We start from the raw sequence: 72,089 nt of genomic DNA, 5'->3' as shown, positions 1-72,089 counted from the left end.
GGATAAGAGGCGGGACTGGAGAAAAAACACTGTTAGTCCAGGTAGAATTGGAGTTGACTTTTTTTCTATGCAAAATGAGAAAGATTTATAACTCTCGTCTTTTAAGTTCTTTCTTTTTTCTCTTAGAAAATTCCAGATTCTCATTAACATGACACTTTGCATGCCTCTGTGGTCCTCTGAAGTTGTCCTTATGTAGTGAGCTTGGTCAAGCATACAACGTACTGGCCAAAAGGTTAGTGCAGGGAGGTAGTGGTTTTTAAAACGGTACTTTGGATATTCCCTTTAGTATAAGAAGTAAGAAGAAATATGGCTAATTATTCATTAGGCAATTGTGTTGATATCTCTGAACCACCTTTGGCTCTTTCTGGATAGCTTTGTTTGTGCAAAATAAGCACATGTTTTAAAAGGTCACTGAGATTCCAGGCAAGCAGTAAACGAATTATTTTATCTTCATCAATCTCAAAAGCACACCATGTTTACTTCATGGAATAGTATATTGACTACCCTTAGCATTGTAATATGACACATTTGCTTCCTTATAGCCTTACTAGAGATTAAATTATAATAATAATGGTTATTATCATTTTGGAAGCTAACACATGATCAAAGGAAAATGACTCATGATAATGAATACCCAGAAACAAAGGGATTATTTTAAGGACATAAAGGCCATCATAAAAACCACAGGGCACAAAATTTATACAAAATCATTTGGCCAGAATCCTGACAATTAACTTGGACAAAAAATGTGGTCAGGGTGCATCCAGGCAAAGAAGAGGAGGCTGCAAAAAGTTGGGTTTGCTTATTATCGTCTTTTTTTCCTCCGGGGTACCTGAGCTAGCGATTCAGCTGATCCTTACGGGAGGCTTGGTGAAAAAGACAAAATATCAACAATATCCACAATCCTATATTATCTTTAAGAGAGTTCATCCAGAAATTGAACCAGGGATTCTACACAGAATAGAGCTTTACAGAACCCAAGGCTAACAGGGGGAAATGGCATCCAGAAGTACAGGGAGGCCCATCAAGAGCAAAGCCACATAACAGAGCCAGAGGCAGCCCCAGAGCTGCCAACACAACTGCCTCTAAAGTCTGCCAAGAAGCCAGAAGCCGCTTGTGGGAAAATATCACTTACTCTTAGCATCTGGGTCCTGTGATTATTATCCAAAGGGATAGAGTAGTAAGATATGGTGAGATAAACAGACCCCCATTAGTCACACCACACAGAGACACACACAAATATACAAACACATATATGGGTGCCTTCTTTCCATATCTTCAGAAATAGAAATATGTATCATATTACATAATCTCTCTAAATATAAATATGTCATTATATATAAATCTATATACATATATATTCATGCCTAATTTAGAATACTGTCTACATTAGAATTTTTAATTGCAGACTTTCTCTTCATCTACAATCTTAATCTCTGATAAAGTAGGTTTTCCTAAATGATTTAGATCAAGCGTTCTCACATATAAAGGACTTGTGATTGCTTTTGTCTCTGGAGATGATAGCAAATACATGTGTGGCAGCTAGGAAATCTCTGTTTCCAAGAAGTCATTCTAGTGGAAGCTGCTGACTGAGAGGATACTTCAAAATGGATTTCTAATCCCAGACAAACCAATTAAAATGGGTCTGAAGAATACTGAAAATATCTTTTTTCTTGTTGTCTCTTGGGAGAACTAGATCAGTTAAAAACAATGTCTCCCACGACTGAGTTGGGAAATTCTTCAACCCACGTATCTTCTATTCAGTTTGTTACTGTTATGTTGTATTGTTTACTTCAGGGAATAGTTCTGGGTTGTGTGTACACCTGTGACATACACGTGTGTTTGCCGGTTTCCAAAGTGAAAAGATACTGTTGCCATTTTTGCTTTATGATGCTTTATAGTAGAGATGGGGGGAAGAGGATGGGAACCAAAAAAAAAAAAAAAAAATCAAGTAGATTTAAATATGAGAGATAGCTTGTGGTTAGTCAAATGGCTTATAACTTTCCAAAGATGTTTTCATTAATGCTAAGGGAATTTTGAAGTTACCTGTAACTGCATGGAGCAAAAAACCCTTTGTGTTTAAGTGACACTTGGGGAAGGGTTTAGGGGTATGTATGTTTTTGTGCGTGTACATGTGTGTGTGTCCATGTGTGACTTATGCTTGTAAACACTTGATGTAGCACCTTCTTGTAGTGATAACAGCAGATGCAAATGAAACTGAAATTGATTTTTTAAAAATTGTGATTCATTGAAATGAGGTAGGACTGTTAGAATTTGACTGTGTTCATCAGAATTGAATCTCATTGTACAAATTTAAGAGAAAGCATTTGGAATGACCAACTATTTTTGCAATCTCGATTTAACTTAAGTTTTGTTTAGAAACCATTGAAACAAAATGAAAATATTTCCAACGTAGGTTTAAATGGCATATTGTAATGTAAATATCAAACCCCTCATATCTGGGTCTTCAAATAAGTTTCTTGTATGAAGACATACCCATGGAAATATATATGGAATCTTTAATTCAATGAACCCGTTATATAGTTAAAGGTTTATCATCTTTAAAACAAAATTGACACTTGTTTATTGATGGCATATACTTGGGGAATACTTACCAACTGAAAAGAAGAAAATATTAGAAAGGTGGGCCAATAATATAAGTGGAAGTATAGGATTATGTAAACAAATTATTATAAACTCAATCCCAAAATCTTTTTTAAAAAAATTCATTGAAACAGAGATGATCTTGATTCTATCGAATGGGTTCCTTTTATCATTAAGAATTTTGAAAGGAGTATTTCTGCACAATTATTTATTTCATATTTTGCTAAATAAGTAAGTTCTCTTTGAGATGCAATTTATAACTTTTAGGTCATTATTAAATTGTAAAAATATTATTAACATTCTTCTATTTATTACTTGTTTGACTCTAAGACAAATGGTGAAAAAAATCTATGAATTCAAAATGAAGTTCAATGATGGGTATGAGGCAGGGTAGATAAACAGTTACTGTATGTTTGATTGTCATTAAACAATATTTTCCTAAGAGGAGAGGAGATTAGGTGATATCATATTATCCTGAAATAGATTTTAATAGTATAATGTTAAACATATATAACAATGTGTAGGGACATAATTAACATAACAACATATAAGGTGTTGTAATACAATGCAACATAAACACAATATATTGTAGCAAACAACATATTTTTCTTTGAATATTATTATAAAGTTATAAGGCTTTTTTGGAAGAAATTTTGAGAAATTCTTTAAATAAAAATATATCCAAGGGAGATCGGCCAATAATAGAGAGGAAGTGTGGGAGCATTGAATATGATTAAGTAAGGGTTGCTATGAGAAAATAGTGGGTTTCCTTTAGATTCTTCCTGTTTATTCCAAGTTATTTCATTCATTTATTTATTTACTGAGCAGAGCAAATGACATAGAAAGATCATGAAATGCCCATGAGGGCTGGTAGTCGGACTTGTCCTTCTTTAATCTATTGTTACCTATTACCTTCTGCAACCATTACCTGAAAAACAAAGCTTTAATCTTCATTCTTATACTTAAATTACCTTTTGAAGTAAATTTGGTGCTGATACTATTGTGTTTTTTAATTAAAATAAAAAAAAAACACATGGGAAAACTATTCATAACCAACAGTTTTCCAGTGAAGTCCTCATTTCTCAAAAATATGGTTTACATGGGTCAGTTTCATTTTTCATCTTGTTTTAATTACATACACACCATGTCTTGATATTATTTGCCCTTTAAGAAATACTCCTTAATTCTGAATATACATTTTTAATAAGGAACACTTTAATAAGGCATAAAGTTTGATTGTGTAGGCCCCATGGTACAAACAAAAATGTTAAAATGTGGCAAAGCTTCTGATTTCCAGTTCTTGTAGCTTCAGACAGCCCTCTTTAACCCTTAAACACCTTGCCATCTCACCACGTACAAAAAAGAATCAGATCCTATTTAGCAAAGCCAATAGTGTTTTTACTCTTAACTAAGTACATAACCATGATTCTTGGAGATTGCTTTTTTGTTTTTCTTAAGATACCAGTTGAAAGTACGAAGCAGTCATCACCTTCGTATGTTCCACATTCCCCTCATATTCTTTAGAACTGTCCAAATTGTATTAGAATTTGCTTATAATGATGTTATATGATGTCCTTGTTGTGATACCTGCATATAAGGAGAACTTAATATTGATTTACTGTGTCTTTTGCCCATCTACGAGCAGCCTAGATAGCAATTACAGCTGTTGGTGGTATCTATTTTGTCTTTTCATAATTGTCATTTCTTGTTCTACTTAAGATTAAAATATGAAAATTGCCCCATGTGCGCATCAACAACACATTAGCCAAGTTATCAGCAATATCCTTGAAGAACCATCATTTTAGCCACAGCTCTCTCCATTACCTTTTCATTTTATTTATGAAAATTGCATGCTGCAATATAAACTTTCAGAAGGAATGTATCCGGAGATGAGCCTGCCTGACATCAAGTCCTCATCCAGATCATTAATATCTTCCTAAGAAATCACCAGGGCTTGTCCAATACCTGAATGACTCAAGCAGATGCTCGTCTCTGCTCTCGCCTCTCCTAGAAAAGGGTTTCTGACAAATATGATGCTATTTCTTTTCTTGCCTTCCTTTCATCATTCCTTCCTTCCTTCATTCTTCCCTCCCTTCCTTCCTTCTTTCCTTCCTTTCCTCCTTTTTTACTTCCTTTCTTAAAATATCTTTTCTTATAAGAGACACATTTATTTGCAATATTCATTCCCACCCTGTTGCAATATGAAGATTTTTTTACAAAGAAATTTATTTTTAAATTACAGAGGAATCCATTAATGACAAACATCCTGAATCCCAAACAGGTATACCTTGTAAAGGGTTTAGGAAACCAGGAAGTATTTGTGTCAAATCCCAAATTGTTTACTGAAGATGAAGCATGTTTTTAGTGGGGGAGAGAACCCACTTTTTAAATAACGTGGGATTTTTCTTTGGGAAAATTTTCATTTCTGTTCAGACTCTTCTTAAAAGTTGTGCAGAACAGACTGGAGAGAAATGCTCATCTCAGAGTAGTTTGAATTTTGGCTTCCTGATAAGTATCTCACACATGCTTAAAATAATAGAGAATAAACAACTCAGCAAAGTCTTAAAATGCTCATGCTTTGTATTTTATGAAATGAGAAACGACTGTTCTACCTAGAGATAAATCCAAGAAATAAAGTCTGAGCTAGAGAGAGAGAGAGAGAGAGAGAGAGAGAGAGAGAGAGAGAGAGACAGAGAGAGAGACAGAGAGACAGAGAGAGAGACAGAGAGAGACAGAGACAGAGACACAGAGAAGACAGAGGCAGAGATACAGAGACAGAGAGTCAGAGAAAGTGACACAGATAGAGACACAAACACAGACAGCAATGGACACATGAGAGTCAGAAAAAGAAAGAGTTAGAAAGAAGAAAGACAGAGAGACAGTGAAACAGAGAGACAGAAAGAAGAGAGACAGAGACAGAAACAGTGATAAAGACAGGGAGACAGAAGAGACCCACAGAGAGACACACAGAGTGATGGAGAGATAAAATCAACTAATGAGAGCAATACATATGTATTTGAAACAAACTAAGATGTAAAAGCTGATCTTTATTTTAAAGTGCATAAAATAGAATTTTATTTTACAGCATAGCTTTTGCATCCCTTTCCAAAGAACGTTGCAACAGCAAATAATAAACACACAAGCAATCTCCAGCAAAATCCACGTCTCGCTCGGCTCTGTGGTGTGCTGTTTGTTGTGGGTCGTGTTGTTGCAAACTAGCTAATAAAGGCTTTCTTTTTACACAAGAGAATTTTGACAGGGTTGACTCCAGACGGCTTTCCAGCTGAGGTCTGGGGCCTTGCTGAACCTTCAAAATTTTCCCATTTGAGCTGCATCAAAGTGAAGGAAATTCAAGGATCACTAACGTCTCAGATGGTAGCACTTGCCCTAACAACCAAGGTTCAGGAATTCTTTGGAGCGGGCTGAGGTCATTTTTCTCCCCTTTTCTCCTAATGCTTTTCTCTATTAATCAGAGCTCACCGCTCAGATTGGTCTTCAACTTCCTCCCAATCCTTGCTAAGCCTGTCATTTCTAGCTATTATTTACTTTAATGGACTTTGGCTGATCCCTTATGAAGCTTTGGATCCGAGAATAATAAGACTGGAGAGGAACGGGCACAGACATGGGTGTGGGTTTGCCTGCAGATTAACCGTGGCAGATGGGCTTTAGTGTGGTTTCCTGTGTGCAGAGTGTTGATTGAGAGGGTGTAATGAGAGAGGTGGTGTCCCTCCTCACAATAGCGGCAACCACCTCATTGCCCTGCGCCTCTAAACAACCCCATTTTTCTAAATCTTTGAGTTGTGAAATTTTAGGAAGTCAGATCACAAGAACAAGTAAATAAACAACTGTAAATAACCATGAATGTTAATCCAACACTAATTGGTCCCCTCTTTCATTATGAGTCCATTTTGCTCAGTTTTTTTTTTTTTTTAATTCCAAGCAAATTAATGGCAGGGCGTTAAGCTTTACGTAGCTTTGCATGGGCGACTATTTGAGTTTTCTGCTATATATATATATATATATATATATATATATATATATACTAACTATTAACTCTGGCAACCAAAACTGGTGCCCTGATCATTTGCTTATACCCCGTCTTTTATCATTTGGGGGAAATTTGTTCGGATTAAGTCAGCTATTAGCGAGAGGGTCTCCAAAACTAACTAACTAAATAACAGCAGGAAAAGTACTTAATTCCCGCCATAGTTTATGGAAGAGCCCAGACCATTTGAAAATTTTGAATCCAAACGTGGGGAACGACTGTGCAATTAAAATATTTCTGTTATAGGTGCTCTCAAAAGGTCTTTTACACATTCTCCATTTTAAAGATTTTACTTAATTCCTCCCTTTCACCGATGGATTAAATCACAACTATTGATTCTTTTCTTCCTTTGGGGCTTTCCCCATCTGTCTTCGTGCTTTCATCCCAGCACCCCTTGGGCTCAGAGGAGAGTTCTGTAAAAGGGACTGCTCAAACCTGGAGAAGACTCTAGGTCACGTTTGTGTACAAGAGTTTAAATTTTTAGTGACAATCTTCTCTCACTGCAGCCTGAAAGTTTCCACACAGCGCTGCACTGGAGCACCACCAATTATCCTCCTTCTTTGAAAACCATTATCAAGTTTTTGAAAACTTCTTTCTTCTCACTGTTGTCATTCAGTGAAAAGGAAACTAACCACCATGTCAAGACAACTGGCTGCCTAGCAACAAAGGGCCACATTTCAATTCTGACTTGCTTCTGGACTTGACTAATGGAAAGTGACTATGTTAAGCCAGTCACAAGAGTTGTTTGTCACTTGTGAAATGCAAACAAAACTATATTGTTTTTCCCAAGTATTGGGTGTGATTGATGTAAAGATTTACAGTAACATCATTCATTTTCCCTTGTGTTTTAGCAGGATTGATGTCATATCTTTTCATGCTTTATTAAATGCTTTAAAAAGGTTCAAAAAACATGACGCTTTTTGTCCTTTAAAGAGTCTAAAGAGAGGTTTTTTTTTTCCTAGTGAAGTAGAGACTCCAACAACTAGTGAAATTTAATGAATCTATTCAACATGTGTCAGCCACGTCAATAAATAATTTAATAAGAAATCATCATCCATGAAGGGAAACGCATTTCCAAACAATCAGAAGAAAACAGACTGGACCAAGGTCAACATGCTGGAGAGAGGGGGTGTGGCGGGGGAAGGTTAAGCTTTTAAGTTGCAAGGATTGGAGTTTGTTTTATCAAACTTTCCCACAGTTGGGTATGAAAAACAGCAGGTCGTCCGGGGTACAGTTTTAATTGCAAATGTGCACAACTGTATATTGGAAAATATTTGTTAGTTACAGTGCAGGATTATTGAAAACACTAAAAGTTATGGGGAAAGAGCTGTTTGGGCTGAGGGAAACTGTACTTATGAACAACTTGGCTCTAATTTTCTGAAAATCATTTTTTGTAAATCATAAACAGTTTATGGCTGTTGCCTGGGATGGGGGGAAGACCTGTAAAATTGTTTCTATCTTATGCCAAGGTTTGAGACCCTTCGTTTGTTAAATGCACTGAATTAGGATACTTTTCTGGAAAAATTTTTAAAAGGTCCTAAAATGGTACAGGTTGTTTTTATAATAGATATATGATTATATGATCATTTATCTCAAGATAAGCATCAATCTTAGCAGAAAGAGATAATAAAGATCATTTCTAATATATGCGAATTACACTGTGAAATATGATAATCTAAACAATAGCAATGTAAAATAGAGATGATGCTCACAGAAGAAGGCTAGTCCCAGAACTTTTCAATCCTCTATTAGCAATTTGAAATTGCTTATTCTTTAGCAGATACGTTGAAAAATTGCTTTTTCCATTCTGACCTTAGTCACCTTTTTTCCCCCAAATAATTTTCTAATTCTTAAAGCCTTTAAAATTTCTTACTTCAAATGGGTAAAGTATGTTTTAAAAACATCATGCATTAGAAAAAATAAATTTGAGAAAGTATACATTATTAAGACATAACTGAAATCATATAGCTTTAAATATTTTTGTTTAACAATGAAAAATGGGGTGCTGAAAATTAAGAACTAATAACAAGAACAAATATTCAGTATCTACTTTTACTAGGGAATATGTTAGAAACTGAGGTTACCGAACTAAAATCATTACAGTTTTTGCTTTAAGGTAAAGTTAAAGGTACTAGGATCATTCAGCTTGGAGAAGAAAAAGCTCAGGATTGATTTAGTAACAGTTAAGGATTGTCAAGAGCCTTATGTAAAGAATAGCAACCAGCTGTCTTCTATCTCCACTATGAAATGAACCAGGAGAAATTGGATTAAATGGAAGCATGAGGGATTTGAGTTAGCCATAAGGAAAATCTCCTAGAAGCTTTTATATATGGATGTAGATTATAAAAGTCTTGCTCCAGAGGATTGTTGTTTGGTTTTATTTTTAATGGGATATATAGATAGAAAAATAGATAGTAGATAGACAGATATGGTAGTAGAAATATAATTTCACTTTTATGCAGCAGATAGAGTAGTTGACATCTCAAACTCCATTCTACAATAAAAGAAAAATGTAATTAAAATAGGAAATAGCAACAGGGTTAATCAGTAGAATCTCTAATTTGTTGGAGTAGATATTACCACCCCCTTCCTGCATTGAAGCTGGACATACTAATTAGGAGATCTCTGTGTCATCACAAATTACATGTCCCTTAAGAAGGAGAATGCATGCAAAACTCCATCACTTCTATATTGTAATTATGATATATTTTTTTCTACTTTTTCATTATGACAAAAACAAATATATTTTTCTCAAATATGCTAGAAAGTATTGGAGGACAGTCAATTCAGCAAAGATTGACAATCTTTGTAGCTTACTTTTCTTGTTATTCTTCTAAATGAAAAGGCAGTTTTCCAAATAATTCTAATTGTTCCAAGCAATTTAAAATTGACACTATATAGAGTAGATGGCAATTGTTTCTTTAAAAAAGAAGTAAAGGTCCTGATTTTCACAAACCAAAGTAGGAAATCTCAAAGGAAATATGAGTGATCAGGGGAGTTTTAATAACTAAATCCAGTCTTATCTGGCATTGGTTAAACTGGTATCCAACATGCTGTCCTCAGACAAATCCTCCCTCACCAATCTAGTCTACTTTCCATGCTTTGCTCTGCACAGAATCAACAGATGCCTTGTTTTGATCAGTTTCTAAAAAGAGCATTTATTTCAACCTATAGAGATAGCCTAAAAGGGAGGTTGAGTTGGGTTCAAATCCTATGCCTCACACAGAAGGCCTGTGAGACTTCTGAACAAATCACTATTTCTGTCCTCCAGCCAATTCTCTAAGACTTCATAAAAGGTGTAAAGAACATTTCCCTCTGAATTGGCAGAGCAAATTTCCTTTACAAATAAAATCACAGGTAAAGTCCACATCCCCATCTCTATGGAATCATTTACTATTCCTGTGACTTCAAAACAACACATAAGAATCTAAGCTCTTTGAACATAGAGACTTTTATACTCGTTTCATAGTACTCAGAATGTAGTAAGTTCATAATAAATATTTTTTTTAAAAAATCCCATCTGATATAATAGATAAATGAAATTGGAGACTATACATATATATATATATATATAGTGTATTTATGTGTGTACATATGTGTGTAGATAAATAATTTTTACATGTACACATATAATATATGCAAATATGTCCATATATATTTTATATTTTGGGCAAATTTTATATGTTGAAGGAGGTTAAGCATTTCAATACTTTTTCAACCAAAAAAATACAAATATGAAAACTTGCTAACTTGTCAAAACTTTCATAGTCATCAATAGATATTTTGATTCTGAGGTTAAAGAGAAGCATGATGTAATAATGAATTCATACCTCAAAAATTTCAAATTTTCCACATTCAGAGGAAAACCAAAGCTTTTGAAGGCAGATCAAAACATACTATTTTGATTTTTTTTCTTTTGTGTGTTTTTTTTTCCCCTTTTGGTTCTGATTCTTCTTTCACAATATGACCAATGTAGAAACATGTATAATCTGTGTCAGTTTGCTTGTTGTCTTGGGCAAAGGAGAGTGGGGGGAGAAAAATTAGGAATGTTAAATCTTATATAGTGAATGTTAAAAACTATCTTTATAATTAATTGAAAAAAAATTAAAATGCTATTAGGTGGAGAAAAGAATTCAAACTTGAATTCTCCTGTGTTTGATTTTGTTACAATATGCCTTTATATTCTGTTTTTTCCTAATCCTGCCTCTAGGATCTTATGATTCCCCCCACCTTCCACTCTCTCCCACTTCCCATTCATTTCAATAACCAAACAAGCAGCCATTATTTGGATTTGTGACTTTATTGCATATGTTTGAAATTTAGGTTGGTTTTATGTCTGACTCCATAGTTACACTACTATAAAACATAAATAAACACGTCGCTATTTCCCTTAGATCCTAATAAATTGAAATAGTTTAAAAAAACTGATGATTTTTAAAAATTAGTGTTTTTAATTATAATTTTGGAAGACATTTTAGGGATGATCATTCTATTTGCTTACATACATAAACAGTTTAAATTTGCTTATATAGAATTTTGTGATTTATACAGTACTTTTGTGTATGAAAAAAAAAAAATGTTGTCAAAGGATCTGCATTCCACTCTCAAAGCTTTGTACTTAATACTTCTATGGCATTGGGAAAGTCAGATCCGGAAAGAGATGACTGATCATCTCTATGGACATCAGTCTCCTCACCTGTAAAACAAGAAGGTTTTATTAGATTTCTAAGTTCCTCTCTCAGAGTAGATCAGATTTGATTATCTTATCTTCTTGACTTTGGTCAACTCTTGTAACCCCCTTAGATCCCATTTGCATTATCCACTAAATGAGAGGTTGGTTATCTAGATGACTTCTGAGCCCTTCCAGGTCTTGAACACTATAATCTCATTCTCCTATGTATAGTATGAATCAGGACTTTGATCCCTTGATAAAGCCATTGTTCTAATACTTGTCTGAACACCTTCAAGATGGCTTTAAAAAGAATCTATTCTCTGATCATTGGTTTTTATTGTTCCTTTAGTCCTAGTGAGCACTTTCCAAAGTAATTGAATTGATTCTTATTTTTATTATCCTTTTAGCCCCAGTAAACACTTTCACTTGTACTTGAATTGATACATTGTTAGAGATAAAAATATATGCCTAAATCAGAGAAACAATTTCATGTATTCATTAAATAATATTGGAGTGCATTCAGTAGGAGTATTCAGGGCTTCATTTTCATCCTTCAGGAAATGGGGTTTAAGAGAACCACTTTACCTATTGGGAGCTGAAGATAGAGAACAAAACCTGCAATCAAGAAAATCTGAGTTCAAATTTGACCTCAGGTGCTAAGTGTATAATCTTGGGCAAGTCATAAAAGTTTTCTCTACCTCATTTTCTCCATTTGTAAAATCTAGAGATAATAGCACCCAAGTTCCAGTATGATTATGAAGATAGAGTGAAATTTTTATGAAGTGTTTTGCAAACTTTAAAGTGCTATATAGATATATACAAGGATATTGTCTAGACCTGTGAGAAATTGGGGTGCTATAATAGAAGGCTGGATTTGAAGCAGAGAGATTTTAATTCAAGTCTGGCTTCTGACTGTGGGGTCATGTTCTAGGCACACTAGGGACTTAATCTATCAATGGCCATATATGGCTATACTATAAATTACAATGGGATGTCTAATTTACATCCTTAAGGAAGTTCCATCTCGTGATAATATCCTCCTCCTCATCATCCTCATCATTCTCCTTTCCCTTCCCCTCCTCCTCCTTCTTTCCTCTCCCCTCCTCCTCTTCATCCTCTTCCTCTTCCTCATCTTCCTCTTTTTCTTTTCTTTCTCTTCTTGTCCCCCACTCCTCTTAAATAGACCAGTCTTTGCTTCATTTCTTATTTAGTCTTAATCACTGATTGGGCATTGCCTTAGTTAAAGGCAGTTAAAGATGTTCTTAAAAAAAAAAGGCAAAATTGCTCACTTCATACAGGGCCATATCTAGTGGTCCTCATTTATATCTGGCCTCTGAGGTCTCCTAGGTTCAAAGTGAGACAAGTGACCTTGCATAGCCCTCCCTCACTGGAATCCAATTCACTTGCAGGTCATATTATCACCTCCCTAATGTCATGCTCATCTTTAAGACAAAGGAGAAATAACAATAACAGTGGGAACAGCTGACATGGAGACAGAAGAACTGGGTTAGAAAATCATTTCTGACACTTATCAGCTACATGGCTTTGGGCAAATCACCTACTAATACCTTCAAAGTCTCAATAACAATACTTGTAATTATCTACCTATCTAAATGAGAATGATAGGATCATATATCTATAGCCTGAAGGAACCTTAGAGGGTGTCTAGTCCAACTTCCATGTTTTACAGATGAGCAAGATAAAGTCCAGAAAAGACCATGGAATAATATATTATTATTTAAGATTTGGAAGGGATGATTCAATTCCCTCATTTTTACAAGTGAAGAAAGGAGACCCCGCAAGCTTTGGGAACCTAGGCTCACAAGGAAGATCAGGGAAATATTCCAAACCTGATCCTGAGACCCCCAAATCCAATGCTTTTTTTTTCCTACTCTACTACTACTCAGAGTAAAAGTTAATATAACCATATGGCAAATAAGTGAGAGAAGTGATTTTCTAACCCAGTTCTTCTCTCTCCATGTCAGCTCTTCTCACTGTTGTTATTATTTGTCCTTTATTCTCAAAGATGGCCATGACATTAGGGAGGTGATACCATGACCTGCAAGTGAATTGGATTTGAGTGATGGAGGACTATGCACAGTGCCAGAATTTGAACCAAAGTCTTTTGCCTCCAGACCCAATCTTCTTTCTCTTGTATATTAAGTAATAATAACTTAAAGTCACACAGCACTCCCCATATGTAGATTCTTCTGATTCTCATAAAAATCCAGCTGAATATGTAGTACAAATGTTACTATCATCACTTAATAGAGGAAACAGACTGAAAGGCTTCAGGACAGTTTGGAATTGACATAAAAAAACAAACAAAACACATGCACATACAGAAATATGCACACAAACACAAAAGTAGCCTCGTCCCCTCCCACAACAAATTGTTACCTGCAATGGTGTTTTCTTTACCTGGGATTTTGTATCATGAACTGGCCAGACATAAAATGACGGAATTTTCATCTATTCAGAAAATCAGCCTCAATTTCTATGTGATTTTGAAAAAAAAAAATGTTTGGCCCATTTCCTGCTGCAAGATGTTAATTGCAAAGAAACATTTGGAATCTCTAAAGTGAAAGAATTTTATTTATTTTTTCCTTTTACAAAGCACAGAAATAAATAGTTTCCTTGTTACATGTACCAATTGAATTCTACTAGCAGATTTCTGCTAGTCACCCTTTTTTTCCCCGAGTGTCCCAGTTATTTCCTCATCTATTTCCCTTCCCAAAGCTACCAAATATTGCCTGAAGCAAAATTCTCTTTCTACTCATCCACTTTGTAATGGAGCAACTTTCTATCTCCTTCCCTAATCAAGAAAGGAGAACATATCTTTGTTAAAGTGTTCAAAGTTCTGATTTAAAAAAAAAAAAAAATTACTGCTGTCAACAATTTGGAACAGAGGGTTAACAATTCCCCACTAATTGATTTCCTATCTTTTAGTTGAAATTAATGAATGAATCAATTAATCTATAACCATTTATTCTATGCCAGACACCGAACTAGATACTTGAGATATAAAGAAAAAGCAAATTTTCTGCCTTCAAGGAGTTTACATTTTAACAAGAGATGAGTTCTATACATAAATCAGTGTACATAAGGCCACTACAGAGTAGATCATAGATATTCATAGTGCTGTCTTTAGACATTAATTTAGATATTAATAGGTTGTTCATTTGCTTCAGTCATATCTGGTTTAGTTCTTTTAAGAACTTCAAAGATTTCAAAGTTGAAGGGTTAAGAAGAAAAGTATTCTGGATAAGTGATAAAATAATGGGGCTTTGTTTATACACAAGATTAAATAGGTTTCACCTGTATTACATAGGTACTCAAAAACCAGATGGTACATTTCTTAAGCATTTTGTCATAGAGTAGAACCTGGGTTGGGGAAGGCAGAGATACATGAGGAAGTGAAGATGCTGGGCTTGGCTTGAAACTGGAGGAGTGACAAGTATTGTTTTTCTTCTTCTCTGTTCTCATGATTATCAATAGTGCTGCCAGTATAGATCTGTTTTTTTTTTAAATTAATAAGTAAATTTTCTTTTACATCCACTTACCAACACTGGAAAACAAGAAAAAGAAAATCCTTATAATAATTATGTCTAGTTAAGTAAAACAAATATTCTATGTACAAAAAAAGTGTCACATTCTGTACTCTGAACCCATTCTTACACTAGTTAAGGAGTATGCTTCCTTATCCATCTTTTGTAATAATGATTGGTCATTGTGTTGATAAGGCTTTTAAAATTGTGTTTATTTTTATACTTTTAAAAATTACAAATAATGTTCTGGTTCTGTTCACTTTACTTTGTACTCAGTTCATACCATTCTTTCCAGGTTTCACTGAAACATTCCTTTCATCACTCTTTATGGAACAATAACATCCTATAATAGTAATATGTGATGATTTGCTAGGTATCCTTTAAATTTTCAGTTATTTGCTACTACAAAATTTGTAGCTACATTTTTTTTGGGGGGGGTACAGATGAGTCTTTTTCCTCTTTCTCTGTCCCCTTGGAATATCAGCTAAATAGTGGGATGCCTGGGTCAAAGAGTATGCATATTACAGGAACTTTTAGAGCATAGTTCTAAGTTGTTTTTTAGAATGACAAGACAAAGTTCCAGAAGTGGATCAGTTTGCTCATTTTATTACAGCTCTTTCCAACATAGCACTTTTCCTTTTTTTTTTCCTTCTAAGATTAGGGATCTTTTCTTATACTTATACTTACATAGAGATGGATCCCACGAAGCAGCAGGACTTGCAGAGGTAACAAAAATGGCAGCAATATTCTAAGCATCTACATGAGGGAAAAAATGTGACTTCCAGTGGGCATCTGGCTATAGCCCCAGTACCCACGTTCCTAAGTAGCCAAAACAGAATAAGTCAAGGTAGCATCATACATTGTAGATCATTTAGTCTTAATTCTTTTCATTTAACTTGAGCAGATAAAACCCAGCTGGGAAATGACTAGTGTAAGCTCTAATGGATAGTAAGTGATAAAGTTAAGCTTTAAAGTCAGTTCTGCTCACTCTGAATTTATTGTTCTTCAATGTGAGGTTTAACTCTAAATTTGAAAGGTTTCAGAAACCCAGTAAATTGCTGCTTATTATAAATACCATTCCATATGGTCAACTTTCAGACCCAAGAAACTTGAACAGTCCTTTACAAATTATTTTTATGAAAAATTCATTTGAATGAATAAGAATTGAAAAGTTATTAAAGCATGAAGATGAGACTAATTTCTTTCACCCATACTTTATCTGCTTTACTCATATATGTGGAGAAAGATAGAATCATGAAGTTGGAATAACCACAGAAGATGTGTATTTTAGATTCCCTGTTAGCACAACATCCTTACAAATTTCTTCTGGCTTGCTTCTGCTTAGGCATTTCTATTAATAGGTTGTTCATTTGCTTCAGTCATATCTGGTTCTTTATGACATCATTTGGGGTTTTCTTTGCAAAGATCCTGGAATGGTTTTGCCATTTCTTTCTCTAGTTCATTTTGTAGATAAGGAAACTGAGAAAAACTGGTTTAAGTAACTTGCATTGGATCATACAGCTAGGAAGTGTCTGAAGCCAAGATTTGAACTCAGAAAGATGAGGTTTCTTGACTCTAGACCCTGTACACTGTCCACTGTCTTCCTAGGCTTGCTAGTTATGTTCAATTTTCAGCTCCAATTTTACCTTCTAATTTTGCCAGTCCATCCCACCTGATCCTGCCCTTCTGAGGTTACCTGTCAGATACTCTGTGTGTATATATTTTATATATATATATATATATATATATATATATATATATATATATATATAAATGTATATATTGAAAAATATATACTTACATAGTTGTTTGCTGCTATCTTCCTATTTTAAAATGTGAGGTCTCTGAAAGTGGACCTTTTTTATGCTTTTCTATGAATCTGAAGTTAAGCACTTCATGGTTTTTTTAACTGACTGAGGGACTCTTTCATACTTTTCCAGTAATCTTCAATTTTAATGCCCTGGGTGATTCCTCCACCAGTGAAGATTACAAACTTTCTGTTATTTACATAGTTATCAAATGTTTTATGAATTTTTTTAAAAAGAAACTTTCTCCATCAATCTGACCACGTCTCTCCCAAATTTATAAATAGTCTCCAAATTTAACTGCTTGTTTCTCAAATGACAGACATCCTGTCCATCACAGACTTGTACTTAGCCACAAGAATTCCCTTTAAGGCTTTTTTAACTCCTCTTGTCTCAAACCCGGCCCCTCCTTGAAAAAAAATAGCTGAGTAAAATTTTCTAAAAACATAAACATGTATCTAATATCAACAGAATTTTATCTTAAATATAACGTTATTTTTAAAATGGCTTACTTATTATTTGGACTCTATACAAATGAGATAGGAGTTATTATTCCAATTTATCTTTTGGTCATATACCAATATGCATACATATATATGTATATATTACACATCTCTACATACTTTTATGATATAATATACAAAAGCTCATCCTCACTTAAATCCATTTCACTTGCATGTCATAGTATCACCTCCCTGATATCACTCATGGTCACTTTGATAATAGACAAACAACAATCTCTGTGAACCTTAATCACTGAATGGGTGTTGCCTCAGTCAAACTGAGACCTAATAAAGACTTAAGTGCAAAAAGTCTTACATCTCCAACTGCATCCGGGGCCATCTCCGGACATCCTGATTTATATCTTGCCTCTGGACCCAGATTATTCTGAAGGGGAAAGAGAGACTGGCAACTTAGCACAGCCCACTCTCTCTTACATACGACTCCCTTGCATGTCATGTCATCACCTTCCTGATTTCATGGTCATTTTTGAGTAAGAAGGCAAAGAGCAACACATGATATGCCTTACATACTCCCTATATGTGAGATGTATTTGTGTATCTCTATCTACACATATGTCTATCTTACTTTCTGAGTGTCTCTCTCTCTATCCATATTTATGTCTATCTAAATCGATAGACAGACGATGGATAGATAGATAATAGATACACAGGTGATAGGTAGGTGATAGACAAATAGATATTTGCATTTGGATATTATAGTTGAAATTCTTATTGGAGCTATAGTCATTTATGCATTCATAGCAATCCTTAGATTTTAATCTAGAATCATAATAATTCCTTCCACATCTCAGGTGTTAGAGGCATATACTGCTTCCCCCTCCCATCCATCTGAAAAATCTGCATACAATTTTCTGGTCCACTCTTTGCACCTTTTCTTTCTTTCTTTTATAGGGTGTTTATAGGGCCTTATTATAAAATTTGGGTTCAGTATTTGGTCAAAGACTATATGTAGGTAAGTTTTAAGCAGAAATAATATATGAAGAATAACTTTTTCTGTGTTGTCCACTGACCTTTGAATTCCATTGAGGGCTTCCCAAAACACTCCAAAAATTCCTATTTATTTTCTTATGCTGATTCGTGATATGTCACTCACCATATATTGGGACCCACAATTTATCCAAACTGTGTCGGGAAAAGTTGAGATGTGCAAGAAATATCTATTTTAGGAACCTCACATGCCTGAGGCAATGGTTATTAAATTAACTGCCTGAGGTAGTAAGAGCCAGAGGCAGACTTTGAACATTGATCCTGTTACTACAAAACTAGTCATTTTCCTGCTATATTATGAAAGCACTAGATGATCTCAGTTCATTTGGCTGAGTTAATATTTATTAAGCATATAGTATTTATCAAACATTGCTCTAAGCAGTGGGTATATAAATGGAAAAGTGGGACAATCCTGACTCTCTCAACAAGCTTACATTGTGATTAGATAAGACAGTATGGAGAGAATAGTTCAGCTAGAGTTAGATTAAAAGATCTGATTTTCTTTGAATTTCATTGGCTGGATAAATGGCAAAAGGTCATAGTCAGAGACCTTCTGGAGGATAAAGCAGGAAGGTAAATAAGGTCTAGTGACCCTGATAAAGCAGATTTTAGGCCTAGTAGTCTTCTATTTTGCTGAAAGAATTATAATTTTTGACTCTGTTTATTCACCATTCCCAAGGTTTGGCATGGATTGGGGGCTCTGGATTCCCTCCCATGTGTACAGGGACTTGCATGTATGCTTAAGGGGAACAGCAAAAGGAGAGGTGAGAAGAAGGTTGGAACTCTGGACTCTGTGATGGCAAGCCAGGACACAGGAAGAGAAATGAAAGACTGAATTTGCTGCTCTATTTGTTTTTTTACTTACATCTTATAGAGAAAGAGATTTCAGAGTCTGTAGAAAGTATAATTTTCTTATTCATGGAGAGTTTTTCCAGATATTCTGATTTGCAAATGACATTGTACTGATTGAACCAAACCATCAATGACTACAGAAATTACTCAGGAAGTTTCATGTTTCTGACAAGTGACTGGTCTAGTAATTAGGTAAGAAAAAACAAGTTGATGAGGAATACATATCGCACTGAATATGACTGGCAGTTATATGGGCATCCAATTGACTTAGTCCGCATATCATAGACACATGTATATTATACATGTGTGTACACACATGTTATGTCTGTATACATGCATATATACACAAATACACATGTAAATATATTTAGTCCATTCCAGACCACAAATTAAATTGTCTCCAAAAATATTTACAGAGTATGGAAGGTCACTATGGAGCCCCAGTGTTGCTATCCAAAGTTTTTCCCATTGCAATTCACACACCCATATTCCTGGAGTAACAAAACCTCAGATTCCTTCAGGAACAAGTAGACAGACTCAAGGATCTTGTGTATTGCCTACCTCCCTTCAAATATATTGGAGATATAGGAGGGAAAAAACAACTAATATATACTCATATTATGAAAAAATCCTGCTTTAAAAATGCCCTTTTTTTTGGTCAGGGAGTTCTATGGGATCTCTCAAAGTGTATTTCCCAAGTGCAATCAAACTCATTGTATTCTAAATCCAGTTGATTGTTCACTTTCAGCACCTACCCAAAAATGTCTACTGGAAAGCACAAATAAATAAAGGAGACTATGTCATCAAAGATATATAGGACCAGATAAGCTGGGGAAATTATGTGGAGAGAATAAGGAAGAAAAGGTAAAACATCTCAGTGTTGCACAGTTATACAGGAAATATTAGAAGACCTATAGAAAGCAGCCATCATGTTGAATAAATATTCCTTGATTCTTTAGAGGGCTTATGGAAAGATAAGCCCAAGAATCACATAGCCTGAAAAGAAATGGATAGGCTATTCTTTGTGGCAATGAAGGGAATTCTGACATCAATGAGATTAGGAATTGGTTGATATATGGAAGAATTATCTCATCACAAGGAGCCTAACCTCCAGATCATAAAATTTTGGGGCTACAAAAGCTGAGCAACCGACACCAAAACATAGATTGGTTGACCTTTTTTTCAATGAAGATAGTATACATAATGATGAAATTTACAGAGCTTTTGAAATACTGAAGATGGTTTATTTCATAAGTACACAAATGACCTGATTTTTTAAGATCACTTGAATGATCTGAATAGTAATCTCATAATTTTATTTATATTGTACTGCACATAGGTAGACAAATATTTCTGTGTTCTATTTCTTTTACTTTCTTTCACCGCATATATCTTCTAGTATTGCAAATGGTTAGATTTAATTGTCATTCTCTTTTCACCTTCTATAAGATTATGAGGATTTCTTCATTTTATTATGAAAGAACATTTTTTAATTTCTTGTTGAATTTTCAATAGCTCAATTTAATGAAGTAATATAACTGAGATTTTGCCCAAATGGATAATTAATTCCTCACATTATACCAATGAGGCAACTACATGGCAGAATGGATTAAGTTTCAGGTCTGGCATCAGGAAGACTTTTCTTGGGTTCAAATCTGGCCTTGTATACTTATTAGCTCTGTGAGCCTGGGCAAGTCGCTGAACACTATTTATCTCAGTTTCTCATCTAAAATGAACAGGAAAAAGAAATAGTAAACTACTCCAGTATATTCGCCCAAAGTGGAGTCACAAAGAGTTGGATATGACTGAAAAAGTTGAACAACAACCTTATAATAATGATTTTGCTAAATGGAGCCCTTGGAAATCATTTCTCAAAACTAAAAGTATATAAAAGGAATTTTCTGCTCATAAATTCAGTGAGTTAGACTAAGAGAATGTAAGAAACAAGAGGTAAATTCAAAGGATAAACAAAGATGCCTATAAACTTTTTTAGTTTGGTGATTAGTATTTACATCATAAAATTGCTAAAAATGGCTCCTTGATCTGTAGACAATTTCTCAGATAGGCAAAGGAGGTTTTATTGTAAAAAAAAAAAAAAATCAGCATCTAGTAACTGGTGGCAAAGGCCAGCTGAAGACCCTGCTTAGTGGTTAAAATAGGCTCCTTGATGGCCTCCTTAGAAGTTTCTAGTGATTCTATGACATTGAATATATGAGTTATCCTGGATTTGTTCCCTATTAGCATAGCTCACCATTTGTGTTCCCCTTTCATACACACACGTGTGTGTATATGTATATATATATATATATATATATTTTTTTTTTTTTCTCTTCCAGTGGTGATGTATGCATGTATGGGGTAAGAGTAGGGAATAACCTATAATGCATCATTATGCATAAAGGAAATCACTTTCTTGTCATTTATCTTGCTATGATTTTTTAAAAAAATGTCTTCTGTTTTAAACTAATGCATCCTCTGACTGTTTAGTAAAAGAAATACATTGGTGATGGTCCATGAGCTATGGACTAAGTCAACTCACACTCAAATTCCAAAACTCACTCTTCCAAGGCAATCCATGTGTAAGAAGATCCCTTGAATGCTATAATTCATATGTATATGAAGAAAGGTTTTCCTTGCCCTTTATAAAGAGAAATAATTTTCCTTCCCCTCTGTAAAGAGTCATTTTATTCCTTAAGAGTTATTGTTTTGGAACAAGGGAAGAGAAGAGAACAAAATAAAAATTATTATCAATAAGCCAGAGACTCAGTCTTAAGAGCCAGCTTAAGAAGTAGTATCAATGTTAAGTCATAGTCCAAAGAGAAAGAGACAGAATTAAAATTTATGTCATTTGACTAAATTTAAAATTCTTTTCCTATCACCTTTTCAAGGAAAGAGATGAATGAAAATGGGGCTTCTTATACTGAGTGATTGCCAACCCTAGTCCTGGTGTTGCATAATTTAGAAATTGATTCAGTTCATGAATCATCAGGAAACTTATGAAGCATATTCACAAAGCTAGTACAGCTATAGAATATAACAACTGGAGATCAAATATATATGTTCACAATAAGTTCTATTTGACATTTGGATGCACTTTAGAAATAAATGTAAAGAGAAGAAAGGGAGAAAATATTAATTGCAGGACTACAAATTTATAAACTATTAATGACTTCCCTTAATATATAACATATATCATATAATATATCAAATATAAATATAAAAATATATTTTATGTTTAATATATTAATATAAATATAAATATATATATAACATATCAGATTTTCATAACAAACTTCATTGAAAAATATCAAGAATTTCAAAGCTAATTCACAGATATTAAATCAGAGGCAACATTAGTTTGGCTAATACTTGGGCCAAACTTGATATCATTGCCTTTCTCATCAATACTGTTCTCAAATCCAAGTCAACTTTGATTAACAAGCATTTATTTTTTCAATAGTAATTTTTTTCAATTTTTCCAAATACATGCGAAGACAGTTTTCAAATTTCACCCTTTACAAAAGTTTGTGTGCCAAATTTTTCTCCCTCCCTTCCCCACCAGGCTCTTCACCAAGATAGCAAGCAATCTTATATAAGTTAAACATGTGCAATTCTTCTAAACATATTTTTGTATTTGTCATGCTGTGCAAGGAAAATCATATCAAAAGGAAAAAATTAAGCAAACAACAAAAGGTGAAAATACTATGCTTTGATCCATATTCAGTCTTCATAGTTCTCTCTCTGGATGTGGATGACATTTTCTATCCCAAGTCTAGCAGTGTTGCCTTGAATCAACACTTTGTTGAAATTAGCCAAGTCCATCACAATTATTCATCACATAATCTTAACAAACTTTAATTTTAAGGTATGTTTGGCTTTATCCAAATGCTGATCCAAGATAGTTTCAAGAAGTTGCTTCACTGTTAATGGTACCCTTTCGACCACTTTCCAAATAAGGTATTGTGATCAGTCAAAATATTACTCTGATCAAATATAGAAGTAAACATTCCATTGAATCCCAGCACATTCTTCCCTTCATGTTCTATAGATTAATAGCAGTTTAACACAAACAACTGAAGTAATACTATTTGCTGTGTAGCTGTCTGTTTTTTAATGAATATCTTTTTTTTTTCAGTTCAACTTTTCTTATTGTGTTTGTATGTTGCTTTTTCAGGGTTATCTGCATAATTGCTCAAAGTCTGTACTGCAAAATTAATATCCTTACTGTGAACAAGAGAACAGGGCAAAAACTAGGATGACAGAGGCTGAAATGAGGTGAAAGGCAAATCCAATTTTTCCTTGCACCATAGAAACCTCGTCAGGACCAGCTTTATCTGGTAATCCACATTTAAACTTTAACCTGTAGGGGGGCTCTTTGTGTTAGTTAATGTAAGCATAAAAGGAGCCTGAATCACTAATCAGATTAATCATATTTTGTAAGACTCAAAAGCTTCATTAAAAGGACCTGGTATCCAAGTTACATTTTAGGAGGGGGGAGGTTTTCTATGAAGAAAAAGTAACAGTGACATTCCTGCAACTTGGAATAAAATTTGGCCAAACAAATAAAAATTCCAATTTCCTTCACCAGTTGCAGAAGACCCAGTCCTCATCTAGAATAAGCAGGTTAATTATGTCAGACTATTCACATGGGCACTATGAAAACACAATATTTTTAGATATCATAAATCTTGATTTCATCCTTTCTGATGTTTCTGCCAGAGGTCTACACTTTTCTGGTTAAAAAGACGTCCTATTACTCATTGATTACATATAGATAATGTCTATCACCCACTTTAGGAAGTTAATTAATAAGTTAATTGTACAATTAGAAGAAGGGGGGGGAATACCTCCCAAAGATAATCAAAAGAGCTTCAAGGGAGTTTTTAGGTGTTAGGATTTTGCATCAATTCTAGAGAAACTTTCTCTAAACTTTTTGTTTGTCTCTGTGCAAATACTTGTGTACAGAAGTTGGGAGAGAGAATACTGGAGAAAAGCTTTATTTTTATAATCAAAACTTGGTTATCTGAAGCCATTGTTTCACTACAGCCCTACATCATGAGCAGAGGAAATAAAATATTTGAAATATGCTAATGTGTTTTGTAGCTATCAAACTATATAGAAGACTGAGTCACAAAGAGACTCCCCATTGGAAATTAAAACAATGTACTTCTAATCAACCAGAATTCTCCAGGATATGTTTGGTACACTGGTGTCTTTCTAACAAAACTATTCCAATAACCATCAAAAAATAGCCAGCAGACAGGGAAATTGCTATCAAAAATTGGCTCATCTTAACTCACAAGAAGTGTGCTATGTGATTCTCCTCTAATTGGGAGGAGAGAAAAATGACTTTTTTTTTCTTATTACAGCTCAGTAAAGATCATCCTTCATAAACATCAGTTCAGATGATTACATATCCATATCTACCCTATCCCTTGATCAGAAACTGCCCACACAGACACTGCTCATCAAAATACACTTAAGACTTTATATCCAGGTCAGGCTAAGTTGATATGTCAGAAAAATCTCCTTTATCTGCATTCTGCCCACACACAGGGTGGATATTCTTGAATTTTTAAGGATCAAATTATGTGGCAAAGAAACAAAGCCCATAAACCAGCCTCCAGCTTCTAATGTGAGAAATAACAATCACCAGATAAGCTGTTATTAAGACAGACTTAAGTTCTTCAGTGTCATATCCACAAAACTGTCAGTCACTGCAACAAGAGCCCAATTCAAGGGTTTCCAGATTTATAGACAAGCTCAGGAAGTGAAAGGGGGGCCATTCTTGAGTTCATTCATGAATAAGAAAAGTTTGACTCTAAAACCATCTCTTAGCATATTTCTATGGGGCCTATCACCATGACATCCAAGCACCACATACAGCTGCCATACATGACAAAACAATGCACAATTACGCTTCATTTCAGGGATCTGCATTTTGGTTGGGACTGAATTGTTTTCTCCTCTTCAAATTTCCAAACATTTATAGATTGTAACTCTTAGTATATGAGAAATATGTATATATATGCATATTTATTACCAATTTCCTTTTAAATAAAAGTAAACTCACTGTTTCTTGAATTTTGATATATTTTACATGCATTCACTTAACAGTCAATCTCATTTTTTTTTTTTAGAATCCGACTTAGAATACATGAGTTTTTTGGTCCACAATATAATGCATTCATCATTCCCTCACTTTCAGGGATAGAGATAACACATAGTTGTTTTGTAAGAATTTTTATTTTTCCCAGGATTTCAACTGTTGTTGCATTACATTGGGAGCCACACACAGCCTGCTATTTGATACAAGCAATCTCATGTCTTTGAAATGGTGCTGCAAAACACAGCCTCACACGAGCCAAGATTTATGCTATTTCAATCATAGGATCTGGCCTCCCCAACACATATTAAAGGGATATTTGCAATTTTCTAGGGAATACAGATCATGTATATACAGTTTGAACAATGTACTCAAATCCCTCCATTTGTATTCCTATTTGAGTAATTTTGCCTAAACTAATTTTTTCTTCTTTTTTTTCTTGAATGAATTATGACAATTTCTAGCAGAAGCACATCAACTTATTGATAGGAATGAGATAGAAGGAAAAGTAAGCTCATTGGTGAACATACACTTTCGAGGCTTAACATCCAAACCATTTAATGGGCTTTAAATGATTCAGAAACACATAGCTATAGTTCCTATTTCTGGTCATTCTTGATATAATGTCCAAGTCTTTGAATTAGTCAATTAGTTTAGGACAATGTTTTTAGAGGGTAAGGGCACTGAAAAGAAAAGAAAAAAAGGTCTACCACTATAAAAACCTTACATGGCTGCTTCCAAGGAAAAATTCCCCCTTGGAAAAGAGAGCAGCTGGAGAGACATCTGTGGGCTGAGCAGAGAGCCCTAACAGAACAATTGTTCATACATCTGTGGAAATAAAATAAGTGATGGATAAAATGTAAATTAAGAGTGAGCATTTTGAAGATACTATTTTAAAATGTATAAGACAACATGAAACTGATGTGCATAAAAATATCTTGGCTACTTTATTATTGGCAGTATGGTGGAACTATCATGTTATTTGCTATCTTAGGGAAGAATGACCTACCAACTATATTAAGAAAGTTCAGCTGGATGTGTGCAAAGCTAAGGATCTGTTCATGCCTTATGTGTATGTTCTTCTCCCCCCCTTTCTGAATCTAATAAAAAATTACCTTTTTCCAACAGGAAATACCAATATTTGCATTGGTGTGCTTTGTATGAAGAGGAAGAGCCACAGGGTTTTGCACACAACATGTGTTTACTGCCCTGTCTGTAGTCACTGCAGTAACCTAAAATATATTTTATGCAAGCAGAATCCTGTATTATGTAATGCAAAGTGTGCTAAACATTATGAAATCAAATAGAATAGCCCAGAAGATCATGTTTAAATATCTTTAAATTACTCTCCTTTTTTTCTTATCTTTTTTTAAACAAATTTACTCAAATAATTTGTCTTTAAGAGATTAAAAGTCAATTATATTTAAAATTTTTTGTATTCTATTCAAGAGATAGTACTCAAGTATTATGCTACCTTGGCAGTCCCTCTCTCAGAAGCTAATGTTAGGCACTAAAATCTTCAAAAGAAATATAATTAACTCAATTAAACACAACAATTACATTTTAAATTCCTACTATGTATTTAGAAAAATGTGCTAGGTGCAAAGGAAATTTAAAAAAAAATAGATCTGATATTCTCCTGGTCTTCATGGATTTTTAAAGTTTACAAAGGAGATGAGACAAATATATAATCATTTAATCAATAAGCATTTATTAATTGTTGGCTATGTGCCAGGGGTTGTTCTAGAAGCTGAAAGACAAAAGATAAGAAAACAAACAAAAACAGTTTGCCTTCAAGGACTCTGTATTATATCAGGGGAGAAAATCTGAAAAAAAAATGAATGAATGAATGTAGGTAATGTACATGGATTAAATAAAAGCACATTTCAATGAGGAGAGTCACTAATAGGTAGAAAACCCTGGAAAGGCTTTTTATTGATAGGGGTACCCAAGATAAGCTCTGAAAGAAACTAGGGGGAGTCAATATGACAGATCAGACAAAGCACTCATTTGAATTCTCCCAGCATTCCCTTCCAAACAACTTTAAAATTATAATGGAAATCTAATTTTGGAGTGGTGGGAACACTAAAAAAGGCTGAGTCTTTCTTCCATCCTAAAGCAATTTAGGAAGTCAGATGAAAAAAAAAAAAGATCTGTGGCACAGGAATGGAAACTGGCCTCAAAGTCCATACTAATGTAACAGCGGTGGTAAGATCAGATGGGGATGATAGAAACAGCAGTAACTTCAGGAGATCTCAAGGCACAAATGGTAAGGAGCCCTAGCATCTGAACAGAAAATAATTACAGGGGACTTCTGTGCTAACTCTAGAAACAGGATGAGATGCTGTTTGACAACTAAATTGCCTATCCCCACTTCTGAATCATTGTTTAAGAATGGAGAGGAATACTTTCAATCAACAAAGAGAAGCCAAAAGAGAAATATCACTTGTAGTCACAAAGGATCAGGGACCCTAAGGAAAAGTCTTCCTTCAATCCTTGATACCCAAAGGATCAGGGTCCATGAGGAATAATATCCATTGCAGTCCCAAAGGATGAAGGGTCCTTCCTCAATAAGGACCAACTTGAAGACTAGAACGGTGACCACTCCTTTCTCAAATCAAACATCCTTGGAAGTACTAAAATCCTGCCCCCTGATCCCCAAATAGTTGTGAAACAGTAGAATGAAATGCCTAAAATTTGAGAGAGTATAGTTCCAGTGCTGCCCTACCACCAACAAACAACAGGGAATAATTTTAACATAAAATTCAAAATCAAGAAATGGGGAGAGAGAAGGAACAAACAACAACGACAACTAAAATAACCTGATTGTTGAAAGCTACTAAGATGACAGGGAAGATCAAGACACAAAGAAGAAAACAATGAAGTAAAATAACTACACAGAAAACTTCAGAGAAAAAAATGTGAATTGGAAACAAAACAAAGAAGAATTTCTAAAAGAGCTAAAAATGATTTTTTTCAGAATCAAATAAGAGTGATAGAAAGGAAATAGGTAAAGAAATTAAATCCAAGGAAGAAAATTCTGAAAAGACAACAGATTGTTTAAAAAGGCACAAAAAGTAGAAAAAGAAAATAACATCTTAAAAAACAGAATTGGTGATATGGTGATAGAAGTCAAAAATACACTGATGAAAATAACTCCTTAAAAAGAAGAAATGGGTAAGTAAAAAATAATGACTTCATGATATATCAAAAATAATAAAATTAAATAAAAAATAAAAAATAGAAAATATATGAAAACATCTCATTAGCAAAACTGTGGGAGCTGGGAAATAAGACTGAAGAGAGATACTTTAAATATTATTGGATTACTTGAAAGCCATAATCAAAGAAAGAGCAAAGACTTCACATTTGAAGAAATTATCAAGGAAGACTGTCTCAACATCCTAGGAATAAAAGATAAAATAAAAATTTAAAGAATCCACTAATTGAAGTTGTGAACTGGTCCAACAATTCTGGAGAACATTTGGAACCATGCCCAAAGGACTAAAAATACTGTGCATATCCTTTAATCCACTAGTACCTCTACTGAGTCTGTATCCCAAAGAAATCATACAATAGGAGAAAAAAATCTACATATACGAAAATGTTTCTAGCAGGTTTTTGTGGTGGCAAGGAATTGGAAATAGATGTCCATTAATTGGAAAATAGCGCAATAAGTTGTGGTATATGAAAGTAATGGGATATTATTGCATAAAAATGATGAACAAGCTGATTTTAGAAAAGTCTGGAAAGATTTACATGAATTGATGGTGAGTGAAGCAAGTGGAACCAGGAAAACATTGTATATAGCAACAGCAGGAGTGTGTGATAATCAGTTATGAAAGACTTACATGCACCAAATGACATAGCATCCATATTGTAAAAAGTAAAAGCATTCCAAGAGAAAATAGACCATAAAATTAACCATTTGGGGAATCTCAACTTTCCCCTTTCAGAGTAGATTAATCTAGCCATCAAATAAATATGAAAGAAGTCAAGGGAAGAATAGAATTTAAGAAAAATTAGCTATGATAAAGATCCAGAAAACACTCAATGGTAATGCTGTGGTTACAGGGAGGAAAACTCAAAAAGTATACTGGGGCTATGGACCAATGTTGCGAGGTATCTCAAAAGAATTTGTAAATAGAGACCTCCAAATCAAAGGTAAAAATTTTATTACTCTGCTAAAAATGGGGTAAATGCACAAGGGGTTATTGTTTGTTTATTTGATTTTTTTTTCTTTAGCAAGGAAAGCATTTTCATAATTAACAAGGGGAAGGACAACTTCACTAGCAGTAACCAGGAAAAGGCATCCTTAAAAGGAAGAAGTCATGAGGTAGGATTATGTCATTGAATAGTGATGGGCCAACCCTAAAAAAAAGATTTAGTACCCTAAAAAAGTTAGCTACTGTGACCCTTAGCAAGTTAACTCCCAAAAAGAGTTAACCATAACAAGGAGAAAGATTCCATGAGGTGGGAGTACACTATGGTAGGCTAACTCTAATAGGGAGTTGACACCATAAAAGAGAGTCAGCAAATTAGTGAGGTACATTTAAGTCCTTTTATTGGGGAACATATAACATAGGTAGTTGACATCATATCTTGGCTTTCAGATTGGATTGATCTGTGAAAGCATAAATTAAAAATTAGTTAAAGGCTAAATAATCAAATCCTAAAAAAATTAATGGGACAAAGAACTAATCATAAAAATAATAATTACATTAACAAGAATGACTACAATAAAGTAGCATTCCAAAAATTGTGGGATGCAGCGAAAGTAAATCATAGGGGAATATTTATGTCTCTAAATAAATACATCAATAAAAGAGAGAAACAGCAAATCGATGAATTGGGCATGCAACTAAAAAAAAAAATAGAGAAAGAATAAATTAAAAATCAATAATTAAAACTAAAATAGAAATCCTAAAAATAAAAGAGGTTAATTACATTGCAAATTTTAAAAAAATCATTGAATTAATAAATAAAACCAGAATTTGGTTTCAAGGGGGGAGGAAATAGAATATTTGAGCAACCCTATCTAAGAAGAAGAAATTGAGCAAGCTATAAATAAGCTAGTTCTTATCCCAAAAGCCTAGATTTTTTGATTTATCAAACTGTAAATTACTATAAACATTTACAACTGTAAATCCCTAAGGGAAAACCCCCATGATTAGACATAGACATATATGTATATATGTATGTATGTATGTATATATGTATATGAATTCTTCCAAAGATTTAAAAACCAATTAATCCTAATATAAACTTGAAAAAATAAGTAAGAAAGCAGTCCTACCAGATTTCTTTTATGACACAAATAAGACTTGGATAACTATACCAGGGAAAGCAAAAACAGACAAGGAAAACCATAGCCTAATTTCCTTTTGAATATTAATACAAAAATTTCAAATAAAATACTTTCTAGGAGATTACAACCAACATATCACTAAGATCATGTGCTATTATCAGATAAGATTTATTTCAGAAATGAAAAGCTGGTTCAATATTAAGAAACCAGTATTACTCACCATATTATTAATGAAAACAATTAAAATAAATTTATTATATCAGTAGGTACAGAAAAAGTCTTTGACAAACACAACACGCATTTCTAAAAATAAGCAAAACAAAACAAACACTAGAAAACATGGATCAATGGAATCTTTCTTAAAATAGTATCTTGAAACCAAAAGGAAGCATTATTTATAATAGGAATTAATTTGAAACTTTCTCAATAAGATTAGATGCGAAGGAGGGATTTCCATTATCATTACTATTATTCAATGTTGTACATACAATGCTAGCCATAAGAAGACAAGAAAAATTAATTGAAAGTACAAAAACAATGAGGAAATAAAGCTATCACTATTTGCAAATGATATGATGACATACCTAGATAATCAACTAAGAAACCAGTTGAAACAATTAACAACTCAACAGATTTATAGGATATAACATAAATCCATACAAATTATTGATATTTCTTAATACTACCAACAATACCCAGCAGTAAGAGCAAGAAAGAGAAATTCCATTTAAAATAACTGGAGACAATATAAAATATCTAGAAGTCCACCTGTCAAGACAAACCTGGGAACTAAACAAATACAATTAGAAAATATTTTTTCACAACAATAAAAAATTGAAAGAATATTGTTAATGGTAATTATAAAAAAACAATTCTAGCTAAACTAATTTGCTTATTTAGTCCCATACCCATTAAACTACAAAAGAATTATAGTTAGAAAAAATAAGAACAAAATTCATCTGAAAGAATAAAAGGTTAATAATGAATGGAATCAATTTTTTTAAGGTGAAGAAAGATTTTCTAGATTTCAAACAATTTACAAAATGGTAATCAATATGGTATATGCTAAGAAAAAAGCAATGGAGGAGTGGAATAGATTTGGCACACAATCACAATGTAAATGTCTATAATAATCTAGAGTTTGATAAATTAAAAAATCCAGGCTTTGGAGATGAAAACTAAATATTTGACAAAAATTGCTGGGGAAACTGGAAAGCAGTTTGGCAGACACTGGGTATAGAACAACATCTCTGACTATACCAAGATAAGGTCCAAATAGTTAAATGAATTAGAGATAAAGGATGTTATCATAACACATTAGAAGAGCACAGGAAAATGGACCCGTCAGCCTAAGGGAAATTTTATGATTAAATAAAAAATAGAGAAGATAATAGGAAGCAACATGGGTACTTTTGATTAATTGACATTAAAAAGCTTTTATACAAACAAAACTAATACAGACAAAATTAAGAGAGAAAAAGGAAACTGGAGGAAATTTTTACAGCAAATTTCTCCAATAAAGATCTTATTTATCAAATATCTAGGGAAATGAGTCAAATTTATTTTTAAAAAATGAGCTATTCATCAGTTGATAAATGATCAAAAAAGATGAACAGGCCATATTCAAAAGAGGAAATAAAAGCTATCAATAATCACATAAAACGATTTAAATTATTACTGATTAGAGGAATGCAAATTAAAACAACTCTGAGAAACTACCTCACAATTATCAGATTAACTAACTAGATAAAAAAGTAAAATGACAAATGTTGGTGGGAATATGGAAAAGTTAAGACTTTGGTGCATTGTTGGTAGGTTATGTCATTATGGAAAAATTATGGAGAAAAAAATTTAGAACTAACACCAATAAATAAATAAAATGATGAATTCCCTTTGACATAGGGAATATTATCACTAGATCTATATCCCAAAGTTATCAAAGAAAAAGGGAAAAGGACCTATCTTTATGAAAAAAAAATTATACCAACCCATTTTTTGGTGGCAAAGAATTAAAAATTGAAGAGATGTCTGCCAATTGGAAAATGACTGAAAAAACTGTAATGTGTGATTGAGATTGATGCTATTTTGCTATTAAAATGATAAACAGGGTGATTTTGGAAAGAATTGGGAAATGAAGTGAGAACAAGCAGGATAGCATTACATAATAACAGTAATATTGTAAGGATGCTTAACTGTGAAAGACTTTGCTATTGTGATTTATTCAATGATCCAAGACAATTCCAATGAACCATGATTTAAAAAAAAAAAAAAAAAAAAAAACCTGTGTATTTCCAGAGAGAGAACTAATGATTCTGAATGCATATTGAAGTATGGTCTTTTAGTTTACCTTTTTTTGTTTTATTTTTTTATCTGTGTTTTATTTTTTGCAATATGGCTAATGTGGAAATATGTTTTGCATGACTTCACACATGTATAATCAATATCAAGTTGTTAGCCTTCTCAAAGATGTAATAAGGGAGGAAGGAAAAAAAGGAATTTAGAATTCGGAATCTTTAAAAACAATTTTAAAGTTGTTTTGAATATAATTAGGAAATAGCTAATAAAATAAATTAATATATATATTAAAATGAATTAAAAAGAAAGAAACTAGGAATCCTAAATTGCAAAAGTGAGGAGAGAACATTGGTAGGTATAATACAAAATAATAAATATTAAATGTGACAATATTGGTTCTTGACATACAATGAGGTCACTATTAACTTAAAAAGAAGGAAGATGAATAAAAACTTCTTGGGAGAGGTAAATATTTCATTCAGGATAATAGCTTTAAAATGCAAGTAACCTTAGGGGTTATCTACTTCAAGTATTTAATTAGCAGATGAAAAAATGAAATCCAAGCTAGCCCTCTTCCCACTATTCCATGCCAGATGCACAGAGAGAGAGGAATAGAGTAGAATTCAGACTCAAATCCACTGTTTCCTAGTCAAGTATTTGGTCTACTACACTAAAATGTAATGAATCCAGTGGCTCTATTGAGATCCCAAGTCATATAGAATTTTATTGATTTGAAAGTTTTCTCCATTTGACACAGATTACATTTTATTCATTCCTACTTCATTCTATGGCATTCTTGGCCATGTTTTATAAGAATTCACCATTGGAAGTCCACTTGAGATGTTGGAAACATTTCTTTTTTTTTTTTTTAATTCTTCTCAATAGTACTGGAATACTGATTCTCTCTATCTCTTGTTGTCTGTCTAATTCTGGTCTCATTATACATTCAAATCAGTTCAAATTTATCTTGAAAATGATTTTTTATCAGAGAATCTTGTTACAAAGTTTCCTTCCTAATTTAATGTTTCATATCTAATCTTTCTTGTATTTGCATTCATTTATAAAATTAAAAGAAAACAAATATAATTTTTTTTCCATTTTAAATATGTCTTTCCATTCTATCATACTTTGCCCTCTCTGTGTTCCTGTTTCCTTCTGTAAAAAGAGAATGTGAAACTGAATTGTGATTGGTAACAATATTATCTGTTTAATGAAACAAATTTTCCTAACCCTCTCTCCTTTCTTTTCACCTAGATCTCAATATCATGGTCTTATGATTGATCTTTCTTTATAAATATCTCTTCAAAATCTCCTCTCTAAAATCAGTTTTATTTTCCTCACCTAATCTGTCCCTGGATTTACTTTCTCTGTTTCTTTTTCCTTTCCGTTTCCCTGTTTTCTCCTATTTTGCTAACAAATTAATAGATTTTTACACAAAATTATTTATGTGTGTATATTTTACCATCCTTTGAGTAGTTCAGATGAACATAAAATTTAAGTGTCACTCTTACCCCACTTTTCCCTCATTTGTATAGGATTCTACTCAGGTGTCTGATTATGTGAGATAAAGGTCCTCTTTCCATTACTCTCCTTTTCATACGTAATGTAACCCTTTATTTCCTTTCTCTTTTTAAGATAATAAAAACATAGCAAAAATCTCTCCTACGCCTTTTCACTTATTTGATTCCTTCTAAGACTTCTGATAATGATTCTCAAGAGATACTTATAACAGTCACTTCACCAAATACAATGCAAATACTTATAAAGAAACTTCTAAATGCTCACATATTTCTGTTTAGGTTTCTCTTTACCCTTCTCTATGTCAAAGTTTATATTAATCTTCAATTTGTTTGTTTGTTTTTTCACCAAGACTTCTTTTCCACTATTGTATTAAAAAATCTGTTTTTTTCTTCTATGAATTATACTCAATTTTGCTGGGTAAATACTTTTTGGTGGTAGGTTTCCAGCTTTTACCATAACAAGGTGTTCTGGAAAGTCTTCAAAAGAAAAAAATAAATATCATGAAAGCAGAATGTATGAATGTACAGAAGAAATAATTGGCAGAATAGAAAAACTTGAATCTATAATGCTAAAATCTCTCCAAGGAACCAAAAGACAGAAAAAATGATTGGGAGTACAAATACATGAAAGCAAAGGACAATCTGGAAGAAGAAAAGCAAAATTCAACATTAAAGGCTTACAGTTACTACACAATCAAAAATATATAGGTCCCTAAGATAGCATGCATGGAAACAATTTAAGTATTGAAGACATTCTAGAAGAATTGCTCAAATCTCAAATGCTGAACACCATAATGTGAGCACTAATATGACAAAAACTGCCTCTTATATCTGATCACAGAAAACAAAGTACCAATTTAATGAATCCGCATATCTCCTGGGGAGGATATGAGGGGAAAGGTGGAATATTCTGCAAATACCAAGACACAGAGTGGTTAAATTGAACAATTTCAATGACAAACGATATATTCTGCAAATGACTAGGAGAAAGATTTTCAAATATGAAGTGAAGGTAATTTGAATAACACAATACTATTCTGCACCTATGAGAAACCACAGGAGTATTTTTTAATGTAGCTATAGATGGTCTATATTTCTTCCCTTGAAAACTGTGTATTTATATAGTTAGACTATTTATAAATTGGAGAATCAGCTTTAATCTTATAAATTTGCATTGGTTTCTTAAATGTCTTGTAAATGAAACTTTTATCAGAGAAACTTGATGTGCAGATTTTTTTTTCCTTCAGTTAATTTTATCTTTTTTTTATCAAGACTTTACTGATTTTTTTTGTTCCAAGATTTTAAAAAACTATATGACATGAAAATTATTCACTTTTTTCTTCTGTAATTTTTTTATCCTTTTTTGATCACAAGTATTATCTCTTTTCATAGATTTGATAGGGAATTTTTTTTTGTAATCACATAATTAAAGAAATCAAATTAAAACTATTCTAAGGTTCTGTTTAGATCCATCAAATTAGCAAAGATGAAGAAAAAATGAAAGGACATACATTGGAGGGACTGTGGTAAAAGAGACATTGATACAATGTTGTCAATGGATCCAACATTCTGGGAAAAGAAGAAGAAAATAAGCATTTACTAAATGCCTATTTTATGCCATGCAATAGATTAAGCCCTTTACAAATATTTGATTTTATCCTTTTGACACCTCTGGGAAGTAGGTGTTTATTACATTCCCCATTTTACATTTGAGAAAACTAAAGAAAAGAGACAAAGTGACTATCCAAGGATTACATAACTAATAAATATTTGAGCATGGATTGAATTAAATCTTTCGACTTTAGATTTGTATTTTATCCACTGTGTCATGTAGATATCTATAAGAAAAGAGAAAAAAATATAAGCAGACTATTTATTTTGTAAATACCCTAGGCAACAGAAACACAAGAAAGTTAAATAATTATAGCAACATAGAAGATATAAGTAACAAAACTGATTATCCTCAACTTCTTTCTTCTACCATCACCAACCCCACCTCTCCTCCAAAAAAGTAGAAGAGAAAGTCTTATGGGATTAAAAGAATAATAACAGCAACAATATGATGATTCCTATATAGTCTATGAGAACTTCCTCTATTATAAGAGAAATCATTTCAAACAGTCAACCATGAATATCTATAAAATGCTTAAGGTGGGCCAGTCACTTTATGCCGTATTAACACTAAAAATAAAATATTGTTTTATTTTAGGTAAACTCAGGCAAAATCATGTCATCAAACAAACATTGTAAACCTATGTAACGTGGCTTTAAGGTAAACCTCTACCATGATTTTGCAATAAAAGGGGTCCACTGTATCTGTTCAAAATTTTTGTTTTGTTTTGTTTTGTTTTAAAGCCTTTGTTAGTTCCTTCTTTGGATGTGATCAGCATTTTCCATCATGAATCCCTTGGAATTGTCTTAGAACTTTGTATTTCTGAGAAGACATAAGTCTGTAGTAGTTGCTCAAAACACAGTGTTATTGTTATTATGTACAATGTTCTATAACTCTTTAGGTATAGTTGCAAATTGCTCTCCAAAATGGTTTTATTAATCCACAATTCTATCAGCAGTACATGAACTCTTCTATATCTCCAGCTCATTCTACTATTCAATTCCCCTCTTTTTTCCTTTGCATTTATTGTCTCCTATAGAATATACCTGTGGCATTGGGCTTCTGTGAAATTTTTCAACTTGCAATCATAGAAAATAGAGTTGGAAGCAAACTTAATTATCTAGTTCAACCTTCTCGTTTTAAAGATAAAAGAAACCAAGGTACAGAGGTCAACTGCCAAAAATGATTCTTTTTTTTTTTCTTGGACCTCATTCTCCTTCAACTCTCTGTAGCATTTAACACTACTGAATAGCTTCTTCTCTAGCAAACTGTCTCCTCTGAGTTTTCCTGACACAACTCTTTTCTGATACTTCTTCTGTCATCTGTCTGCTCTGTCTCATTTTCCTTTGCTGGCTCCTCATCCATGTCAAGTCCCCTTAGTGTGACCATTGCAGAGGGTCCATATCTAGGAATATCTCAGCTTATGAAGTTCTCCTTCATGAATTTATCTGTTTCTAGTGATTTAATCATTATTTCTATATTTATTCCCTGATAACCAGCCCCACCTTCTCTTTCCTGAGTTTCAATCCCACAACAGCAACTACTTATTAGATATTTCTATTAGACATTTCAAATTGGAAAGCGTAGGAACATTACTTTTCCCAAACCTACTCCTCTTTTAAACTTCTCCATCTCAAGGATGAGCACTAGCATTTTTCCAGTCTTCAGTTTTGCAACTTCAGAATTAAACTTAGATTTTTTTACTTTATACTTAGACTTCTTACTCTCTCATTCTGCACAGCTAAGCAGTTGCCACATCTTTTACTTTTACCTTCACACTATTCAACTCTTCTCTCTATTGACCCAGTCTCCATCTTGGAATAAGAACGCTTCATCTCTTGAGTAGACTCTCATAATGATCTCTTAATTAATCCTTTTGTCTCAACTCCCCTCTCTTTTAATTGGTGAGTTTATCCCCCAAAACTCAAATTCAGGAAGTGCCCATTTAAAACCATGATTTCTTGTAATGCTTTTTCAACTTGCCTCTATAAAGATAGTTCACATACTCCATTTAAATCTTCCTTCTATTTGTTATTCCTCTTGACCATTCCCACCATTGTAATGTGAGCTTTTTGAGAGCAGGCACTTTCTTTTTACTCATATTTTTGTTCCCAACATTAGCACTGAATTTGTTATATAGTAAGTACGTAATAAATGATTACATCTACCTAGTTTAGTCCATTCTCCATAAAGCTGCCAAAGTGAGTTTTTAATGTGTAGATCTTATAAGGAAACTTTTAACTCAATAATTTTAAGTAGCCTCCTATTACTTCTTGTTTAAAGTTTAAAAATGTCTTTGACTTTAAAATCAAATCTATTTTTCCAGATTCTTTATACATTACTCTTTTCCCATAATTTACAGTCAAACTGTCTTTTGCTCTGTTTCTTGCATTTACACTCCATCTCTCATTTCTTTTCCTTGGTAGTGGCTATCACTAACTCCTACAATCCCCTTCCTCCTTATTTTAGCCTCATATAGGCCTGGAATGTCAGGTGCAACACAATAATGCCTTTCCACAGGAAGCTTTCCTGATTCTCTCAACTTCTAGGTCCACCTGACCTTCCTTATTTTGTATTTAACTACTTTGTAGTTATTATTGTTTATTTTACATATGCCTATATAGATTGTTCCATTTTTGTATCTCATTTTGGGTACCCAGCACAATTGCCAGCACATAATGGGGATTTAATAAATGTTTATTGATTGAAATGACTTAGTTATTTGCAACAGAGTTGGGATTAGAAGCTAGGTCCTCTGAGTCTAAATCCAATGTGATTTCTGCTGAATCCTTCTATCTGATTCATAAGTTCCTCCTTTTGATTTTTACTTTATATCTTCCTCTATTCTTTTTATTAATCACCTCTTGCTTCACTTAATACCTTTTGGTTACAGTCCTTCCTTTTTCTCTTCTCATTTCTCTCCTGTTCTTCATTCACCTGTTCTATATCCATCCAGGAATGCTTTTTATTGCCTGCTATTTCTCTCTTCCTATCTTCATACCCTGAATCATTTTTTAAAAACTCTATTTCAGTCATATAGCTCAACTCCTGCTGTCTTTGTTATATAAAACTTTGTATGGACCTCAATCACTTTTGTTTTCTCTGTCCTCATTTCTATGTCTTCCCATTTATTCTTTACCTAGTCTCTAATAACCCCATCCAGATGGTTGAGTCTTGCTTATTCTTTTTCAGCTACCTCTCAGATCACTACATGTCACTCCATTCACTTCCTTATATCTTCTTTTTTCAACCCATGTTACCTAGTATCTACTCTATATGTATATAATATAGATCTACTTACATACATGCTGTTTCCCTCAGTAGAAGGTAAGTTTCTTGAGGGATTATTTTTCTTTTTTATTTGTATGTTAGTGACTGACACATAATAAGTGATTAATACTTGACTCCTGATTGATTGGTTGATTAATTAATAGTCATCTGACATCATTCAATACCATTCCTTTATAGACCAATAATAGCCTATATTACAATTAGGCATTAGTTCATTACACAGCGAATACATACACCATTGGCAGACAACTTGATTGTGTACTTCTTTGAAAACCATACCATACAATATACTTGGACAAGAAGGATCAATTATTTTGTCAGCATGATAAGCTCCCACTGTGAGAATTCCTTCCACCAAAGCAGATATTAATTCATCTATTATTCAGTAAATAAGTTCTGAGAATGTTTTTTATTTTAAATTTTATGAGATAAAGTTTAGTTTCCTATTTTACTGCTTAAACTCAAAAACATGTCTACAGCTACCTTATAAATCAAGGTATTTTTGTTTGCTCCGATAATTAATTATAAAGGTATTTAAGCCCTATATATAGTAGGACTATAATAAATGTTTGTTACATTGAATTGAAATTGGCTGGTGCTTTCAATAAATCACAGTGAAATATATATATAATTTTTTTGAGACTTCTATTACCATGGTTAAGATCTTTGGTAAGCCAAAACAGTATACGTATAGCAAGAAAAAGATTACCCAAGCCCAGACCATACTATTTTATTTTCATAGCCAAATACTTAAATAGATATGTTTAATCATTCATTTGGCTTTTTTTTTCTCTGAATGATATAAATGGCAACCTATCCATGTCTGGCCCTGATACTGAGTGGCTTTAGTCTACTTCCTCTTAAAAGCTCACCACAATGGGGTTAACCCAGAAAGCATTGGGAAACTTTCTTGCTCTTTACTGATGGTGTAAGGATAGTATAAAACTAGGTGTGTCATTCTTCATGTACATTACATGATTTATCTATCTTCTTTTACTATTATGTAACTCATTTTATATTGTACAACAAATCTTTTGGGTTTTTAAAGAAATCAAATAGTCTATCACTAGCATATTTTAAATAATCTTCATTCTTTGTTTTGTCTGTTTTCTGGCACATAAATAAATCAGTTTCTCTGAGTTTTATTAAATGTTTAATTATAGAACTTTAATAGATATGTGCTCAATTATTGAAATAAAAGATATGGGGAGGAAAGGAAGTATAGTAACTTGGTTTAGAGTGCCTTTATAATTTTTTTTCTCCTAAAGCTTCTCTTTTTTAAAGAAAGTAGGCTTATTCTTTGCTCTCTCTACACAGAGGTCTTAAAGGACCAAAAAAGAAAAGTCTCTGCCATGTCTCAAAAATAAAAAAAAAAATAAGTTCCATGAACACACTGAGCATATTATTCATGACTCACTGGGCACATACAATCTTTTCTTCTCTTCTGATAATAACACAGATGACTGCAACCTCCAGCACAGATTTGTTTCTTCTTTGAGTTTTTGAGAAGATACATAGCCTTATTATAAATTTCTGCAAATATCAGGACACTGGTATTAGAAAATGGTCAAGCTAAAATATGTATAGAAATGTGACAATTTCTTCCCTTTAAATTTCACAGGACATATATATTGTCCAGAGGAGGATAACTTTCTGTTGAAGGCTAAAATAAAGCAGTAAAAATATAATGATATGTAATGTGATTATAGCTCTTACTTAATTGGTATTAGAAAGGATTTAATGGAATTTCAAGAAAATACTTTTGAAGATTAAAATAGATTCCTTTTCAATTGACAACAGTACCTTTAACTAATGGATCTGTGTATTTATAGAAAGTGTTTTGACCACTGGAGGGCTCCAATTTTTTTTACATGAATATAACAGAAATTAGGAACCAAACTTGTCTTTTCCCTCTCTTCAAAATACAAATCTGGAGAAATTCCCATTAAGAACAGATAAGCTTTTTTTTTTTTTTCCACAACAGACAGTGGAATAAAAACCTACTCCAGTTTCCCCAAGTTTATATGGAAACCTGTGTCCCTCTAAGCTGTGTTAATGGAAATAACTAGGTTATAGCAGTCTGCTTGTGCATAGAAAAGTATAGGCAACGCCTGATCAAAAGAAGTGTAAATGAATTATTCAAGGCACATCCTGGAAACCAACTGTGGGTTTAACTTTGGAAAAGGGGAGGGTTTTTCAACAATACCATTAACACCATGGCTCTAAGGAAGAAATCAAAAAGTAAGTTTGCTAGGTGAATATATTTCTAAGTCAAGGCTTCCTGAATGGTGCTTTCTGAACAGTGTGGAGACATTAAGCATTATTACTTTTGGGGGATCATAAACATCTCCCTATTAAGATAATGTTAGTATCAGGACATTGACAGCAATACCTAAATGAAGAGTCACTGAAGGACTGAAAACATACTTCTAGGTCAAGAGTGAAGAATATCCAGCTCATGGGCCTGTGAAATTATTTGTTAAGGAAACCACAGGTGATGATGAGCTGAAAGATATGTACAACCTCCCACTGTTCTATAAATTGATGATTTTGGATGGTCTGTGAATGATGCTATAAATATCCAAATGGAGCTAGGAAGAAATAAAAGGTTCCCCAACCCTGTTCTAGGTGCTTTGGAAAGTTGACCAGAATATTCCTAGCTCTACTATCACAATATGAATAAATTCTCTTTTTCAGAGGTTTATCTTGTTCTCATACCCATGATCCTTCAGAGCAAAAAACAAAGATGAAAAACACAGTAAAACATCAATCTAGTTATCAAAATGGTAGTCTCAAACTCATGAATCAGAGAATATTTCTATATAATGGCCAAAATAATGGATTAATTCAGTAATTATATTTATTATATATAGCGTATGTATGTATACATGCATTTTTAAAAGCTATCAATTCAACACAGCTGCCAACAATTTTGAAACTCCTAGTATTAGACTGTTTACAATGAATGAGTCATTAACCCATTCCTTTTTTTTTAAAAAAATTTGGTTGATTAGTCTCCATTTTTATTCTGTGTTTCTATGGTCCCTTGTTATAATATTGTATTAAAATTTGAAAAAAGATGCATTTACTATTACTGATTTTGACTATAAAATGTTTCTTTCCTAATATATGGTCAATCTTTTCAAAGATACCATAAACTGTTGAGACGAGGTATATTTCTTTTTACTTCCATTTAATTCTCTCCAAATAGTTATCATATTAACTTTACTTAAAATATTCATTTTCTTGATTTCTTTATTATTTCTTTGTGATATTTATCTAGTTCTGAAAGAGGAAGATTAAAATCCCTCCATTATTATAAAACTAGTATCTTTTTCCACTTATAAGTTTTTTAACTTTTGTCTTAAAATTTTTCATGCTATAATATTTGGTGCATATAGATTTAGTATTGATATTGCTTGTGCTAATTTTGGCCTAACAATTAGCATCAAGAAAATACAGGTTCTCCATCAATAATTATACCTTTCATATGTGGAGGCTTCAAATAGAAATGGAGAAATATTGAATGCTGTGGATAATTTCATTTACTTTGGTTGTATACTTTTCAGGGATGTACACATAGATAATGAGGATAATAAGGCGTTGCCAAAGATAGCTGAGTGTTTGGGAGACTCCAAAAGAACGAGTGGAAACGAAGAGATTTTAGACTAACTATATAGAGAGCTACTGTGCTGAATTCATGGTTGTATGGCTGTAAAATCTGGTCAACAGAGCAGCGCCATGCCAGGAAACTGAATCACTTCCATTTGAATTGTCTTATAAAGATCCTGAAGATCATCTGGCAAGACACCAGACACTGAGGTCCTTACTGGAGCTAAACTAACAAGAATTAAACTCTGCTTCAGAGAACTCAACTCCAATGGACTGGCCATATTACTCTAAAGCCAAATGTACATTTGTCAAAAACACCATTCTCCAGTTACACTTGGATGTCAGAAAAAGTAAAACAAGGACACTCTCAAAGTCTCTATGAAGAAATCTGAAATTTATTGCATGACATAGGAAACACACTAGCAAAGGACCACCCAGCATGACAGGCCCACATCAAAGAAGGTCATTTCCCTAAGAGCACAGCAGAATTGCAGTAGCTCAAAAGAAATGTGAGATGTGCACATTTAGAAACAGCTCTACATGAATGTTCATTCCCTCCCGACCTGTAGTAGAGCATTGAATCCAATAAGAGATGTCATTTTAATTTTCTTTCAGAACAAAGAACCACAACTAACCAACCAATTAATACAATGAGAAATAAACATTATTGGATGACCAAAGAGACTTCTATCATCATGTACTAAGAGTTTGGAGGGTAGAAAGTAAGTTATAGGATGATAGATTGAGAGTAAGAATGGCCACTAGGAAGATGGTCCAGCCCCTTCCTTTTAGAAATTAGAAAACTAAGGAACAGAGAGATTAAATGACTTGTTCAGAGTTCCACAGCTAAGTCATGTCCGAGCAATCATTTAAACCAAGGTCCACTTGCCTTGAAGTATCTACCATGTCATAGAACCAGATTATAAATCAAGATAGAAGAAATGACACAGTTTAAAAATATAAGCAATGATGGAACTAGGAGATCCAGATAACTCATAATAATAATTTACATTTACATAGCACTTTTAGCTTTATAAAGCATGTTACAAATATTATTTCACAACAATCTTGAAAGGCAGTTATAATTACTATGTGCATTTTATAAATGAGGAAACTGAGGCAGACAGAAGCTAACTGAATTCCCCAGAATCACACAATAAGTGTCTGAAGACAAATTTAAAATCTGTACCTACCCCACTCCAGATCCTGTGCTCTATACACTGTGTTATCTTGTTGACTCTTGAAAAAGGTCTCAATTAAGAAATAGCAGTTAGTTATTGTAGAAGTAAAAAAAAAATCTAATATGTGAATAATCAGCCTTCCAGGGTAGTGTGTGTATGTCTCTCTCTCTCTGTCTCTCTCTGTCTGTGTGTGTGTGTGTGTCTTCTCTCTTTCTCTCATTTTCTCTCTCTCATTTCCTGTCTCTCTGTCTCTTTCTCTTCTCTCATTCTCTCATTCTCTGTCTGTCTCTCTGTCTCTGTCTCTGTCTCTGTCTCTCTCTCTTACACACACACACACACACACACACACACACACTTATACACACTCTTGCCCAGCATCACACAGCTAATAAGTGTCTGAGACCTGATCTGAAGTTATGAATTCCTGACTCTAGAACCAGTGCTCTGTCCACTGTGCCATTTAGCTTTCCCTAAATGATTTGTTAACAAATAAAATTAATAATTACAACAAATATTAATAAATTATATATTGATATTAAATCATAAAATTTGCATAGTACTTTATTATTTATGTACATGTATAACATATATATATAATCTTGTGAGTCTTATGATTCTGTGAGGTAAGTGAGGAAAGCCTTATTCTCCCCATTTTATTGATGAAGAAACTGAGGCTGAGAAAAATGAGCAAAATCACTTAGGGAGTGACAAAGCAGGATTCGAACCCCATGTAACTGACTCCAGAGCTAACACTCTAGGCACCATAGAACATTGTCTCTAATATAATGTGACCTCTCCAGGTCTGTTTCCTCATTAGAGCACCCATAAATTTATGAAGGGAGACAAGATTATTTTGAAACCAACAGTGATGCCTATTAATGACATTATTGGCAGCTTAATTAAGAAGTCTGTTAGTGATTATGTTAATAAAGTTGGCAGGTTTTCAGTTCAGATTGACACTACCCAAGGGACTTCGCATAACTGATATGTTTTTTTTTTTTTTTTCAGTGATGCTGAGATAGGTCACAGAGTGTGTGAGAGAATGCCTTCCTCAGTCTGGTGTGCAGAGACCAAAGTGGAAAGGCAGCGTTCAAAGACATGCTGTGAGACATTGCTCAGAAGTGGAACAGATTGAAATGACCCTCACCAAAGGGATGTGTGGCAGGCTAGGAGAGAGAGGCCACTGATAGAGGCAGTAAGATAAACGTGCTCTGAAATGACAGAATGGTGTGCCTTAACTGCAGAAGGGATACATCTGGGGCACATCTGCACTGATGGAGTGAGCCAGTAGCAAAAGCCATTAATTAGGCTTTTGTCATGTTTTATTCTGTTTTGCCATGTTTTATTCTGTTTTGCCATGTTTTATCCTGTTGGTCTTATTGAGAGAATTGCTACAGTTAAGGAGAAAGTCTGACGTGCAGTCAGGGACTGTGTCTCACGATTGTATCTCCCTCAGTGCCTAGTACATTTTTCTGCCCGCAGTAAGCATATAATGATTTTAAAAATATTAATTAAAAGTAGACTCGTTAACTAAATAGCATGGAATATTGCTGTGATGTGGAATATGGTGAATTGGTGGATTTAGGGGAAGAAAAGGAAAGACTTGGACTTATTAAGAATGATATTATTAATCCTAAGAGAAATAGAGGACACACAAGTATGGACTTAATATAAACAAACAAATAAGTGAATTAATTAATAAATGAATGAGTGAATAAATAAATATATGTATGTATATATGTATGATTATACATATCTGTGTACATGTGTATATGAATGTTTATGTTTATAGATATATATATCTGTATCTATGCATTCACATTTAATTGTAGTCTTCTTGGGAAAAATAGGGGGGAGAAAAGAGGAAAAAAAGAATCAAGTAAAAAATGCACCACAGAGAACAAAAGAAAACCTTTATAGGTTATAGAAAAGAAAAGATGGACAGCTCTGAACACAAAGTGTAGTATTCATTATATAGGCTTTCTTGAAGTGGAAATTTATTGTCTCATATTTTAAATCCTGTCTTATGTACTTCTGTGCACTTGACATTTTTTTCCCTTTCTTGTTTTTTTCCATTTTCTGTTTTTCTTTCGTATCTTAAGTAAATATAAATTTTTAAAAGAAAAAAAAATTAGGCAACTGAGTCAAATCCTAGCTTTTTTGCTTATTCTTTATGTGACCTTGAACTAGTCATTTAATCTCTACGGGCCCTATTTTCTTCATTGATAAAAGGACAGAACATGATAATCTCTAATGTCCACCTTAGCTCTAAATCTTGTACCATTCATTGATGATAGCTCATGATCCTTTATAAAGAACTGGTGTGGTTCAGGGTGATTGGTAGCTGTAACGGATCAGGAGTTGGGATAGATCCAAATCTGAACTTGGCCTCAGATATTCACTAGTGATAGCATCTTAATATCTTTCTGACTCAGTTTCCTCATTTGTAAAACAAATAAAAATCACACCAACTTTGCAGTTTTTGTAAGGGTAAAATGAGATATCTCATTATGAAAACCTTAAATCACCAATGGGAATGTTAACTATTATCATCATTATTAATATTATTAAAAATAATGCAAAGTGAAGTATTTAGTGTTAGAAGATCTAGACAATTGGGTTTTAATATTGGCTCTATTTTTTGGCATTCTTTAATGGTTAGCTTTAATGGTAGTACAATGGAATAAGTGCTAGATCTCAAAGGCAGCAAGATTCATCTTCATGAGTTCATATGACTTCAGACATTTGCTAGCTGTATGACCCTGGACAAATAAAAACCCTGTTTGCTTCAGTCTCCCCATAAAAAGATCTGGAGAAGGAAATGGCAAATCACTCCAGTATTTTGCCAAGAAAACTCCAAATGAGGTCACAGAGAATAGGACATAATTGAAAATGACTGAATAATTACAAAAATGTTAGTTCAAATAGTTAAAAAAAAAAGTTCAAATATCTCCTAAAAGAAACCCTCCCAGATTCCTTCAGCCATTAATAATTTTCATCAATATATGCATTGTACTTAATGTTTGCATTATCACTAATTGTGTTTATGTTGTCCAAAGTGTCCATACTAGAATATAAACTTCCTGAAGGCAGGGCTATGTCCTATCTATTTGTCTTCCCAGTGGAAGAGTTTCCTATATATTGGCTCAATTCAGTTGAAGTCATTTTAAAATGAACAACTGGGGGAATCAACATTATAATGAGATTTAGGGTAAGACTTAATAATAATATCTCTAAAGATCTATTGTAAATCTCATAATTCTGGAAGGAATAACAGGCAAGTGTTATTCACATTTTAATTGCTCTTTTATAAATGGGTTTTGGAGGATGTATGCAACTTTATGTTAGTTTTATGTGATTAATAACAATCTCAATGAAACAAAATGAGAAGTTTCATTTGATCTAATCAAATAATCCTTGAAGAAATAGTCTTGGCATTAGTTTCTCATTTATAACTGAACATTAAACACACACATTTAAAATTTCATAGAAAAAGACATAAATAGTGACCAACTTAATTGTGGACAGATTATAAATCACATTTCTCTCTTCTCATTTGATAGATGGAGACCTAAGCACACAGAAAAAAAGGGGAGATTATGAATACAGAAGGTACCATATAATGTCATTTTATGTGGCTATATTGGTTAGTTATTTTCTTTATTTCAAGGGAAAATCCTTCAAGAATGAAAGTAAAAATTGGGAAATAAATAAAAAGTCATTGATGAAACACAGAAAAAGATAAAACATTTCATACCACTTCAGAAAAAAGTGTCTGACAGTAGCACTAGTAATAAGGAATATTTATGCTAAATTTAACATAACAAAACCTGAATGAAATGAAAAACAGAGTGGGAACACACATTTAGGAACTAGACAAGTGCAATCTGAAAAGTCTTAAGGAAAAAAAATCATTGCTGTCTGTTCTTAAATAATAATGAATTAATTACATTCAGGTTTGCCTGAGTTCCAAGTATCTGACAAATGCTATGTAGTTGCAACCATTTGGCGAGTCACTCTGCCCACTGCTAATGATATTATCTATTTCCCCCCCCTTGCACTTGTTGTCAGCACCCATATTTCAATAAAGAAAGTGCATTTGGTTATATTTAAACTCTGTGTTTACAGTGCGTATAGAATGATTGTATAATGGATGTCTGATTGAAGGCAAGAAGCTTGTACATCATTAATGCCATTCTCTTTCCTTTGTCACTACTCTTAACTATCGCTGTGTAAGACAAACATCCCCTTGCATCCATCCCCATTATGCTGCAAACTATTATACGATGAAAAGAAATGCTCGTATTTCTCTTGCTATATATTAAAAAAAATAATGAAGAGGATAATTATCAAGGCTCTATTGCAATTTCACAGCCCTGCTGTCAGTTACAAACTGCTGGAGCTGCACTCTCTGAGTTCATAATGTCAGGAGAACCCTGTGATTGAAATACAGTCACTTAATTAATTTCACTCTATTATTACTTTCCACTGCTATGCATATGGCACATGCTTATGGATGGGGACATCGGCTTTCAGAAAACCCAAGGCCAGAAATGCTTGGGGAGGAGGGAGGCAAGTTCACTTTTAAATGGAAATGATGGATGTAAAATATTCTTTAAAAAGGACAAAAAAAATTCCATCAATCAAGAAATCCTGTTTAAGTACCTACTTTGTCCCAGGCTCTATGTTAGGAGCTGCAGACAGAAAGAAAAAATAGTTCCTGCCTCCAAGGAACTTATACTCAACTGGAAGGAGAGTACATTTATTATATATCTTATTATATATTATATATCAAATATATATCTTATTATATATCAAATTATTATATACTAAAAAAATTCAAGGTATTTTTTGGGAGGAAGGAACTAATAGCTGGGGAAATCAGGAAAGGGTTCATGGAGGAAGAAATAATGGAGGTGAGTTTTAAAGAAAATGAAGGATTTTAAGAGGCTGAAGTGAGGAAAGAATGCATTGCATGTTTGGGGAACATCTTATGCAATTGAGGGATGTATCTAATGATAGGCTGGTGCATGGGTTTTCAAAAAGAGAAAAAAAAAAAACAACAGAGCATCCACTGCACAAATCTAAGTTTAATCTGCACTATTAACATTTTCTCTGTCATTGTCTTAATGCTAACTATCAACAAAACAATAAGACATGCCTTGACTTGTAGCAATTGCTGGGTTTTGATGGGCAAATATTGTTATTGACTATATAAGAACTGGTTGTCATGAACTAGCATTAACTGTCTAGCAGATCCCCAGAGATGTCTGTTCTTTAGAGGGAATGTGGTAGACTGGAGTGGATGAAATATTGGACAAGTCAAGAAAACCCAGGTTCAAATTTACTTCAGTCACTTGTTATTTGTGTGCCCACAGACAAATCACAACCTCTCTGAGTCTCCGGCAACTCCCAAGATTATGTTTGATGATTTGCGATGAGGTAGCTCCTGACACTGATGAAATGACAGTTTCTTAATGTTACATTTCCTTGTAGGAAAATTTATCTTTGATGAGACTCTAGCCCTAAAAGCTAGTAATATAATCACAAAGTAGAATTAGACTAATTAAAAATGGAGCCACACTTTTCTTTGACAAAATTAAAGGAAACAGCCTCATTAAACAAGTAAAAATATGTATTATTTTTCGTGGTTATAAATAGCCAAACCTATGGAAGGCCACTTGCTTGGAAAGAATTCAGGGATGAATTTTTTTTTTCCAAGGAGGTCTTTGCAGAAAAGACTAGTTTTTCTTGCTCTCCACCATTGGTCATGATGCATTACAAAGTATATCAGCAATTTGCCAGAGTGGAATTTGCTCATTCGGTAGACTAAGTTTGCTGGTGTGAGAGAGCTCAAGATATAATTAAGAGAGCGTAGATATTAGCTCCATAGAGACACAAATGCATAAAAGTTGTAGCCATGGGACTCCTGGCAGCAGAGAAGAGAGTCAGCTATAAAGAGAAGCAAAACTTACATCAACAACTCATCCAGAGCAATGCTATAATCAAAGGGAACTGTGTGAAGACTATGGAAAAGAAAGATTTTCAGAGACTACTGCAGTACCAGATGTTGCAAGCTGACTTTGTGACATGCAGACCTTATACATATACTTTATCACTATGATCCTCTAAGTTTGAAACCACTTTTAATGTGGATATGTATTTGTTGGAAAAATCACCTTAGACTTATGGGAAGAATGTATTGTATCTATCACTTTTATAATGCCATCTTACTAAATTCTATTTTTAAAAGCAAAATGTGTCTATGTTTGATGATTAATAGGAAGCACCCAGTGAAGGCTCATGAACTAGTGTTAGATTGAGTAATTTGTAATGTTTGACTCTTTGTGACTCCATTTGGGGTTTTCTTGACAAATATACAGAAATGGTTGACCATTTCTTTTTCCAGTTCACTTTAAAGATGGGAAACTGTTTAACAGATTTATATGACTTGCCCAGGATCACCCAATTAGTAAATGTCTGAGGGTGTATTTAAACTCAGATCCTTTTGACTCCAGAGCTGGCTAGCTAGCTATCCACTCTGCTGTGCAGCTGCCCAGAGTATTAGGAGTATAGTTCAAAAGGAATACACCAAGAACCCAAGATTATAGCCCCCCTCAGAAGATTCATCTCTTTAATAGCAAGTTTGAGAAATGGTTCCAAAGAGGTGTTAACATGTATTTAACATCACATTTCTTTGCTGTGTTAAACTCATGTAGTGAAACTTCTGATATTAATCTGCAGTTTATATATTAATCCACAGTTTATATCTTGTACTTTTTGAGGTCTGTTAGAGGCAGAGAAATAACTGAATAGTCCAGAGTCATGCAGATAAAACATGTCAGAGAAAGTCCTTGAACCCAAGTATTCCTATCCCAAGAGCAATCCTATGGGGCCAAATTTCATTCTAGTATAAAATATTAATGATGTTTTACTAATATAAAATTATGTGATATCTCAATATTTATGTTTCTCATCTGTGCCAAAAATGTGTTTCCTGCACATTTATTTCAGTACAATACCATGAGCTACGACTGACTTTAAAACAGGCAGCCTAGCTGTAATCACTGACTAACCTCACCAAACTATGGTGAGATTCAAATGAGATCATGTGCCTCAACAAATATAACCCTTTTGAGGTCAAGGATTGTTTTGTATCCTCACTACTTAGCATTATTTCTGGCACATAGGAAGTGTTAATGAATGCTTATTGATTGCCTGTTTAAAGTTCTTTGTAAACCTTTAGTTACCAAATAAATGCTAAATAATGGAATAATGTGAATGTTGTTTTAACATATGACACGCTCTGATTTCACCACTGGCATTGTTATTTTTACATATGCAGTACAAGATTCTCTTTCCTTTTCTTTGATGTTTCTAAATAGTCTCCTGCTGAGAATATTTTCAACTCTGTATATGATTGTCATATCTGAATGTGTCATTGCATTTATCAAGCACTATGCAAAGAGTGTTAGTTAAATAATTGTCCAACACAGGTTTCTGGCCTCTTCTCTGATGCCTTAGTAAAGGAAACTTTCCTGAATTGTGATGGCTTCATATTTAAAGCAAAGAGTAAAACTTTGACCAAGCAGTAATATTTTAATGATCCATTGGAGGCAAAGGGCCATAAGGCAATTTTTGTAACAGTTTGCAGCCATTGATACAGGTTGGGGGGACAAGATATTATTAATATCCATAAATATTAAGGTAGTAAAAGTACAGGATCAAAGTTGTAATAACAATTTCTCTTTCTCTTTTATGTTATTCCTTATGGGGTCACAGTAAAGCAAATCTAATATATGTGCCATCTAGCCATGGTAACAGCAGAATTGTTCCTTCAGACAGAGCCCTTGATTGCATTTGAGAACAAAAGGCCCCAATTGAGTATGATGAGAATATAATCTTATAATAATAGCTGGCAGTATAAGTAATATTTTAAGTTTTGCAAAGTGCAAAATATTATTTCATTTGGTCTTCACAGCAATTCTGGGAGATAGGTGGTATTATTATTCCTATTTTACAGATGAAGAACTCTAGGTTGGCAGAGGTGAATTATTCAATGTTATATGTCTAGTAAGTATCAAAAGCAAGATCTAACTCTGGGATCATCACTTTATTAGCCCCCTATCCACAATGCTAACATGTTCCAAATCAACAATATCACAAGAAATGAAAACAAAAGTAACATTTATATTTTACAAACTGGCAAAATCAAACAAAATAAGAAGTCAGGATTAGAGGAACTATTCAAAGCCCCTTCACATTGAGTCACTCTTAGTGGATCTCTTAAGTGGACCAATTACTCAGGATATGAATTTGTAATTATTCAGTAAAAGTGGGTAAAATTTTCATACCCTGCTGATCCAATTTTACTATTATCATATATGCAGAAGATAGATAAAGACTATGTGCTAGGTACTGTATTGTCTTAGGATACAAATAGAAATCTAGTAAATAGAACTTACTTTGTAATGGAAGAATTCCATAGATAAAGGGGAATTTTAAAAAATGGTAGAAGGATTTGAGCATCATAGCATGGTATGGAGATAGCTAAAAATAACAGAGATCTCATTCTTTTTTATTATAGTTCTTTTTTATTTTTGAAATTTATGCCTGAATAATTTTTCAACAATCCTCTGCAAAACCTTGTGTTCTAAAAGTTCCCTCCTTCCTCCACCCTCTCCCTTAGATGTCAAGTAATCCAAAAATATGTTAAATATGTTAAAATATATGTTACATCCAATATATGTATGCATATTTATACAATTATCATGCTGCCCAAGAAAAAATAAGATCAAAAAGGAAAAAAAAATGAGAAAAAACAAAATGCAAGCAAATAACAAAAAAGAGTAAAAATGCTATCCATACTCAGTTCCTGTTATGCCACAGTCTCCTTGAACTGTTCTACCTCAGTTTCCCTGCATTAGTTTCCCTGAATTATAATATTTCAATTTCCCTGAGTTAGTATTCAACCCCCCCCCACTTTTTTCTGTCTATTAGGGCTGTACTAGCCACTCTAATCATTCCAAAAGATAAGACTATCTCAGATACCTAATTGACATCTGTACTTCTATTTTTTCAGACATCCTGTCTCTAGCCAGACACTTCCTTACCTCCCAGTTAGAAAGAATTTATAGTTCTCACCCCCAACCTCTTAGAACCAAATTTACGGTCCATCCCTGAAAATTCCTGCTCTTTGCCTTCTGCCTTTGTTTCTCTTCTCACTGGAGCCCTATAAAAAAACCTTGGAGTCTCACATTCACCGCTTGGATACTTTGAGACAAGAGTCTGATTCAATCAATCAATTAAGCTCTCCAATAAATAAGATATTAAAAACTCTCTAATCTCTATCTTGCCTCAGTTTCTTCGGCATTACATTCCCACAGTCTTCTCCTGGGTGTAGATGGCTCTCTTCATCACAAGACCATTGGAATTGGCCTGAATCATCTCATTGTTGAAAAGAGCCATGGCCATCAGAACTGATCATTATATAATCTTGTTGTTGCTGTATACAATGAATAGATCTCATTCTGGGCAGAATAAAAGGAAAGGTCACCTATTAAATTCCTCAGGATCTCAGTGAGAGGAGGATGAAAATGAGTCAGAGAACAGTGTGGTGCAATGATTGAGAAATATTGGTTGGGGAGAATGGGAATATAGAAAAATAATCTTAGTAGTATTCTGTGGTGGCAAAAGCTAGAAATGTCTATCAATTTGGGAATGTCTAAGAAACCATAGTATATTAACATATTGGTTTATTATTGTGTAATAAGGAATGGTGAATATGAGAAATTTGAAGAAACATGAGATTTAAATGTATTCCTTCAGAATGAGGTAAGCAGAACCAAAAGAATAAAGTAAACATAGTAAATATATAGCTATAAAATTAAAAATAGTCAAGATAAAGTCAAACCTAGGAATAATAACAACAACAATAATACATTGAAGGTCCTAAAAAAGAAATAAATTAATCAACCTATAATTTTAAGCTATTACCATGTATCAGTTAGGTGCTAAAGATATAAATAACCAAGAAAAAGAAATTATTTGTTTTCATATAAATGATGAGTAAAAAGGCATAAACTATATTTTAAATATTATAAATGCCAAATGTGAGGAAGCCACCAATTTTAAGATAGTGTCCCTTTAGGTATCCTATATTTATTTTTTTTCATCTTACTAGGTGTTATCCCATCTACTTTAGTTCCCCCTGTTGTCTCCTGTACTATATCATGCTACTGATTGGCAAACTTTGCTTCGATTCATTCTATCACTCAATCAATAACTAGGTTAGGCACCGGGGATTCAAAGAAAAAAAAATTAAAAGAAACAAAGCCAAAAAAAAACCTTCTGGCTCTCATATTTTGCTGGACAATCCTAACGGGTAAGGAGATAAGGAAATGGAAGAAAATTTGAGGAAGGAGAAATTAAGAAGGAGGAGATGCTACCTTCAAGAAGGACGCACTACTTGAGCTGAACCATGAGAAAATCTTAAAGTTCCAAGAGGCAGAGTCCAGAGAGAACCAGATGTATTAGTTTTAGGGAGCAGTGGTTCCTTCATTTCTGCCAAAGTCCTAGGCAGAAGATGGATTCAAACTCTAGGAAATCACCTGTACTATTAAGAATTATGTTGCTGGGGATGAATTTCAACCATATATCTCCTGACTTTAGCCATTATATGGCTCCCACTCATTATCCAAACTCATTCATGACCTTTGATGAGGCACTAACAGGTTTTCTCCAGTTTGATCTTACACCTGCCACTTCACAATAATCTCTTCTGCTTTCCCCAAAGCACTGCCATCTAGACCAGCAAACTTACCCAAATGTAACCCACTTTTTACGTGTGCTTTCCTGTTTCCTTAATACAGTTAGCTTCATCAACTTCCGTACTTTTAACATATTTCCATTCCATTGACAAACCATCTCAATAAAGCCTTGCTTGGCTATGGGAATTCCAAAAATTCACCTTCTCAAAAATGCAGACACTTTTATGAATATATTTCCATTGACACAAAACCACCCTGCTAATGATTCCCAATTCAAATGCAAAGGAAAATATTTAAAGTTATAGGTTTAGAGTTGGAAGGTAATTTAAATTCATCATTTTATAGAAAAGGAAACAGATCAGGAGAGTTTAAATAATACCCAATTCCATTGAGGTATCAAATGGCCATGTAGAACTTGAATCAATGCCCTTCACATTGAAATTATTCAAATTTAATCAAAGTTTATCTGCTTTCATAAAAAGAAAATGTAACTTGCAAAAAAGAAAGCAAGCCAAAAGGTAGTTATGACAACTACCTGATCAGAGACAATTGAGCTTGTGTGGTTTTAAAAAAGGCAGTTAAAACCAAAACCATTTATTATTCTTCATTGATGCCATGAAAACATCATTTTAAATGAAACAATGCTACTTGAGCCAGTTCATTTTTTAGGAGAGCTGAGGGGAGTTGAGCTGACCCTGTCTTGGAGAAGAGAAGGTAGCAAGAATCATCATCCAGATTGGAGTAGCTTATTACTATTGACAAATAATATTATGTGGATCTGTATGTGAGATATGCTTATGGTTTCCTCTTTAGCAGGGGAGACATTTTTTATCTAAGGTAGATGACAGATGCCTGGAGCAGGAGACCGTTCTTTCTCTTATCTGCTTCCAAAGCCAGACAGCTGACTGGCCTTTTCTTCCTTCAGCCCAGGTCCCTGTGGCTAATGTCCAAGCTTCTTTCTGGACTTTCTCAGCTTCAAATAGCCCTCACCTTTTGAAACCTCCATCATACAGTCAGTATCAATATGGAATCTATTTAGGGGATCAGTAGCAAAGGTGCACTGCTAATACCTCTCAACACACTTTTCTATGATTTCAATCCTAATTCTGTTCCTCTCACTTTCCTTTCCACTGATATTTTTTTCCCATTATTGCAGAATGAAAAGATTTGCCTAGGTAACTTTGGACAAATCTCAACCTAAGTGAAGTGTCTCAGTTTCCTGATATCTAAAAGTTTATCTAGTCATGACCTGAAGGAATCTTACAGCTCTAAATCTGTAATTTTATATCTCTTCTCACATGTTTCTATTCTAGTGCCTACAGAAATCTAGCTTTCTTCTGAATATGTCATCTCTTCATCCTCTTTCTTTCATTACCCCTGACTCATGGAGATATGAGTTGGAGTTGGTCTATTTCTTAATCTTTATTGCTTATTTGAGAGCCCCCATTGCTATTTTCACTTGGCTATCACCTTTTTAAAAAATTTATTCTGTCCTGTCTAGATCTCTGATTTGTAATATATGAACCCAGATCAATGTTCTTTTCCAGACCATTTCTTATTTCCCTACTCTAATAATTTTTGCTCATTTTTCAATCTCCTCTTCTTTCCCCTTTACTTGTGTATCTCATCTATATACAGTAATGATCATACTTTAGATACAGCCTGATCAGAATTCCATACTATCCTCATCAAACTCGACTGATTTTTCCCCAAGTTCCATTCCTACTGTCCTACTTGGGACCAATAATAATTACTATTTTAAATGACTTAAATTTATCACTATTTGGTTACTTCTGTCAATGGACTCATACTCCATTGGACCACTTTTACATATCATGGATAACTGTACACAGTACTATATTATCTATCAACTGTCTTTCTATCTATTCCTTATGTACCTTCTTTATATACCCTCTTTCAATTCTTTCCATAAATATTGTTGACAGATTAACTTAATTATTAAGATCTAACTTTCCCTGCATTTATTCTCTTCCCAAATAATGGCAAATTAGCAAACTAAGTTCACTCAATCATTCATCATTCATGATTCTGCAGTTTCAAGATATTTGTTTTCTTTTTTTGACACTCTAAAATTAATATTCAATTTAACTTTTATTTTCTTTTTCCAGAAAAGAATGTCACATCTGTGTTAGTTTTTCAACTTTTGCTGCTATAATTTTTAATGAAAAGGTTCTCTAATCATGTTTTAAGAAATCATAAATATCTTGCTCTTTATTATCAATTTTTTTATCCTTTCTTTCACATGATACAAGTAGTTGATCTTTAAGGTGTTTTGTATATAGGATCTCATTTCATTCTTAAAATAGTCTTGTGAGAAAAATGTCATGGGGATTATTATCCTTAATTTATAAATAAGGAAATCACAATCATTCATCATGAATTAAGTACTATTCTGCCAAACATTGTCCTAAGAATTTGGAGAAAGATTAATTAATGCCTTTAGTGTTAAAGCAAGTATTAAAACCAGGATTCAAATTCAGACCTCCTCTATCTCAAGATCCAGGATTCTTTGGACTAACAACCACTTTGTCCTTTAAAGTATAATACTTTTCTCTCTCTCTTTTGTAATAATATAGGGAATTAGGTGCAATTAGGTGGTGCAGTGAATGGATAGAGCACCAGCCCTGAAGTCAGGAGGTCCTGAATTCAAATTTGACCTTAAACACTTAACACTTCCTGGCTGTGTGATCTAGGGCAAGTCACTTAACCCTAATTGCCTCAGCAAAAAAACAACAAAAAACAAACAAAAAAAGAATATAGAGACTGGACTTGTGACTTCAAGGCTATATGATAATCCTAGAATTTATTATGTTGATGGCAATCACCATTTCTTCTTCAAATTATGATCTCAAAGAGCTGTCAAGAGCATTTTCTCAATGATTAAGTGATTCTCCCAGGTCACATAACCATTATGTCTAAGTGAACTTTCTGAGTTCTATCAGTTCACTGATAGATACAACTGAGTATCTATCTACTGTACCACACTTTAGAACAAATCTTTTGTGAATGTCTTTCTTTCCTACCTTTACTTTCATGAAATTTGGATTTTGTTTTTGTAATTTTTATATATGGGTCTTAGATTATAGCTCTCCCAAAAGACCAACCTAGACTTTGCTGTCTCTCTCTAGTGATAGTCTCTATAAAGAATAGGATGTTAAGTCACCTGGTATGTTTAAGAACACAGCAGGTACATGGTGCCAGATGGGACTGCCCTATGTAGCAACAATCAAAAGGTTAATGGAAGATAAGTGCAGGCAGTAAGGAAACAAAAACCTCAGGGGCTTTAAATATTTCATATATTGATTGCCTGACCATGATGTAATAATATTTTATCTCTTGATGAGTTAAAACAGGACAATATGGAAAGAGCAAAAGTGGGGAAAATACACACAACAGAATAAATAGAAAATAGTACAAGAATACTGAGGCAAATCTCTTTGTGGTTTGACCTGCTTGATAGAATGACTCCATACAAATACTATTGCTATTCATGAAAAAGTAGCAAACTAGCATTTTTCATGTCATCATTAAAGATAATAAAGATGTTTACATGTTTCTAAGTTAGGAAAGCCTAATACTTACTTTTTTCATCTTACACACCATGTCCATGGAAACATTAGACCTGATCCAGTGCATGGAGAAAAAATGCATAAAATGCATAGTAGAGGGGACCCAGTTTTTTTGTTGTTTATTTGTTGAGGCAATTGGGGCTAAGTGACTCTCCTAGGGTCACACAGCTAACAAGTGTTAAGTGTCTGAGATCACATTTGAACTCAAGTCCTCCTGACTTCAGGACTGGTGCTCTATCTACTGAGCCACCCAGCTGACCCTTGCAACCCACTTTTAAGACATTCAAGGACTGATTTTCAGAGATTTCAAAGAAGAGGAGTTTTTTAATTGTATGAGAGGGGAGAAAGTAACCATGTGAGGGATATAGTGGAGAAGTCCAGAGAGTCAGGAGCAAAGCAAAACATCTCCTACCCTAACTAGCTTGCATTTAAATCCATTGACTTATTTATATTTATATTGTATATGTTTACATATGTAATTGTCTTTCCTAGTAGACTGAAAATTCTTAGATATTAGAAATTCTTTTATTCTGTGTATTTAGAACCCTCCAGAGCAGTTCCCAGTGCAAATTAAACACTTAAAAAGTCTTTGTTAATTAATTGATTGATTGAGATCTTCTGAGGAAACTCTAGATAGAAGCAAAAAAAAAAAAATGGTCAGAGATGATTTCGAGTAGAGTGGAGGGCTGAACTACAGGTTATACTTGTCTTCATTTTGTAATAAGATTGAAAAGTAAAAGAAAAAATATAAATTGAGTTCTCAACTTATTTCAGAAGTATAATAGTCAGTTATCTGTGTGATTCTACAAATAAAAAAGTTGATGTAATAGAATAATTTATAAAACTAATTCATCCTTATATAAACCAAAATGCACTATGGAGATCATTGTGAACCAAATGCAATTTTAAAACTATAACAAGAAATTCATCTTATGTGCAACTTATTGGATTTAAAATTTTCTGATATTATTGTGACTAATTAGCTTTGTGAAAGCATAATTGGATTATTGTAACCATGTTAATGTTTTACATTCTTTTGATAACTAATTTGAAGTATTACAAGAAATTTTATGAGTCATTCTAATTGTTTAATTAAATGCACCTTATTTTGGAAAAAATCATTCTTTTAAATATGTAGTATCCATCTAAAATGCTTTTGGTAGTTAAAATAAAATGTCTAATATATATTAAATAACATAACCCATGATTTTGTCAGGGTAGATGTTCCTTATAACTTTTATTTTCTTTTGTTTTTATGTCTAATGGTCTATAAATTGTTGTATAGATATAATGATGTGTCGATTCCTTTAATTGAATAAAAGTGTCAAGATGCACATACATCTTCTGTAGACAAACTGCAAACATCTTTGGACAGCCCTAGTTGCACACATGACAACAGTAGTGGATATACATATACTTCTTTCTGTACTGAAATGATTTTAAATTTTATTTGCTAGATGTCAATATTCTGAAAACTTTTCCTTCCATTTAATGTGAAGGCTGCATATTTATTGTACTGATAGCTATTTGAAATGTTGTTTTTATAAATTTGTTAGGTATTTTATGTTAAAGCGATTATGGGTTGTGATTTTGTCTATCATAAGTTTTTTGAATTCTCAAGAATATTTCAAATTTATGTTTAACAAATTGAGATTTACTTTCTACTAATTCATGAAGAGAGATAAGCTTTGGGTGGATAATTCTGTATTATGTTTTTCTAGGTATTTGGTGTGTATTATATTATTGCGATTTGTAAGTCTGTATTGTAGTTTTTCCTCCCAAAGTCAGCCACTCTCAGTCTATCCAGTCTCCTTAAAATAAAAATTTTCTTTATTTTCTGGTGGCAATTTATTGATCTTTTATCTTTAGCATAAATCTCTCCAGGTCTAGAAACAAATTTAATTGACAACAATTTTTATAGCACAAAGATTTAAAATTTTCTTCCTCTGAAAATTGCCTATTCATATCCTTTGATCATTTATCAGTTTGGGAATGGTTTTTATTCTTATGGAATTTGTTCAGTTCCCAATATAGTTTGGAAATGAGACCTTTATTAGAAAAAAACTTCCTAATTCTCATATAATTTTAATTACATTGGTGTGCAATCTTTTTAATTTGTTTTCAAATTTTTCCATTTTAGCTCTCATAAATCTTTTATCTCTTGTCTGCTCATAAAATCTCTTCCTCATCATAGACCAGATAGGAAATTTCTTCTATGTTCCAGTAATTTTCGTATGAGGTTATCTTTTATGTTATAATCATGTACTCATTTTTTATTTTATCATGAGGTACAGTGTAAGATATTGATCTGTCTCAAGCTGCTTCTTTCCAATTTTCCCAACACTTTTTGACAAATAGTAAGATATAATCATTAACTGGGATTTTGGAGTATATCAAACATGAGGTTACTATGTTCACATGCTCCTGAATATCATGTAACTGATCTGTTCCATTGATCAGTCTATCTTATGTCACACTAAATTGTTTTGATGATTACTTTATACTTTATAATATGAGATTTAATACAGTAAGACCCCCTTTTTCATGTTTTTGTTGATTCCTTGATCCTCCAGATGAATTTTGCTATTTTTTCTACTCTATAAAGAAATTAATTCGTAGTTTGATTGATATGACACTGAATAAGTAAATTAACTTAGATAGCATTATCATATTTATTAAATTGGTTTAACCTACCCATGAGTAATTACTCTTTCTCTAATTCTTAAAATTTGACTTTGTGCAAATACAGTATTGTGTGTTCATATAATTCATATATGTGTCTTGTCAAGTATACACCTATATATTTTATATTGTATTTATATATTAAAATATATACAAATATTATATATATATATATTTTATTAATATGTATATATACATATAATTATGTAATTAACATTCCATATTAAATGGAATTTCTCTTTTTATCTCTTCTTGATGAGTTTTGTTGGTAATATACAGAAATGATGATTTCTTGCAAACTGGGACAACTCTGAGGTGCCACTACATGCTTCTTAGATTGGTTAGGATGACAGGAAAAGAAGATAGTGAATGTTGGAAGGTATGTGGAAGACTGGGACACTCATACATTGTTGGTAAAGTTGTGAACTGATACAGACATATTGAAGAGCAATTTGGAATTATGCCCTAAGGGCTATGAAACTGTACATACCCTTTAATTCAGAAGTATTTCTACTGGGCCTGTATCCCAAAGAGATTATAAAAAAGGGAAAGGGACCCACATGTGGAAAGATGTTTGTGGCAGCCCTTTTTGTAGTGGCAAGAAACTGGAAACTAAGTGGATGTCCATCAATTGGAGAATGGCTGAATAAATTATGGTATATGAATGTTATGGAATATTATTGTTCTGTAAGAAATGACCAACAGAATGATTTCAGAGAGGCCTGGAGAGACTTACATGAACTGATGCTGAGTGGATCATTGCACACAGCAACAACAAAACTATACAATGATCACTTCTGATGGATGTTATTCTTTCCATCAACAAGGTGATTCAGGCCAGTTTCAATAAACTTGTGATAGAGAGAACTATCTGCATCTACAGAGAGGACTATGGGTACTGAATGTGGATCACAACTTAGTATTTCCACCTTTTTGTTGTTTGCTTGAATTTTGTTTTCTTTCTATTTTTTCCCTTTTTGATCTGATTTTTCTTGTTCAGCATGATAATTGTGGAAACATGTATAGAAGAATTGCACACTTTTAATACATTTTAGATTACTTGCTGTCTAGGGAAGTGGGTAGGGAGAAGGGAGAAAAAAATTTGGAACACTTTTTGCAAGGGTGAATATTGAAAATTATCTATGCATGTGTTTTGAAAATAAAAAGTTCAATAAAAAAGAAATGATAATTTCTGTGGTTTTATTTTGTATCCTACCAGTTTGTTAAAGTTTTGGATAATTTTGGTTAGATTTTTAGTTGATTTTCCAGGATTCTGTAAGTAAACCATCTTTTGCTGTTATTGTTTAGTCTTATTTTTTCCTCATGTCTGACTCTTCATGACCCGATTTGGGCTTTTCTTGGCAAAGATCCTGAATTGGTTTGCCATTTCCTTCTCTAGATCATTTTATAGATGAAGAAACTGAAACAAAGAGGGTTAAATGATTTTCCCAGGGGCAAGCAGCCAATAATTGTCTGGGACATATGTGAACTTTGAAGATACATCTTTTTAACTTCAGGCCCACCCAGCATTCTCTCTACTGTGCCACCTAGCTGCCTTTAATTATATAATTAAACCACTATATAATCTGCAAAAATCGATAGCTTTGTTTCCTAATTATTTATGCTTAGTTCCCCATTTCCATTTCTTGTCTTATTGCTGCATTCTAATTCTAAACTCAATAAAAATGGTGATAATAGGTGTCCTTACTTTAATAGGAAAGGCTTCTAGCTCCTCCATATTAAAACTAATATTCTTGGTTTTTAAAAAAATATTATTTAATCATTTAAAGACAAACTCCATTGATTTTTAAAGTTTTTTTAACAGAAATGTATATGTATGTCTATATTGTTTTTTTAAAAACATTTTCTCTGACTTGAAATAATCATTATTTTTATTATCTTTGTTATTTATATGGTAAATTATGTTGATCATTTTTCTAGTATTAAATCAAACTTTGATTACTGATACAAATCCAGTTTGGTCATAGTACATGACCTTTGTGGTATATTGCTATAACCTCTTTACAAGTATCTTAGTTAAATTTTTTACATCAATATCCATTAAGGAAATTGGTCTATAAATCTGTTTTTTTTGTTTGTTTGTTTGTTTTAATTCATTCCATTTTAGGTATCAAGACCTTATTAGCTCTCTTGGAATTTTTCCATTTTCAAAGTGAATGAAATTCTTCCTCCCTTTTAGTCTTGGTCTCCTGAACTGATTATTCCACTGTGGGCTTATTGGATAACTAAAAAGAGATTAAAAAATGAATCTCCACTTTCACCTTGGAATAAGAAACACACATCTATCTTTTTGGAACTTGTTAATTGATGCATTTAAAGCTCAGACCCTTTTCACTCATGAACACTCCCTCTGCCTTGGATCTGTTACCTGGCATTTTATGAGTGATAGAGCTACCAGTTGATACCTGTTATCAACCTCCAGAGACAAAACTGGTGAACTCTGAGTACAAATTGAAATGTAGTTTTCTCCCTATCTTTATATATTTTTAAATAATATAGCTAATATGGAAATTATCACACGATTTCTTATGTTTAATTGAGATAGTTTTACTTGCCTTTTTAATGAGTGAGGGAGTTATGGGAAAATGGAGACAATTTGGAAGTCAAAACTTAATAAGAAAAAATTAAAAGAAATGCACAATAAAGAAGGAAGAAAAGTTAATTGAGTGAAAAAATTATTAAGTATTACCTTTTCCCTACCCTTTGTTAATAGGACAACAAATAAAAATCCTAAACAATCCCAACTAGTATAACTTACTATAGTTGGATTCCACAACACACCAAAGAAAGTTTGTGTGCAGAGCAGAAAGAAAAGATTATTGGTCCTTCATCTCATACAGAAAAAAAAATGCAGTTGTTGAGTTCCATTTTATGCAAATTTGCAGGCCAATTAATTAACCCAAGTAAGGGGGAAAATGACAGGGAAGAATGGCTTAAGAGTGATTTTCTTTTTTACAATAATATGTAGGTTCTGGGATATCCTGTACTGGAGGAAAGGGAAAGGGAAGGGAGTATGACACCCCAAAGAGGTATCCTTGCCCTGCCATTTGCAACTTTGCCAAACTCAGAGTTTTAAGAGTTCTTCAGCTCCATATCAATTCACATGAGTTTTTCTGTATATTGTTGAATTCCTCATAATTCTCATTCACTTTTTAATAGTTATGATATTTAGTGATATGCATATATACAATTTGCTTAGCAATCCTGATTTTTTTCCAGTTCTTTGCTGCCACAAAAAGTCAAGCTGTCATTTTCTTTCAAGCAATATTTTTCTGCTATGAACACCAAACACATTTCTTTCTTGCACAAAGGCAGAGAAGATTGAGGTGGGTTGCTTTGTTTAAGAATAATTTGGGCCCAGGAGAATATTCCTTGCATTCATGATTTACATGCACTGGCCTAAGGACCTGGCAATAATCAGACTCAGTAATACAGTCTAAAGTCTTTAGGATAACATGTCACTTTCTCATCAACAACTCAACATGTTCAGCAGCTAATGTTTCACGCATTTCTCTGATATTTCTCTGATAACTAACCAACTGAAATAATATCAGGGGTAGGAGAAGCAAAACAATTGTTGTTTCATTGGGTAAATTTGTTCCTGTTGTTTGAAAATCTGACACAGACTCAAACAAATTATTTTTTATACTCTGTGAGCAGATTTTTTCTGATCTTTTACATATTTTCCCCCTGATATAGCAGAGGATGTCACTGATTTAATGAGCATGGACATATGATCTGGGATGTCTGTCCTGCCAGCCATCTAAATTTCAAAAATATACTCATAGTATTTCATAAGACAAATAATGGAAAGTTGGATTTTTACATTAAAAGATGAAATTTGTAGCAATGTAATTAAGAGCCATTTTAATCAGAACCTAAGGAATGCTGACATTATTAAAATTGAGGCTTCCTTAATCATAAATATTTCCTTTTTTAAATGAATATATTTTACTTTAACCTCTAATGGTTTGGCCAGTGGGATAGTGATGGTGGGTCTTTCCCCTCATCTGAATCAGACTCATAGACATTATAGAATCATGGCTTTCAAAGGGACCTTAGATACCGCTGAGTTTCATTTCAAACTCATCTTACAGATAAGAAAACTGGGACAGAGTAAAGTTAATTGACTTGTCCAGGGAAACATAGCTAGTGTCTAAACTAGCATTAGCCTCCATATCTTCCTGACTCCACAGTGCGTATCAGGTACAATATATTAGAGGGCCACAAAAAGGCAATCTACTTGATATGTCTCCAGGAATCCAGGGAAGAATTATTTGTTTCCTGGGGCCTCAAATTCCTTTACTATAGAACCACATTTTATTCCTCAGTAAAAAACAGTGACTTAACATATAAAGATCCTCCCTTCCATGGGATATAGCAAGATTTATGTGATTTTGTGATATTATTAGGATGCATATTTCCTCTACTTAGGTGTAGGGTAACCCCTCTGGCACTTAGGACTTTTAAATCTTAATTTAATTTAATTTTTTAAAAACAACAAGTTATTGTTCTTGGCAGAAAAAAAAAAAACGGAAGCAAACTTAGAAAAGAGCAGTTCCTTCTTTCTTTTATTACCATCATTTCATCCCATCTATCTAATGAATGGTCCTCTCCCTTTTTATCCATGAACACACCCAAGAAACTATTAACAACCATAATCTCATTTAGTTAATCTCAATTCTCCTTGTCAGCTATACCTCATTCTGAAATTCAGTGCCTCAACTTTTCTTGAGGTAGTTATTTTTTAAAAAATTGAATCTCTATTACCTGCTTTTCCTTCCATCTTCTGTCTACAATTTATATAATGGTAAATTGGTTTCTGTGTAATGGTGTATCTATATCAATCTCTTCAGATAATTTCCATTTTCTTTCCTTATCAAAATTGTTTACCTATTCTTCATAATTGCTTTACTGAGAGCTTTCCATAGTTCCTGGGCTAACTTTCCCTGGAGAATTTTGGTCCATGAAATCCTACTTGTGCTTCATCTAGACTATTTAATATTTGCTTTCCCAAAATGTACAATGTATATCAGATTGCTCACTTTTCTCTCTTCTATCAAAACTTCATTGGATGTTTTAATCCTTAAATACTTCCTTCTTATTTGACTATACTCTATTTTAGGTATAGAAAAGAAGCAGTTATACCTTGAATTAAAATATTGCATTTGATTTATAGAGCACCATTATGTAACCAATTGAAAATTCTATATTTCTCAAGTCAAGTCAAATTAACAAATATTTTAAGTACCTACTGTATATATCATGTATCTATATATTTGTATATACAGTAAATTTTTACTCATCTATTGCTTCTAGTTTTGTACATTATTGCTAATTTGCATGTGTTTTACATATGACTGTTGTGTAATTAATTGTTTTATAAATGAATGAATGAATACATGAATGGAATTCTTTGATATATGTTAGGAGTAGGAAGTTATTACAATCATTATCCCTCATAGCTCATAAGGTCATAACTTTAGCACTGAAAGGGGCCTAGTAATCAGCCTGAAAGGTTATTTATTCAACTATTTTAGTTTGGAAACTGAGGCTCAGAAAGGAAATTGATTTACATAAAGTAACACAAGTTACAAATGGCAGAATTAAGACATAACTCCAGAGCCCTGGCTATAAATTTAACACTTACTCTAATGTTCTGGGTTCTTGTGTAAGAAAAGAACCATTCAATTCTCCTGAAAATGAGACAAAAAGTGATTTTTCTATCACACCCAGAACTTATAGCAATGTAAAATGTAATTAAACATCATCTACTTAAATCCCCTGGAAATTAGATGCCTTTTCAGGTAGAGAAAGCAATGCTGATATAATATTGACATAAAACAATTAAAAATAAAAATAAGAGCAAGTATGTGTTTTACTTATAGGTGAATGTGTCTCAAGTATTTTTTGACATGTCCAATTTTTAATTTATACTATGACCAAGTAGGATTTATACCAGGTATACAGGGCTGGGTAAATATCAGGAAAAATATTACTATAATTGACCATATTAAAAAAAAACAGAAAACATATGATAATCTCAATAAATGCAGAAAAAGCTTTTGACAAAATATAGCACCTATTTCTATTAAAACACTAGAGAGCATAGGAATAAAGAGAGCTTTCTTTAAAATAATAAGCAGTATCTATCTAAAACATACAGCAAGCATTATTTGTAATGGAGAGAAGCTATTTGCATTCCCAATAAGATCAGGAATGATCTTTTGAGTTTTGATCTTTTTGAGTTTTTTGTCCATTATCACCACTATTATTCAACATTGTACTAGAAATATTGGCTTTAGAAATAAGAAAAAGAAATTAAAAGAATTAGAATAGGCAACGAGGAAATAAAACTATAATTCTTTGCAGATGATATGATGAGATACTCAGAGAATCCTAGAAAATCATCCAAAAACATAATGGAAACAATTCAAACTTTAGCAAAGTTGCAGGATATAAAGTAAACCCACACAAATCATCAGAATTTTTATATATTACTGGCAAAGCAAGAGATAGAAAGAGAAATTCCATTTAAAATTACTGTAGACAAAATAAAATACTTGTAGGTCTACCTGCCAAAACAAACCCAAGAACTATATGAATACATTTATAAAACACTTCTCATAGAAAAAATCAGATCTAAACAATTTTCCAATTGTTTCAGTGCCATAGTAATCAAAATATCAAAATATTATTTTATAGAACTAGAAAAATAGTAACAAAATTCATCTGGAAGAACAGAAGGTCAAGAATATCAAGAAAATTAATGGAAAAAAAACACAAAGGATGGTGGCTTAGCAGTACCAAACCTAAAACTATATTATAAAGCAGCACTGATCAAAACCATTTGGTAATGCCTAAGAAATAAAATAGTAGGTCAGTGGAATAGATTGATTATATAATACAATAATCAAGGCTTTTAGCTATCTAGTGTTTGAAAAATGCTCAGGTTCTAGTTTCTGGAATAAGAACTCAGTATTTGACAAAAATTTCTGGGAAAACTGGAAAATAATATGTCAGAAAACATACTAAAATAAGGTCAAAATGGGTACATGATTTGGGCTTAAAGGATGATACAATAAACAAATTAGGAGAAAAGGGGATAATTTATCTATCAGGTTTTTGAAGAAAGGAGGAATTTATGGTCAAAGAAGATTTAGAGAAAATTATGAAAGGCAAAATGGACAATTTGGATTATATTACATTAAAAAGGTTTTTCACAAACAAAACCAACAAAACAAGATTAAAAAGGAAGTACTAAGTTGGGAAAAAATCTTTACAGACAACATTTCTAAAATATATAAAGAACTGTGTCAAACTTATAAGAATATAAGTCATTCTCTATTTGATAAATGGTCAAAAGATATGGACAAACAATTTTCAGATGATGAAATTTAAGGCATCTATACTTATGTAAAAAATGCTCTAAATCACTATTGATAAGAGAAATGCAAATTTAAACAACTCTGAAATACCACCTCACACCTCTCAGATTGGCTAAGACCACAGAAAAAGACAATGATAAATGTTGAAGGGGATGTGGAAAAACTGGTGCATTGTTGGTGGAGTTGTGAAACAATACAACAATTCTGGAAAGCAATCTGGAACTATGCCCAAAATTCTATAAAACTGTGTGTATTCTTTGACCCAGCAGTGCCATTACTGGGTCTGTATCCCAAGGAAGTCATAAAGGACAGCAAAGGACCCATGTGTGCACATATGTTTGTAGTGACTCTTTTTATGATAGCAAAGAATTGGAAAAGGAGTAAATGGCCATCAATTGGGAAATGGCTGAACAAGTTCTGGTACATGAAGGTAATGGAATATTATTATTCTATAAAAATGATGAACAAGCTGATTATTGAAAGATCTGGAAAGATTTATACAAACTTATGCTGAGCAAAACAATTGGAACCAAGAATACATTGTACATAATACTAGTAAGAATAGGCAATGATCAACTATGAAAGATTTGGTTCTTCTCAGTCGGTGATCCTAAGCAATCCCAATAAATTTTTACAGAAAATGGCACCTACATTCAGAAGCTCTAAGAAGACTGAATATAAATCAACAGTGTTATGCTCCGTTCTTTTTTCTGTTTTTTTTTTTAATCTCTTCCATGGTTTTTCCTTTTGCTCTGAATTTTCTCTCCCAATATAATTCATAAAGCAATGTGAATTAAAATAAATAAACTTACTACAATAAAAATATTAATTTATCTTTTATTTCTGTGTATTGGTCTCAAGTTTGAAAGTTAGTAGAGCTCTCCAAAATATTCTTTTACTTTTAATTTTCTGTTGCAAAAGGAAATGAGAATATTTTCATGGCCTGTTCCATATGTGTCAGGAAAAAAAAAAGGTTTTTTTTAATTTACAAATTTGCTTTTTGCCCTTTATAAACTCAACATTCCAATCAAACATTTGTTCTTCTTCCCCAAATTATACTTCAGTCTCTAGTTTTTAACCTAGAAGGCCCTTTCCTCATCTCTATCATAGAACACTTAATTATTTTAAAGTCAGTTCAGATGCAACCTGCCCTTCCATTTTTGCTTGTGACTCAAGTTGTTATAGCTAATCCCCCTCTTCATGTTCTCTCAAATTCATCTCTAAGAGGAGGACATTGGATTCAAAAGCCTTGGAAGTGACATCTAGTTCCAGAACTATAAACATGCAATTGTTTTATCTTGTACTTACTTAAATGTTATAAACTTAGTAAGGGCAGGGACTATTTTTCATCTTTGGCATATCTCCAGAGCACAATGTCTTATACATGGAGAAGAGAGAGTAGGGGAAGCAAATAAAATATCAGTCAGTTAATAAGAATTAAAAATGTTTATCACATGCCTGGTATTAAGAAAAGCACTAGGGTTATAAAGAAAGGAAACACCACCAATTCTAATGTATCAATATTCATTAAAGAAAGTTGTCTGTAGCTTACTTTCTCTATTTTTGCTTTCCCTGATTTCAATAACAAAACCATTTTTGGGAATTTTTTTCTTAGGAAACTTTTTATCACTCACCTTTGAGTGATACCCTTTCCCTTCTTTTTTTCTTTTGGATAAGGGAGATTTTATTATCAATTAAGTATGTGGGGGTTTTTTGTGTACATACATACATACATATATTTTTCTAGTTTGAATTGATTTATATATGAGTGAAATTCAAGTATTCTTGCTCCCTCATCATCTTTCTTTTCATTTTAATAGCACTTTCTTGAGCATCTCTTTTATGTGAAATAAATTCCCTCATTCTTCCTCTCTCTCTTTTTCATATAGCAACTCTTCCTCACTTATCCATTTTTTACACCATCCCAATTTAATAGATCCACTCTCACAATTTCTTGCTCAATATCTTTTTTCCTAAAATAGGGTTATTTACGCATTCTATTTCTCTTGTTAATTTGAGTGGTTTATATTTTTGCAAATATTTACCTATTTTATTTACTTTTGTTGGCAAATAATTAGGCAAAAAAAAAAAAAAACTCCTAATAGCTGCCTTAATTTCATTTTATTGGTTCATTCTTCCTTTTCATTTTTGATACTGGTAATTTGATTTTCTTCTTTCTTTCTTTTAAGTTAAATTAACCAACGGTTCATCTAAGTTATTGTAGTTGTTGTTAAATAAAACCATATTCTGGTTTTATTCATTAGTTCAGTGGTGTGGTTGTTTCTTAACTTCAAATTTTATTAATATTTTCTTTTATTTTTTTCCACATTTCCATTTGGTGTTTAATTGGGTTTTTTAATTTGTTGCTTATTCTAGATTTTTTATTATTGTTACATGCCTACTTTGTTGATCTCTCTCTGTTGATTCTCTCTCTCTCTCTCTCTCTCTCTCTCTCTCTCTCTCTCTTTCTGTCTCTGTCTCTGTCTCTCTCTCTTTCCCTCCTTTCCTTTCCCTCTTTCACCATTGATATAGTTTTGCTGTTTATTTCCTCCTATAATTCATTGAACTTTCCCATTAAGAATTTGGATAATATGGATTTGTAGCATTTATGTTTACTATTGTTATGATTTTATTATCTAAGGTTCCTTTTCTTTAAAATTTTTAATAGCTTTTTATTTACAAGTTGAATGTATGGGTAATTTTACAGCATTGACAATTGCCAACCTTTTGTTCCAATTTTTCCCCTCTTTCCCTGCACCCCCTCCCCTAGGTGGCAGGATGACCAATACATGTTAAATATATTAAAGTATAAGTTAAATACAATATATGTATACATGTCCAAACCGTTATTTTGCTCTACAAAAAGAATCGGACTCTGAAATATTGTACATTTAGCCTGTGAAGGAAATAAAAAATGCAGGCAGACAAAAATATAGGGATTGTGAATTCTATGTAATGGTTCTTAGTCATCTCCCAGAGTTCTTTTGCTGGGTGTAGCTGGTTCAGTTCTACTCCATTGGAACTGATTTGGTTCATCTCATTGCTGAAGAGGGCCACGTCCATCAGAATTGGTCATCATATAGTACTATTGTTGAAGTATATGATGATCTCCTAGTCCGGCTCATTTCATTCAGCATCAGTTCATGTAAGTCTCTCCAGGTGTGGTTCCTTTTTTAAAGCAAGAGTTAGTTCCCCTTTTTATTCCTTTTAATGAGATCTATTTGTCTTGGTTTTGTCTGAGAGCATGATTACTACCCATGCATGTTTTAATTCAGTTAAAACATTAGATTCTGCTCTAGCCCTTTATTTTAACTCTTTGTGTGTCTCTTTATCTCAGATGTTTTTTGTAAGCAATATATTGTTGTATTCTAATTTCTAATCCTTTTTTAAATCCTCTTCTGGTTTTAAGGTGAGTTTACCCTTAAATAGCTAAGATTACTAACTTTGTATTTTTCTACATCTTATTTTCTTTTAATTATTCTCCTCTTTCTGTTTTTAACCTATCCCTCTTCTTAATACCTGTTTTTCTTCTGACCACTGCTTTCTTTTATCTTTTCTTCCTTTTTATTAATCAACCCTTTTTTCTTATCCCCTCCTTTCCCTTCTTCCTTTTAGATAATGGAGATTCTATTATCAATTAAATATGTGTTTATATGTGTGCGTACATAAATACATAT

This window comes from Sarcophilus harrisii, chromosome 3 (genome assembly GCF_902635505.1).
Source record: "Sarcophilus harrisii chromosome 3, mSarHar1.11, whole genome shotgun sequence".
NCBI lineage: Eukaryota > Metazoa > Chordata > Mammalia > Dasyuromorphia > Dasyuridae > Sarcophilus > Sarcophilus harrisii.
This window is presented reverse-complemented; position numbering follows the sequence as displayed.